The sequence below is a fragment of the Colossoma macropomum genome, unplaced genomic scaffold, assembly GCF_904425465.1.
Source record: "Colossoma macropomum unplaced genomic scaffold, Colossoma_macropomum, whole genome shotgun sequence".
Lineage (NCBI taxonomy): Eukaryota > Metazoa > Chordata > Actinopteri > Characiformes > Serrasalmidae > Colossoma > Colossoma macropomum.
In genome coordinates this window covers 33,025,014-33,097,102 of record NW_023494788.1, presented here as the reverse complement: position 1 = coordinate 33,097,102, position 72,089 = coordinate 33,025,014, and the positions used below count along the sequence as shown (strand labels likewise).

General features: G+C 40.0%; 1 protein-coding gene across 1 annotated transcript; it reads left to right on the top strand.

Moving 5' to 3' along the window:
• Positions 1-15,626: 15,626 nt before the first annotated feature.
• fgfrl1b (fibroblast growth factor receptor like 1b) lies at positions 15,627-66,119 on the top strand. The gene is made up of 6 exons (XM_036569236.1): positions 15,627-15,775; positions 42,200-42,478; positions 60,772-60,861; positions 63,514-63,792; positions 64,694-65,047; positions 65,487-66,119. Exons 1-6 carry the CDS (start codon positions 15,703-15,705, stop codon positions 65,870-65,872), a joined length of 1,461 nt encoding a protein of 486 aa, XP_036425129.1. The 5' UTR covers positions 15,627-15,702; the 3' UTR covers positions 65,873-66,119.
• The last annotated feature ends 5,970 nt before the right edge of the window (positions 66,120-72,089 follow it).

Sequence of the window (72,089 nt, the reverse complement as noted above, 5' to 3'; positions counted from 1 at the left end):
CTGCTTACACAACATGATGAAGAAGAAGGACAAGATAATGAGAGGATGGAGCTATAAAAAAAAACAGTTGACTTTGATCAGGGGGATCTTGTGACAACATTAATTAACACATGAATTCCTAATTAATTCAGGCACTGAATAAAGCCTTTATTACCTTCATCTTCATTCATTAGTACATGCGTTAGTAATTTAGTCTTGTGGTTGTTAATATATGACTTATTCATTTGTTCCTGATTAATGACTCCTTACTTTCTGATTAGTTATTCATTAGTAAATGCCTTAATTACTGCCAGTTCATGTACCCTTATTATAAAGTGTTACCAAAATCGCTAGTAGTATTCTAATGTCTCAGTAGCTAGCTAGCTAAATTTCCTGTTCCACCTTAAATGAGGCACCAGAATGTAACTCCTGCACCATTTAAGGTGAAACAGAAAAAATATTTGAAGGCATATGATTTTATAAATGTAACTAAAACCCAGCAGTGAGGTTGCTGAACTTTATCCTCCACTGCTATCACTGCAGACTGGCAGGGTCGCCTACAGAGCAGCGCTAGAAGTCTGTTAATAAAGTAATGTTCTTTTTATTTGAGGGTTGTCCCATTTCATAGAAGAAGATTTCAACCACTAATCCTTGTAACTCAATCAAAAAAACAAGGGGTAGGGATAAAAATAAAAAAATGGGATTGGGACCAAATGTTCAGAGTCTCATAACTTGGCCAGTAGAGTTCAGATGGATTTAAAAAAGTTTTCACAGCGGTAGAGCAGTAGAGACAGTTCTATCCAGTGAACCTCATGGTGATCATAGCCCCCAGGGGACATGAGACACAAAGCTTCAACCTCTGAAAGGTGTGGCAAAGACGTTTGGAATTCCTTATGCAGGCAAGGCGAGCTTGAATCAACACCACAACTTAAGGGTTTTGTAGAGAAGACACTGGACTGTAAAATGCAATCAGCCCTGACCCTCTACACATCAGGAAACTGGACATACAGGTGTGGAACTCATTACCTTGAGCTGCAAAACCACTACAGCAGCATTAGTTACTGTACACTGCTAAGTGATAGCCAGAGCATTAGACACTTTACTGATAGAAATTCATCAGTCATCTTACGTATCAAAGCACAGAACAAGTATAAATAAGCAAAATACATTGACTAATTTAATCTGTACCCCACACTTAATGTGTTTAAGTTGGTGTCAACTTTTTGGATACATCTGCAGACATGGCTCAGTTCTGATGCTCCTTTTACTGTTAAGGTCTTCCCAAACTTTTGATGGACAGTGTACACGTCATAATAGATATCCAAAGTGAGAGAATCAGAGAGTATGTCATTGTGTGAGGCCTCTGCAGTGGAGTGAGTGAGAAAAAGAGACAGAGAGAGAGAGAGAGAGAGAGAGATGGGAGACAGTGTCATTGCTGATAATTTACTCCCTGGGGTTTCACACACACACTGGTGCACGGTAACAGCAGTACCTTTGTACCTTCACACACACACACACACACACACACACACACACGCACACACACACACACACATACACACACATACACACACACACACACACACACACACACACACACACTTCACTCATTCCTTTCCTGTTGGCTGTTTCATACACCGCACATAATCACACACACACACAATCTCTTTCACACACACACACACGCACCCACACACACATGCTGGTAAACAAAACACAGCTTTACACAGCCAGAGGAGTGTTTAACAGAACACAACACAGATAGAGAGAGAGAAAGATAGAGAGAGAGAGAGAGAGAGAGAGAGAGAGAGAGAGAGAGAGAGAGAGAGCTGTATGAGTGCTATAGAATCTGAGCTGAATCCTGCTGTGAGGTTGACTCCAGGAGAGTAAAGGATTCTAACCCAATTACGGTTCTTTCTTCACGTTTAATTCTCCCCTTTTCTGCATCAGGGCTGTCAGCTGCTCACCTTTTTGTGTCCCTTCTAATCAACTTTAACATGGTACATCTGTACATGTGCAGAGCTCAGAGACCCAATAAATATTCAGCCAATTACGAACACTGACACGTTCACTGTTTACACAGTCAGCCTTTTGTTCCTTTTGTTTCTTATTTCTCTCTCTCTCATGACATATAGACAGACAGACAGGCAGACAGACAGACCAACAGACAGATAGATAGATAGATAGATAGATAGATAGATAGATAGATAGATAGATAGATAGATAGACAGCTGTTAATGTTGTTACCAAGGCTTTGGCAATACAAGTGCTAATATTTCTCATACCAGTAAAGCAACCATGAATTGATTGAGACAGACAGAGGGAGAATAAGAAAGAGAGAGAGATTAGGAAAGAGAGAGAGAATAGAGAGAAGGAATAAGAAAGAACAAGAGATAGAATTGGAAAGAGAGAGAATAAGAAAGAGAGAAAAAATGAGAGAGAGAGAGAGAGGGAGAGAGAGAGTAAGAAAGAGAGAGAAAGAGAATAAGAAAGAGAGAGAAAAAGAATAAAAAAGACAGAGACGAATAAGAAAGAGAGAGAGAAACAGAAAAGTGTAGGAGTTGCTCTTCCACTCAGAGCTCGGTGAGGTGCGGCTGTACGTGCGGCTGTGTTGAAGCTGATGTTTTACCTGAAAATCCAGAGGCTGCAGTGAAAGTCCACTGATGTGTGTGTGTGAAGGCATGAATACACATTTGCGTGCATGCCATTGTGTGTGTGTGTCTGTGTGTGTGTGTGTGTGTGTGTGTGTGTGTGTGTGTGTGTGTGTGTGAGAGAGAGAGAAGTGGCCTGTTTTCTACATTCTCCGCCTGAATAAAGAGCAACAGTGCCACCTACAGGCCACTTTAATTCTAACCTTATCAGCTGCTGCTCTTTGGTCGGTTCTGTTTGGTTTGGTTGCTACACAATTTGTTTGTTATAGGCAGAATCTCCAGCCAGTCTCTCTCTCTCTCTCTCTCTCTTTTTATCTCTCTCTCTCTCTCTCTCTCTCTCTCTCTCTCTCTTCACATTGTCCAGCACTGACTGATTGAATACACTAGATAACGCGTGGACATGCATACTCACAAAACACTCTCTCCCTCTCTTCTGTCTCTCTTCTTCACAGCCACAGATTATTATTTTTTATTTATGTCACAAATGGCTTTATTATGCCCAAAATCTAATGGTCCATGCAGACCAATTAAATGCTTGGTGCTTCTTTTCACATAATCAGTCTGTCATAATATCCACATCTAGCATAAAAGTTGTGCGTTAATTGGCCTGTTGTTGCATCTGATGCTACTAAGTTAAGCACAACTCATCTTGGGCATAACGTCTGCGCTGTAAGCTGAAATAAGTTCACACAGCTTAAAAAAAATTAGGTAACCGGTTACACTGAAAAAATATATTAAGCATTGGTGAAGTTCAATGTACTCAAGATACTAAACTCTGGATGTTAGAATAACCAAAATTTCTGTGTTAGATTAATGTAAACACATGTTTGTGCAACTGGTAAATTCTAATTTATTTAACCTTTTGAGTTTGTCAAACCTAAAAACCCAATTGGTTTAGACATTTTAATACATTTAATTATTTAAGAAATGTTTTCTGATTAAAAGATACTGACCACATTAACAAACACAGCATGGTTAAAGCTTAGTGTGAACATGCTCACCCACCAGCACAGACCCCCACCTTAGCAGCAGCAAGAACGATAACTCGCCCTTTTAGCCACAACACTCAGGCGGCTGTGAAAAGCACAAGGTTGTGCTCTGGTTGGCTTGCAGCGATCAGCTTCACTGGAGCACGGTGAGTGTGTATGCTGGTAGAGGTTCTGCTGTGTGGAAGTTTTAACTGATCACTGGTATCTCTCACTCATGGCCAAAGCCTGGAAATGAGGGCTGCTTTCCTGCCTCGTCAGCGATATCACACACATGCTTATGGGTCTAGCAGAGCTGGACGACATTAGAGCCTCATACAGATTCAGCAGGAGCTACTGACAACAAGCTGATAGTCTAATTAAAATGAATGCACAAATATCCAAATACCACCACACGGACATTGACTCCATCTGATAAAGTCATAAAAGGGCAGGTAGTAAACAAGATATGGTCTAAAGTTTGTGGACACCTGCTTTTCCAACCCTTTCTTCTGAAATGAAGGTGTTAATACTGAGTTTGTCCTACAGTAACAGCCTCTACTCTTCTAGGAAGGCTTTAGATGTTGAACATTGCTGTGAGGATTTGACTGAGTATTAGTGAGGTCAGGTACTGATGTTGGATGGTCAGTTCTAGATCACTCCAACTCATCCCAAAGGTGATGGAGCTGCAACACTCCAGGAACACAGTTCCACTGCTCCACAGCCCAATGCTGGGGGGGCTTTACACCCCTCTAGCCCATGCTTGGCATTGGACATGGAGACTTTAGGATCATGTCCAGCTGCTCCAGATCCTGTTTCCAATAAATAAATAAATACTTTCTTTTAAACTTTTCAAAACTGTATTGAACTTGTTACATGCTTAACTGACACCCAGACAAAAGGAGACCAAATAAAAAAGACCAAAAAAAAGAAAGAGAAATAATTAAAGTGAGAGATAAATCGAGATAGAAACAGAAACACAAAGAAAGTGAAGAAAGACAAAGGGAAAGGTTGAGAGACAAGTACAAATAAAGAAGAGAGATAGAGAAATAACAGAGAGAGATGGAGCAAAAGAAAGAAAAGAAAGAGAGTGAGAGAGAACTATAGAGAGAGGGATATAGGGATAGAATGACAGGAAAAAGAGAGAATAGCTACAGTGGAAAAGAAACATAAAGAGAGAGAGAAAGAAGGAGAAAGACAGAATAAAGATGGAGAAAGGGAGAGCGAGAAAAAGGAAAAGAGAAGGATAAAGGAAAAAAAAACAGAGACCAAGACAGAAGACAGACAGGAAGAGAGAGGGGAGAGAGACAGAAAGAAAGGAAAGAGACAGAGAGAGAGAGAGAGAGAGAGAGAGAGAGAGAGAGAGACAGAAACAGACAAGGAGAGGACGAAGAGAAAGCGGGGTTAAGGACAGTGTTTGAACGCCACTGTCTGATCTCACATTTGACAGAAAATCTAAGGGAACTAAATTGCTCAGAAGTTGAAAGGCTGAAGTGCGGCTCTTGGCAGGTAGCAGCTTTCAGCATCAGCAGAAGAAACAGCAGCCAGCTGGGACAGAGGCGGAGCAGCTGGAGGGGTCCGGCCCAAAATACACACACCAGAGTACTTGGAGAGGAACCCCACATAGCTCTCTAAAGGTGCGCTATCACTTTTTCACACCAAGCTTTTTCTTTCTGAGCGAGACACAGAGCGTCACCTGTGAACCCGAACTGAGCTCAGAACATCTGAAAGAGCGAGTGAAGTGTGTTACAGTCACACACACATCCACACACGCTGCTGGACTGTCGGTGTCCTCTCACTCGCTCCGGCGCCGGCTTTGTTGTGTGCGGATGGCTGTAGATTATAAGCGTGTAATTCCTTTTCTTCTCCTCTGCGTCCTACCGTGTTTTGATGTCGGCGGAAAATGTCAACAACGCCCGCTCTCCTGAGGAACACCCTCCACACAGGCCAGACGAGGAAACCACCAGGCCGCTGACTTGCTGAGGGCTGTCATCTGTTGTTGACACGTTTTTCCTCTGCTTCAACAGAATTCAGCGAGCAGAACTATGTCACTTAAAGCAATGACACGGGCTCTGCCTGCTGTTTATTCAACACAGCACATCCACAGTACCGGTAAAAAGTTTCTAAAATCAGGTCTTTTGAGGCAACTGTCTGCTCTGTTCTCTGCAAGCAATCAGATCGGATTTGTGTGTCCAGACATCACCAGTCTATCTGCATGGGTTGCCATGGTAACGACATAGGCATCAGTAACCACGTAGCTACGCTGGTGTATGGTGTATGGATTTCAAACACGGATGCAGGAGAGATGGTGCACTCCACTCTCCAGAATTCTCTTCATAATCATGAATCTTTGGAGCTCTTCTTGAATCCCAGCACTTCATCACTCTGGATTTGACATCATCGTTGTTTGTCACTTTGAGAGTGACGCAAAATGCACTTTGAAATTCGATTTGAGCATCCAGTGTCCAGACAGAGACGCATCTGTAAAAATCTGATTGGAGTTACATTTCAAATCACCTCCAAATGTGGTTTGATGTGTTTGTTTGTTTTTTGCTGTCTACACTATGAAAACTCAATCTGGATAAAATTTGGATATGAAAAAATCAGACTTGGGCTGGCAGTCTGAACATGGCCGCATAGAAGGATGTTCAGTAACTCTTCACTTGAATCCTGCTACATTAGATTGATATAATCATGCCATAAACCACATCCAAATAAATGTCACAGCAGTTTTTGCCCAGATTTATTCAGTAATATAACCCAGTTAAATTAAGTCCATTGTACGTACATCTGAGGATAATCCATATATTCCTCAACTGTTTAAGTTAAGGGAACTTTTTTGTTGATTTCGTACATTCAAATGGCATTTTTAGAGTGGAATTAACTTAATTAACTTCACTTGGCAACTTGGAAACACTCAACAAAATGAACCCACACCACTGTTTTAATCATTTCTCTCTCACATTCATACTAAGGATTAACTCATCAGAGTTTGGCAATTGACCAATATAAGATCACCAGAAATAGTTTCACAATTAGCTGTAAAAATATATAATCAAAATAGTAAGAATTTATAAGTTGAAGACTTAAGTAACTTGTTTTTTAATTATTCTAACAAGCAGTGTTTAGTACCTTAAGTACACTGAACTTAAACTTTGTTCAGTAAATCAAAACTCATTTTTTAGGGCAATAAGTCACCTCAATTAAAAAAATAAATAAATAAATGTGAACTTGATTTGAGCTTACAGCGTAGTTAGCTGTTACATCACCAAACATTATGACCTCTATCCTGACCCTGATGGTAATGTTTACATGCCACTGTTATATTACAAAATATAATCTTTCATGACATCATATCACATCTGCAATGACATATTTATGGCATAGTTAGGTCAACATTATGTAGCAGTAAAACTTTCCTTACTTTCATGATTTTGCATTTTACAATAATTGTGTACAAGAAAAAAAAAACATTGGAAACATAATTATGAACAATAAAGGACCACATACTCTTAAATTCTGCTGGAGTTGTGTTGACTCCTTGCACTCTATCTCAACTCCAGGCTTTTTGTTTTACTTTTCTGTTTTAATCAGTGAGTAAAAATATGTCCTATATTTCTGGGAAAATAAATGAAGAAAATGGTTTAAGGACAGTTTTGTACCTTTGAGGGTATATTTACATTGTTTGTACCTGCTGTACTGTATATTACCCTTTTTCCCCAACTGTGTGGGCATCAAAACTGTGAAATGACACCCCTGAAATTGTGCAGAGAGCAAAAACCTGACAAACCACTGAAAACGATCTTCTATTTTATATTCTTCAAAGAAGCCTCCCTTTGGCAAAAGACATGTTTAGTCAATGTTCTAAGGGATAATAAGCTCATACATCTTCTACATTAAGACTTGTGTGTACAGCTATTTTTATTTACCTTTAATGTCATGACTCTTATTTAGTCATAAATATTAAGATCAAGATATCTTTAAGTGAAAATGGGTCCAAGCTTTTGACCTCTGCTGTACATGAACTTCAGGCCTGGATCATCATGTTATCAGTCCAAGGGCTCAAATACTTGAATCTTACCTTTGATGACTTTATGCGCAGAAGCAGATTGACCCATCACCGACAGGAATGAGGTAAGTTTTTCTTTAATTCAGTTACTTGATATTTTATATTTGGTTTTGGAAATGGTCATCCTTTACTCTGTCAGAGTATCACATCTCTTTTTTATAAATCCCCCAAACACATGTTTTAAATATCTGAAGCTTCAGACTCAAAGTAAATCTAAAGGTACGCTAACTTACTGCTGGAAAACTGAAAGCTTGACTGAAGTAATGGTGGGTAGTGGAACAGGTGCTAGGCACTGATGAGAGGAGAAAATGATGTGGACATTTTAGGAAAAATGTGGAAAGCATCAGATTAGGATTAGGACTGCACAGCTAGTAAAGTTCCCACCATGAGTCAAAACAGCTGTTTAGATTTTCTCATAATTGCTCATGGAAGCTTCCTAGTGGCTCAGGTCCCTTGGCACAAGCCCATGAAAGCCATGGGATGACCCAAGCCTGGTGACATTGAAGACTGATCTTCCAAAGTGATAGTTCCTTGTTGAAGGGAAGCCTTTGTGGCCTTATCTCCTCTCACCCTGTCCTTGCTAATTTGTTCCAGTGATGTAGTTGGAGGAGGAGATGGGTCAGGCCTGCTCCTAAACACTCACAACACAACAGAATGTCTGAAAACATACCCCATGTAAATATGTATGTAGCATTATAGTGCTCCCTGCTGCAGTACTTGGGATTCAGCTCACAGTTGTGTTACAAGTTTTCAGGAGGCACGTTTTAGTACATAACGACATGTGAAAACAATTGTATAGCTCGGCGCTTTTGCACCCTTGCGAGGTGTATGTTTCTGGCCCAAGTGCTTGGCCTCTGTGATGTGGCCGTGTTCAACTGGTCCCAACTCCTCTTCTTTAGCATTTATCACAGGCTAAAGATTTGACGCTTTGCCATTTTTAGCACCTCTTCTCAATTAGCACTCATTTTGGCACGTCATCACCGGCAGCTTCACACTCACAGCTCTGCAAGCCAGCCTTCTGCTCATGCTCACTCACATGAACCATGGCCAGAGAGCCCAGAACTTTCCCAAAGACCACTCGTTTATTCTGATCTTTCTACCTCTTTGCACAGAATCTAATCAGTGAGGACAGAGTGAGAGGAGATAAGGCCATGGTGAGCTCAGTCTCAATGGCTTTGCTTCAGTGAAGAACCGTAACTGTGAAAGATCAGTTTCGAAAGGTCACATAAATGGATGTACACCTGAAAATGAAGTGTCACATGATGCACATGCAGTGCTTTGAATGCAGAACGTTGTTGCTAGATTGGACAAATCTCTGTTGGACAAGCTTTTCACCCTGTCCACTGTGGGTTGCCCGGAAGAATTTATAGTGATCAAATTGCTGTGATTGGAGTTTTAAATTATGTTATTTCAACAATCTGCACCATTCTTTTAAAAAAAATCACACAAATCACAAACACGAGGCAACCTCAGGACAGCACTGCGACTGTAAATAACTATTGTGCACTAAAATTGTCTTACCAATTTATACAAACACCAGCTTTGTTTAGATTTCCTACACTGACTGAATAGTGTAAGATTCTAAAAAGGAAACCACACTGATCTGTGGCCACAGCACAACCGACACAAAACATTGTTTGGCTTAGGTTTTTAGGCATGCTGAATCACAGCCATTGACACATAAGGTTGGCATTTGAACTATAAACGAGTCCAGGCTGACGGCAAATTCTGCCAGCATTGAGTTAGTGGCCAATTTAGACATAAGATAACACTTGTCTTACTTATTGCACCACTTAGACTTCATTAAAACATTTTAGGTCCATTTTGGTTAAAACATTAGACTGCTTTGTAGTTCTACATGAACAGCTATCAGAAACCAAACTCTTCTTGCCTTTCAGAAGAGCTGAAGTCTGATTGGAAAGCATCCCTCCATTCACCTTGCTTAGTGTGAAACCTACAACAAGGAAAATGCAGGCTAATTTAGTTATGCAAAACAAGGTTTTGGGCCATTTTGGGGGACTAGAGATGCTCTGGAGCAGAAGGGCAGATAGTCAGCTAATGCTAAGCTCACTTGCAAATGGATTCAAACTCATAAACTCTATTTAGTCTCTGCCTACCTCCAAGCTTTAGCTGTCAGGTTTCTGCCTGTTTTGTTGTGATCGAGTTTAAAATTCAGCATTTGTGTTGACAAAATTATTTGAAGTTCGAACAGGTTTATGTGCATTTTAAGTCATATTACTTCATGCTTCCGCTTTGTCAGTTGTCCTCGGTGCTTCTGGTTTAAAACAAGTTTCACTTATTTGTGGAATTGATGTTTTATGTTTCACCAGTATGCAAGCCAATGTTTAAACAAGTTAGCCCAATGCTAACAGCCACAAGAGCTGCCATCTCAGTATTGCAATGAGTATGTTAATACTGCCTCAGTTATAATTAATATAGGATAACGTAACTATTTTACTACATCATCTAAGTATAACATCTCTGCCATCATATGTACCATGATTCACAGTATTCACAGAGTGAATATAGTTATTCATGACAATGTAAGCCAACATCACTGTTCATGCTTGGCTTTTCATGTTTAAAGTTATTTTTAACAATTTACAGTTTTCAGTTCCAGTGAATTAAAAAGCAAATGTATGACAAGTCACCACTTCATTTAAACTGGGGCTAACAACAGCCAACAAAAAGAAAAAAGAAGCATGTATCAACGAATCTGGTCACCAGTAAAACTAGCATATCGCTGCTGCCAGAACAAAACCTCTTATCTCCATTTTTGGTGTTTTTCAGTGTTTGGCATGGTTTGAAAATACGTCTTGCCCTTTACATTGTGCCAAATTTTTCTGATGAATGGACCAAATTAAATGGCCAAAATGATTTGAAAAGAAGTCTGGTTACATTGACTCACATAAAAAGTATAGTGTGTTTTTTCCTTCGCCTGTAAAGTTACTATTTTGGAGATATGAGGTTTCTGCGATATCTTGTGTTTTGCATGCTGGTATGCTGGTCAACCAGTATGACCATTCTGGGTGACCAGGTAAGCCAGCACCAGACCATCATGAACCAGCATTAACCAGCTTAGACCAGCATGGAACCCCAAAAAGTTACTTTATGAGACCAGACAAAACGGTTCTTTAATTTTAATGTAAGTTGCTGTAAAAACCCTTTCCTAATGGTGTGAACACTGACACACACGCCAAATAAACACCACACTCTACATTTGGGAATATTAACAAATACTTTGTATTTATTAGTTCTCCAGCTTAGCGATAGTGAATATGAAAGAACTCATTTGTGGTTGCAGCATGGACAGGTCACTTCTTTTGAGGTAGGGGTCTAAAAAAATGGCTACAATGGGGAAGTCACTGGCCTAGCAGTCTCCTGACAGGCCACTGTCTCTGAAAAACCCTTCCTGCTCCATCATGCTGGTGGTCTTTCTACCATCTCTTTTTCCCTCTCTCCCTGCTCTTCTATTTCTCTCTCCATGTCAGCGAAAACTGGCCCTATCCAGGCCCTCCACTAGAGCCCTGCTGCTCTGTGTTTATCTCCTCTGAACACAGTGCTGCTTTAGAAAAGATACAGCTAGGTGATCATGCCGCCAACCTGGTTTAGATCCGCTGAGGCTGTGACAGTTTGGAAAGGTCTGTAATCCCACGCTGAGGTCTTATGGTTCCTTCTGACTAGCGGATGTGATTTTGTTATGGCCGACGTAAAGAACCTCTCTGACCCCTGTGTTTTTTTCAGCTCCTCGCAGCAGGCTGTACCGCAGTAGAGTTTCAGTCATAGATGTTGTCAGCCAAAAAAGATTATTCTTTTGAAGGAGAGTATCTTTGCAACCTTGTGTACTGCATGGGATCGATCTACTTATCTATTGCTGTCAGCTTAATCCTACAACATTTGAGAAACTATCGGTAGGAGAATATTCCTGCTTGTGTGTGTGTGTGTGTGTGTTTGTGTGTGTGTGTCAAGGATGCTCTGTTGGCCGTGTAATGCTCGTAGGGTTACCAGTGTGGCTTCTAGCAATAGTGAACATCCTTTTTTGTAGGTTTACCAGTGTGGTTTCTAGCAATAGTGAACGTTCTTTGTCATAGGGTTACCAGTGTGGCCTCTAGCAATAGTTAACGTCTTTCTTCGTAGGGTTACCAGTGTATTGTTGCTGTGAAAAGAAAAACCCCTATCTTCAAAATAGTCACTTAGCTTAACAGGAGACAAAAACATTCTTAACTTTTAAGATGAGTTAACATAAAGAGATTTTTCCTTCATTTTAGAGCATTTCTATTGGTCCATTCATCAATAAATTTTAACACAATGTAAAGTTTAGTGTTCAAATGATCTAGAAATTGAGATGCATGTTTTTTTTTTGTTTTTTTTTAAAGGACAGCAAAGATACGCTGGTTTTGGTGACCTTCTATGCTGGTCTATGCTGTTTTTTTTCTAGCAGGGATGTAATGCTGTCTATATAGTGTTACCAATGTGGGCTCTAGCTAGTGAACTTTCTTGGTTTGTGTAGTTAGCCAGCTTTTTTTTCACAGCATACAAGTAGGTGCTGTAGCAATGTAATGCTTGCCATGTAGCATTACCAGTGTGAGAGCTAGCTGGTGAACCTTCTTTGTTTGTGTTGGATTCTATTGAGTAACTTTGGTAACATGATTTTGGACTGGACAGTCTGGTTTAGAGCTCCATTGTCCAGTGACAAGATGTTAAAATGTGTCACTCTAGATGCATCCCATCAAATGAAGTTAATAAAGTGTCATTCTCATCTTGTCATTACACATCTCTCTCTCTCTCTCTCTCTCTCTCTATCTCTCTCTCTCTCTCTCTCTCTCTCACTCACTCTCTTTCTTGCTCCGTCTCTCACTGTATCTTACGGAGCCCTGCTGGTGACATCCCATATAAATAAAAATAATGCGTGCCTTAGTAAGGCGCGGGAATGAGATAATTAAGTCATGGCCTCGACTTAGTTAGACATGGGAACGAGATCATGCCTTACTTAATTATCTTGTTCCCACACCTTACTAAGTCGTGTCCACGCATTATTTTTATTTATACAGGATGTCACCAGCAGGGCTCAATAGTATCTCTCTCTCTCTCTCTCTCTCTCTCTCTCTCTCTCTCTCTTTCTGTCTGTCTCTCTTAGTCTTGCTAAATAGCACATCAAATTTGGCACCATCAATGCTACCAAAACAAATGAAACAAATGCAATAAACCAGATAATCATCTGTTTTGAAACAGGCAAAAAAAAGACAAAAATAATGTGTTAAAACACATCCCTGGTCAACAAGGCTGGCTTTGACACAGCTGAAATCTGGCAAGCCATTAACCAGTCTGGTTTCTAGCTAGTGAACTTTCTTGGTTTGTGTGCCATAGTTAAGTAACCCTAGCCATGTAGTATTACTGCTGCGAGCAACAGGTAACGTTAGCCATGTAATCCTGGCCATGTAGAGTTACAAGTGTGGGTGCTAGCATGTGAACCTTCTTTGTTTGTGTGCCATTCTAATGTAACGTTAGCCATATGTTCAAGTGCGAGCACTGCCCCGCACTTAACTTCAAGACAACACTCGCAGTTCTTACTTTCACAACTTTTAAACTCGAGGGCAGCATTTTGGGTAATGGCTACAGCAAAAAGCGAGAGAGGAGATCAGAAGGAACGAGGGAGCTGCTCATTCGCCTGTGAGATGCTCCTAAATCACCTCCCACCATCAGGCGGCCGAGTAGGCGTGCTCCGAGGACATCTCCATCCTTCTGTATGTGAAGCGGGCCAAAGCGGCGGGCCCTGAGGGGGGCCATGTGGGCGGAGGCGGGGGCAAACAGGGTTCTCATCCCTCGCCAAATGGCTTTGGGAGCCCACAGGATGGAGCGATGGAGTGGGAGGGAGAGAGATGAGACCCTGGCCCCCGCGGGAGCCTCGCCATGAAGAGAAATTTCATTCTGCCTCCCTGGAGGAGTCACAGTCACTTAGCATTGCAGCGGCTCCAAGAAAAGGGATGCGGAGACGATCATAACTCAGGCAGATTAGCGAGGAGTTTGGATGGGGGCAATTGAGAGTGTGGCTAAATTCAGAGATGATGGAAGGGTGGAGAGATAGAGCTGTAAAAATATAGCAGCTGCAACAGCAACAACAACAGCACAGAGAAAGAGCTACATTCACAGACCTCATTATTAGCGGGCGCGGCTACACCAGAGTTCTCTGCCACATGCGGTGACAGTCCGGATGAGAGATGACAGAAATATCCAGAGTATAAATAATGCAAACTGAGCCAGTTGGGAAGAGTTCACGTCTGGTTTAATTAATGAGAGTGGGTGTTAGTCTCCTCTAATTCTGTTCTCTTTGTGTGATTTTGGTGGACATTTGTTAATGTGCAGAGCCCAAAAAAAAGGTGGTAATGTTTTATATATATATAATTTGCAAATCCTTGTGAATGCTGTGCTCAGTAATGCAGCATGACAAGTAGCTCTAAATGATGTGTTTTGTACTTTCAGCTCCATAAGCTTCACAGAACTGCCTCCATTCACAGACTTACAGCTCCATCTAGAGGCAGAGCGGAGCATGACCGTCTCTTTAAGACGTTACAGTTGATGCTTTCAAAGCTGCTTTCAGATCTTTTAGACGGCGCTCTCATAAGTTCACTGCCAGACAAAACACATCAGTCATTTTATATGAGATTATTACTCACTTGACTCGACTTCCAAATGTGACTGTAATGGCAAATAGAGTTTCCTAACAAATAAATGATCCAGTGATTCAATTCAGTACCGAATGTTTAGGTGAGTTTCAGGTGCATCCATTTCAACTGAAAATGATTCACCTGATTCATTTGGTCTGAGTGTTTTTTTTTCTTCAAACAGACTTTATTCCTTTATTGATATTGATTCCTTTATATGTTCATTTTAAAATACCTCCCAAGTTGTGTTATGTTTATTTTGCTTATCTCCCGATTTGCAGCCATGTTTTCTGCATGCTGTATGGTCATTTAGCCCAGTAGGGGGCAGTGATTTATTGCCAGACCAGATTCATTAAACTTGGAGTACTGTGGCACAACTTTTAAAAGTCCCCTTCTTAAAGATAAAACGTTTAAAATATTGATTTAATCTCTCCTTTTTTCCACAAAGATTAAAGAATAATTACTTTTTTTACAGTACTTTATTGTTGTTGGTTGAATGCGACTCATTAGGTTGGCACCAATTTGTAACCACATATAATTGATCTCTAAATATCTTTAAAAGCTTGATGATGAAGTTAATGATGATGATGGTGATGATGATGATGAGGAGGAGGAGGAGGAGAAGGATAATGATGATAATGATTGTGCAACATAGGTCTGATAATGATGACAATGATGATGACGGTGAGGTTGATGAAGATGATGCCAACAATAATTAATGATGAAAACAGAAATGATGATATTAATTTTTGAATTTTTGATTTTGAAGATGAAGATGATTATGATAATCTTTGTCTCCGAAAATATCTACAACTTGACAATGATGGTGATGATCATGATGAAAATGATGGTACAATTTAATTCTAAAAATATATAATAGAACTAATGATAATGAAGATAATGATGATGGTGGTGAGGAAGATAAACATAATGATGGCACTGATGACAATGGTGATGATAATGAAGATAATTGTGATGATTTGAATAACTTTAATAGTAGTAATAACAACAATAAAGGTTCGACAGCTTATGTGATTAACTATCTATGGTTATTTAATTAGTTGTTTAATAAGGCTATTTCTTAAATTAGTAAGATGTGAGCACATGTAAGAGTCTCAGTCACTGTCAAATGAAAGTAACAACGTCTCAGTTCTGTAAAGAGCTGCAGCTCCAGGTTCCACCAACAGGTGGTGCTCTCTCGTAGTTTCTGGTCTCTTCTGATTGGCTCGCTTGTTGAGCCGCTCGGTCCGGCCAGTGTCTCGCTCTACAGTGAAGTTGCTGTAACTCCGCTCGTGTCAAACTCCTGCAGATGTGCAGCAGCTGGTCAGCTCTCTCCTCTGTGCTGTGTTTCTGTCCCTCCACACAGCTGCATCAGAATGATTCCTGACAGAGAAAAGCTATTTATTCTCGCCGGGATACTGATGATGGCGTTATCTTGTGAAGCTAGAGGTAAGTTTTCATCTGATTACTTTGCTGTTATTCATTATTTGTTAAAGTAATAATAGATGTGAGTCGAAAGTTTTCGCTACATAAACAATAACAGATTTTATTGATGATTCTCATTGACTAAAATCATGATACTCTTGATAATTTGTAATGGAAATGAAGATTTCAGTCATGGACCAAGCCAGGGTCATTAATGCTACTGAGTGCTTGCTTTCATTTACACTGACCCGCCATTTCATTAAGTCCACCTCCTTGTATCTTTACTCATGGTCCATTTTATTAGCGCCAATGACCTTACAGGAGCACTTTGTAGTTCTGCTGTTACAGACTGTTGCGTCCGCTCACTGTCCACTCTATTAGACACTCCTGCCTTGTTGGTCCACCTTGTAGATGTAAAGTCAGAGACGACAGCTCATTTGCTGCTGCAAATGCGTTGGTCATCCCCTAGTTCTTCATCAGTGATCACAAGACGCTGTTGGCTGGATGTTTTTGGTTCTCAGTCCAACAGCGACACTGACGTGTTTAAAAACTCCAGCAGCACTGCTGTGTCTGATCCACCTGCATCAGACCAACACACACTAACACACCACCACCTTGTCAGTGTCACTGCAATGCTGAGAATGACCCACCACCCAAATAATGCCTGCTCTGTGGGGGTCCAGGCCATGGTAGAACATGATAACAAAGTATGCAGAGAAACAGATGGACTACAGTCTGTAACTGTAGAACTACAAAATGCTCCTATATGGTTAGTGGAGCTGATAAAATTGACAATGAGTGTAGATACAAGGTGGTGGACTTAATGACTTGGCTGGTCAGTGTAGGTTTAGAGTAATAAAAGCTTGCAGTTTGAATGTGGTGGCTGAGGTCAGAGACTAGTGTCTTCATTCCAGTGTAGAAGATTGTTTTTAATGGACGTTCATAACACAAATGGACACTCAGTGGAGAAGAAATGTAAAATAAATACATGGTTGATTTTGGAAAGCTGTCGTAACGCGGGAATGTTTACACACATGTGGGAGCTATGATGCACGTGTTCAAAAAATGTACCATCCTCTAATAGGAAAGTTTATTTCAGGGTATTGAAATTTTGGTTTGGCATTTAGTGTCACTGTTTTTTACTTACTAAAGTAATTCTAGTGCTGTTTTTGACCCATCACCTAGAAACTCCCTCCTCAATCAGAAGTTTATTTGGAGGAATGTCTTCTAGCGATTCCACAGACTGCTCTTGGCCGCCGAGCCAGTCGTTACATTTGCGCTGAGGTCAGGCTCCACAAAAGCCCCTTTAAGGTCTCAATTTGTTTGTTGACTGAGCCTCAGAGCGTCAGGAAGTGCCTAAGAGAGTTTAGAGACGGACCAAGGCCAGACACTGAACTGACCCTACTGAAGCAAGTGTATCTGCGCTGGGCGGTCTTTCAGCCAGCCAATGGGTCAGTTCCTCCCTGTTCCTGGAACTGTGGCTGGACTTTTGGAGGTACATAAGTTTGTGGCTTCTGCTAAGCCCATAGATAAATCAGAGTGGGGATGATGACACCTGCTGGTGGGAGCCTGCATATATGAGGGCAGAGCCTGGACTTTATGTGCATGTGAACAGCTCTGCTTCCTCTTTCTTCACATCACCCTGCAGAGAACCTGTCGGTCACTTTAAAGGCTCCTACAGGAAATAAAACAATGACTTTAACAGATAAAAGTGCAGTCGGTGGAAGTCAAGGTCAATTCACCCTTTCAAATGTTGTCAGTCTGCTTCAATTTATAGTGTTTTTCAGAGAACATATTCATCAAGAATAACATCCTCAACTAGTTCTGCTCATGGTTTCTATTTGAGAAAAAAATACAAGAACACAAAGAGGCATAAAGGGTTTTTTTTAGAGCAATGCCACAGAGCAGTGGTCCGCAACCCTGGTCCTGGAGATCTATGCTCCTGTACAATCCATATTCTGACACACCTGTTCCAGCTAATTAACTTCTTCAGAAGTCCTGGACTGGCTGGTTCAGATGCAGCACTAGGTAAAGTGCATATTCGATTCAGATTCTCAAAGTGTACCTACATTTAAACACACATAGAAACCATAGTCAGATTTTGTTAGGGATGCTATTCATCATGAATATGTTCTCTGAAGAACAATTTTGATCAGACTTGTTCCTGCAAATCTACCTTCCTGTAGAGTATAGTTCTCATCACATTCTAAGTTCTTTCGAAGCACCTTATTGGCTAGATCAGATGCCTTAGTGGTAAGGTAAAGTGGAGAAGCTTGGAACTAAACTCTGCAAGAAAGTAGATCTCCAGGAGGAGGGTTGGTGACCACTGGTGTAGAGGAACTACTTTGGTTCCCTACAGTAGCTTTCAATTGATGATTCTTTGGTGTCAACGTGAATCAGGAATCATAAAGCATTTTCCTTCAGCACTGTAAAGTGTTTTTGAGTGAAAAGTGGTATTAGAGAGGATCTCTGACCCAGCTGAGCATGCTTACTCAATTATAGGCAGGGTAGTGGGAACGATATCGTTGTTTTTGATTACATTTTGATTTTGAAGATCTTTTAAATAATATAATATGAATGTGTTTAAATGAGGATCCTCTTTTTCTACATCCATTTGTCCAAGAAACAAACCATTTAGGAACCTTTTTTTATTTTTTAAGAGTTTCCAACATTTTTAAGAGTGTAGAACTAATATGCAAGAGGTTCCAGAGGCTGACCTGATGCACTCTTGCAAGAGCACTGGATTGAACGTTTGTTTGCTTCATTGAGATCCCTCAGCATCATTAGGTCCTACACAATGAACCTGGGATGGTTAACTTAAATAGCGTTTGCACAGGTAGGTGTCATGATGGTCACTGAGCTGATAAGAATGCCGTCTGAAATTTACCTCGGCTGAAGTAAACATTGTATTGTCCTCTGTATTTATCCCTCCAACTGCTGACTGAGCCTCTCCCACATGTGTCTAAAAGCGTCTATGGGACGCGCTTGGTGGGAGGAGGGAAGCGTACACAATCTTTGTTGCCCTTGGATTGTTCTTTTCCGTTTTCCTGCTTGTATTCCTGACTGGAATGCTGGGAGCCCAGCGTTTTGGTGGTGTTTAGCTGGAGAGTTTAATGAGGGGCCATTTGGTCTGGATAAGCATGTTTGTTGGTAAATAGTAAGTTGGGATGAACTAGGACCGAAGGTCAATGAAGTGAGCATGAATGAGGGTTAGTGGTGAATACAGGACACATTGTTTAACAGTGGGCTATATGTTTATATACAGTGTTTTCTGTTGACCTGAAAGAGTAGATGCTTTGTCTGGAAAGAACGAGCTGTGTGGGGTTAACACAAGTGGCCTCAGTTAGTTCAGGACTGGATTTATTATGAGGTTAAATGGCTCACTAGTTATACAGGACTGTGGAAAAGTCAAAGTCAAAGACCACCTTTTATTTATTTCAATTCCAGTAAAAATGGCCATTAAGTAACACAGAGTAGATAATTTTTCAGGAGATATGGGAATCCCACTGTGTGAAACCTGGTAGACCCCCAAAACTGCCCCAGCAAATAAACAGTATTTTCCTCTTTAAGAGAGAGAGGAGAAAATCAAGCTGCTTTAAATCTGAAAAAAATCCACAGGTGGATACTTTCACTGTGAGAAGACAACTCAGCGCTATGGGTCTGAAAGGATATTGTCACTGTCCAAAGTTGTTTCTCATTTTTTGACATAATTTCAGAAAATCAGGTGCCCTTTACATTGTGTTAAAATTTCATGAATGAACCAAAAGAAATGCTCCAAAATTTCTTGAAGTAACATCTCTTCACTTACATTGAAAGTAAAGTACATTTTAGCCCTCTACTATAAGGTAGCCATTTTTGGAGATTTTGGACATTTATGGAGCTGTGAAGAAGCTGTTAATGTACAAAATAAAAAGAAAATGTAAAATGTGGAGTAATGTGTTATAGATTAATGAGTCTGTACTTGGATCATGACAATCAGACAATGCAAACAACTTTTAAGACTGAACTTTGGAGGTGAAGTTCTTGCATTTCTTTGAGCTGTTCTTGCATTTCTTCTAAGCTGGTGGGCACACAATACTGAAAAATAGTGTGTTTAGTCATTGAGGTGTACATGTTTTCTGCTTTTCATCTTGATGCTGAAAACTGAATAACTTATACTGGAAATAAAATTAATGAAGCTCGAGGCAGGACAGTCATTGGAAACTACAAGTGCCCCCAGTGATGTTTTAGCACATTGCTTGAAGAGCATGTTAGTGTGACATAATGCTTGTTCGTCACTTTTCTGCAATTCTATAAAAGAGCTCTATTAGCTCTAAAATGCCAGGAATCACAGTACAGTTCTCAGTAATCCTCATTCATCCTGACACAGTTCGACTGCCAACAATGAGTTGGATGAATCTCGGCTCCAGACACACTCTATCTATCTCCTTCATACACAAACACGTGCTCACACATGCCACCCAGCTCAGATAAAGTCCCTGTACAGGCAGTTCTGAGGAATGTTTTCACCCCTCGCCTGCCCGCATGCGGTCAGCTATTTCCTGTTTCACGCTGGTTCCTGCTTCTACCTATGAAGCCTTTATTTTTTTTTTATTTGCCCAGGAACACGTGACAGCTCCTCATGGCCCTGAGCCTGGCCTCCAGGTCCAGCGTAGTCTGCCATTCACGCAACGTGCTCAGATCCTGCCGAACGTCGGCCGTGCCCGAGCTAATGAATGCCACTCTCCGATTTACATACTCCACCAGCTACAGAGCTCTAACAAAAACAATGTGTTTCCTTACACAGTCACACTCGTTTCCAAATGTTTGGAGAGGCGCATGCATCAAAGACGTGTCACAGTCTTTAAAGGATTTTGAGGTAAATTAGAGATGGCAAAATATTATGGACAGATTTATCAGTGAAGGCCACAGCAGCAGCAGCAGCAGGTCTGGCGTTTTTCGCTCTGCCGACCTAAATCAGGTCCAGACTCTGAAGGCTTGTAAACAAGGCTAAATCAGCCCCTGCAGATCCTTTCTTTTATATACCTTTTAAAGGTATAAACAGGTTTATTGGAGCTAAATAGCTTTTTGTTTGGGCCTTCGGATATAAATAGGCTTGCTCGACTGATAATTGACTAAGTTAATGTCAGTCCATTTGCATGTGATTTAAGCTTAGCTTTGAAAAAACTCCTCCTGATTTGATCCTTAATGTGGGGAATCAGAAGGATGTGGGCCGGGCGCTTGTGGGCCTGGGGTCCTGGAGCGCTCCACTCTGTTGGCCCGTCTCTGTTCTCTGCAGGTGCCAGCCTCCTCCGGTTCATTAGGCAGATAATGGGGCTCTGCAGGCAGCTGTGCTTATCAAAGGCATGATAATGGAGCTGCTCCACTGGAGCCGTGCAGGCTTTGTGATCTTCCTCTGCAGTAGAGGAATAACACCAGGGTCCAGCTCCAGCTCCAGGCTGTACTAGATAACCTTAATGTATGTGAGCTGAGACTGGAAGGGTGTATTAAAGGGCCAATATTGTCAATCTTTCTTTCTTTTTCTCCCTGAAGTCCTCTCATGTTGTTTGTGTGGTTTTATGTACCAGTAATGCATGTCTACATTTTTGGCTTTCATGACATTCAGAAGAAGCTGTTTTTACTGCTTAGTCTTGTTATTCCTTAGAATTAAACTGTATTTTTTTTTGTTACTATGCTGTTTTAGATTAATACATAAAAATTAGCTTGTTCTGATTGACTGCCTCATTCAAAGAGCAGTCCAGGCTGAAAGACTCCTTATAACTTCAGCATGAAGTGGCGGAGCTTAACGGCGGCAGGTTGAATAGGTGGATATATATTTAAAGTGCTGGGTTTGATTTTCTTTCTCCAAATATCACTAGATCTCGATTTGTTGAATACAAAATATTGCTACATGCGAGCAAACAATGCTGCTCATATTATTGACATGCAACCTCACCACAATACTCCACACAAACCAGCAAGCTTTGTCAAATGTGGTAGTTAGGTTTCTTTGGCAGTTCTGTGCTGCACTTTGTGTTGTTGGTGTTGTTATATAACAGCACTGAAGTTTACTAGTAGACTTACTTTTATGTACTGTTATTTTAATATACAGGAATGCTGGCTCGCTCGATGCCTGTGTTCAGCATTGTTTATATTTTGACTGTTGAACGACCTTGTATTTCAGAGGATACCGTGACACTTTGGGCAGAATAATGCATGCGGGCTGTAGACTTTTGGCGCATCAAAGTGTTTATCTTTAGATCTTTAGATCATTTTCCCATACATTCATGTATTAACTAATCTAAACAAACAAATTCCCATGCATTCTTTACTGCTGACCACACACTGTGCACAGTGGTTAGATTGAACAGTGGGAAGGGAACACCATAGAACCACTGTTGACCAGATATGTGGATGGTGGACCATTCTCAGCACAGTAGGGACACTGATACAGACCCTGCTGGGTTTGTTGCTGGAGTTTTTACACACATCAGTGTCACTGTTAGGTTTAGAGTGCTATCCAGTCAAGAACAGCTCTGTGGTCAGACATTGACCACTAATGAAGGGCTACTGAATGGCTAACACAAATTTTATCAACAGATGGGCTACAGTCTTTAGCTGTACACCTGCAAGGTGAAGCCAGATACCATGACCATCAGTGTCCCTCCTGTGCACCACCCAAATAACATCTGATCAACGGTGATCCTGTGGTCAGAAACTTTACACAGGGTGAGCCTCATAGATACAAGAAAGAAGTATCTAATAAACTCAGTGTATGTAATGTTTTTTGAATGCCATTGTATTAATGCATATATTACTGTTATTCTTACATTATACTTTGAATACTCTTCAAACACACTGCATTAACAAACATATTTAAACCTAAATCTAACACCCAATATACATTTAAGATATTAATTTTACTATTATTATTACATATATGCACATTACTTATCCCTTTATTTACAGTAATATGCAAACGTTTGAACAGCCGCGGTCAAAAGTGAGTGTAGCCAATTCGAAAAGAAGCGGTGGTTGGCTTCACAGGTCTCGGAGGAAGCCTTTAAAGGTATATTTCCTGTATATTTGTTGTTCTTTGTGGGACAGAATGTACATGTACAGCACCTTTTTTCTGATAGTGTATTAGAATCAGGGTTCTGCCCTTTACGTAACTTGTGCTGAGCAGTGTTGTTTACCTGGTCCAGAAGTCCCAGGGCCTAAAGGCACAAACAGGAAGTGTAACTTGAGCCTCTCCTGTCCGTGGTACTCTCTGTCACTCTGTCTGTATGCGTGTGAGAGTGTTAGTGTCCCTCAGGTATTTTCCACTGTTTGTAAGTATAGTTAGAAGCTAAGCATTGTAAGTGGGGCTCCCAAATGATGTCCTGTTTCATTAGGAACATCATGTCGTGCTTGTCAACTTGTCAGCTTAAGTCTTAGATGTGTGTGCATCTGCTTGTGTGTATGTGCGCTGCATGCTCGAGCAGTAATTAAAATGTCACTTGAGGCAAGATCACTATTACAGAAAACCTCCCAAAAGTCTGGCGTCTAAAAGTGAACAGCAACAAAAAGAAAAAAGTTTACCTACAGAGTTCACATTTTTAGCAAAGGGAAGGATTGTTTGGCAGGATCCAATTGACTGTGTGTGTGTTCCTTGGCACTGTAAATGCTGAGCTAGTTATCCAACACATTTCAATGGGAAATGTGCTGTTATTAAATTTGAACATGATGTTCACGATGGCAAGCTTGTATTCGCACACATACGTCCTCATGCACATGTGTGCATGAAGTATGTTAATACCAAGTCCTTAAAAGTCTACAAGAGTTCAATCTGGCAAGCCTAACACTCTATTTCACCCCATATTTTTTAATCGCAGATGAAAACCAGCACCCACTTCCTTGCTGTTCCTGTTTTGATGGGCCCGGCCTTGCCTTTGTAGTTCTGATCTGCTTGAAACATGCTCACTCCGCCAGCGCTGTACCTACAGTATCTCGGGTGAAAAAGCGGGTTTATGTAAACAAGGTGCTTAATGAGCTCTTGTGCGCCATCCCTCCGACACAGCTATTCGAGAAGTGTTGGTATTTATGGCGGAGGCATTAAAACACAAAGGAGAGCGCCAAGTCTTTGAACTTCTCTTGGTTTTTATCAGTGCTCAGCAAAACGGTTTAGGGGTTGTGTGGCTCCAGGAGTTTGTTGCGTGTGATCCTCTGTGTGTGCATTACCTGTGTGACTGGCCGGGTGGAGTGTTTGCACAGGTGAGAGTAGGGTAGTGTTTTCTGAAAGAAAACTATCCATTTTTCTGCTCATTCTGATGGTGCGAGCCTGTTGGAGCGGTGTGTGCTCGTGCATGAGCAAGCCTCCTGAAACGCTCAGCTGGGTGTGGGAGTCCTGAAGCGCTGCTGCTGGGAGGCACTGTTGCCCTCCCTTTGTTTCCCCTTCACAGGTGGGATTACTCAGAGATTCACAGGGAGGATTACAGCTGTCCAACCCAACCAGCATTGACCGCTTAGCTCTGAAAGACACGCATTTTTTCGCCACAATGCCTCCCGTGCATTTGTCTAACGGATGTGTTTTCTCAAAGCTCTGAAATTCCAGGGATCCCACAGTTTAACCGAATAAGAGGGCCTCCCTAATGGCTTTCAGTCTCATGTTCTCGTCTCTCTAAGTGCTGGCTTGGGTCTACATTTCCTTGGGTCATTGCAACAGGTGCCCTGGGTCACCGCAAAAAAGGTTACCTGGGTCATCACTACAGGTCTCCGAGGTCACTGGTTCCTCACCTCACACTTGAGTTCCCTTCAGTCCATTAAGTGGTGACCTGGCAATATAGTCCCTAACCCTGCTCCTGGTGTACCTCTGCCCATATTTCAGTGTTTTTCTTGCCCTCGGTTCAAGAAAGAGTTAACAATATGATGCAGGCACTCTGGGAAGACATGCAGCAAACAGATAGCTGGTAATCACTGCCCTTGGTCATTACGTTGGGTGAGTGCAAACCTCACTACCATGGCCATACCAAACATAGCTGACACAGTAACGTGGCTATAATGTAAATTTGAGACTATATGAGAAAACATTATATATGAATGTTTATGAGGGAAAATAACATACAAAATTCTAACCCAATGCTACTCGTGATGGTGCTAGTTACAGCATTCTATGCAGCACCTGCTCAGTTTAGATTGCAGGGTCAATGCTAGTTCAAATTAAAGTTGTTGTATTGTGTTACTTACTCATAAAAGGCTACAACGAGCATGAGAAAAGTCACTCTTACTGACGGTGTAGTCTCATGAAATTCCAAAATCAATAGATAGATATCATATGTTGTAAGTTTCAATATATATCTTTAGTTAAAAATGTAAATGAATGCTTAAATAACTGAACAAGAGTCAGATCAAGAGAATGGAGGGAAATGAAGGGATGAAAGATGTACGTAATGAAACTTATGGATGGGTAAACACAGGAGTAATGAAGGAGATTAGAAATGAGTAAATAGTGTTATACACATTTTCACCAATGTGATATATATTTACTATGTGAAGAAGGTCATATTTCTGCAGAATGGAAGTTTTAATCCTGGTTACAGCCCTGTGTGTGACTTAAAAGATGAATAGATGAAAATGCTGTGTGAGTGTAAGAGAGAAAAGATGTCTTTCGGACTTACTCCCCACCAGCAATTTCAAAGTTAGCCACAAGTTTACTACATAGTGTAGGTAGTGTACATATACCCTTGTTACCCAATAATCACAATCCAGATGATAAACAGAGCTGGAACAGGGATTGCAATTGCTTTATAAAGATCCATATAAAGTAGCCTATACCACAGATGTATCTATCGGTTTGTAGCACCAGTTGAATAAAGTCATTTCTGTGAAGATTTGTGAGCACTTTCAATTTTTATAGCTTTTAATATGTGCATTACCAGATAAAAGTGAAGTGGGCAGAGTAAGTTAGCTATGTTAGCAGATGATAACGTTATCTTTTAGCATAGACAGTAGAACTTGATTTAGTTACTGTAATGGCAAACTAGCTCCTCTGACCAGCTCTGGTTAGCTACCTGACACCCTTGACAAGAATTACTGCTGTTATTGCTACATGAATGAAATCATGTTGACAAGAACATGAAACCTAAGACAGCAGGCCAAAACCCAAAACTGCAGAGACAGAGAGAGCAAGTCAGTGAAGGACAGGAGAGAGAAAAACAAAGTGAGCCAAAGCAGGATTAGAAAGCTTGCGTGTGATAGCTGTCAGCCTAGCTTTTGACACAAAGAGCGCTCATTATAAGCAGGTGCTCGTTACCCTGCAGGAGCCCAAGTTAGCCAGCATTAGCATGAAACCATGCCAAGTTGTGGGTGCGTTTATGAGGCCAGGTTTGGCGCACTGCTAGGCCTTTCCCTGTGGTCCAACCGCTGGTGGTCCACTGGAGGAGGAAATATAGGGGTGCTGTCCTACACTGGGTGACTCTGAGATTGTGGACTCATACTTCCACAGCAGCAGGCCAAAATTCTGAACAATAACAAAGCAGAGGCTATCTGAGCCACTGTGATTCAGTCCAGTGTGTTCTCTGCCTCACTTCCCCTCTCTGTGAGTCACAAACAAAAGCAGCCAACATTGAACAAATCTCTGAAGAGATTCGAGTTTCAGAGACCCATCATAATTCTGCAGTTGGAGAGTTCATTGTACAGATGGTCTCTCAGTTTTAGCAGTGAAATCATTCTTACCTGCCCTGACATAGAAATGTCCAAAGACATAACTTTCAAATATGTACCAGTTCAAGGCATGTTCCTTTAGCCTTTGGATTTCTCCAAATGGAAACTGGAATTTTACAGAGACTGAACTGCCTATTACTCCATTACACAAAGGTCACTGAGGACAAGAGCTGTAGTCAAGTAGGAACATCTGATCAATAAAGAGTCTCTTCAGTCCTTCTATTTGTGTCAGGTGCTGAAAAGCTCGAAAATGTCTCCAAGTAGCTGCGTGAGGGGCTTTTAGCTCGGTTGAGAAAAGAGCTTATATGGCAGCGTTAAGCAGGCTAGCAGTGCAGTGTGATGACAGACACAAGCACTTTGTCAGGTTCTCATGGCCTAATCAGCTGTGTCAGTCTTCTTTGCAGGTTTCAAAATGCACTAGATAGGACAGGGAGGCAGGGGGAAGAGCAGGGGTTAATGAAGCTGGAGACGCTGGGAATGAACGGCTGGCAGGCTACTCACGGATCACTGTTTCACCTGAAAGGGGCCGTCTTGGCCTCCACCTCACCAAAGAGAGAAAGGGCCATGGCACCAGGGCTGTCATGCTGATTAATGGGGTAGTGGATGAGAGACAGCTGCTGCACTATAGCTAGACACATGGACACTTGGGCAGATGAGGAACAGCGTTTTTAGAGGAGGGCCTTCAAACCCCAGTCCTGAAAGATATTTACCTCAGAAAGCAAACTTTGATTGAAACAGTGTTAATTTGATGTTCAGCAACATTGATCAAATGTTGATTCAACAGCATTCACTGATGGTTGAGTTGTTGTTGATTTAATGCCAGTACAGATGCTCATTTAATGTTGAAACAATGTTTACTCTGTTTTTACAGTATTTTTACAGCACAGTAAATTGATTTTATATTTATTAAAATATTAAACGCTTTACATTTTTAGGTATTTAACAGACACTCTAATCCAGAGCAATTTACTCTGGTAGGCAAGTGCTGCCTGGATAGGGATCAAACCTACAATGCAGCACAATTTTGTTACCCGCTGTTACCCACATTGGAAGAATTTGTGATTGACACCGTAAGGTTTTATAATCTGAAAGAGGTGTGAAGGATGGCCTAGTGCAGCATGAATTCCATGAACTTGAGGTATCTAATATGAATCTGATGCATAAAGATCTCCATAATTAGTCATTAGAAATGGATTGTGGGTTTTCAGTGGCTACCCGACTAGTAGCAGTTTACATTAGGGATACTCAGCTCTGTTCCTGGGGGTCTGAAGTCTGGTGATGTTTGGTGGTGACCCTGCTCTAAACAATGCTGGACTGCAGCACTCAAGAACCAAACTTGGGTACCCCTGGTTTAGGTGATCTGTGATGCTTTTGCAAAATGGCTTATTTTGAGTGGTTTCCTAATAAGGTGGATCTCGAGTCGAGTGGAATTCTTGCACAGTTTCAAGTATTCCCTGCCCCAACCCACCTGATTAAACCCAGCAGCTAATGTTCAAGCCCCTTCATGAGCTGGATCAAGTATGGAATCTTTGTTTAGCACACCTAATACACATTTTGTGGGGTTTGATAAATAACAGGCCCTGGCCCATCGTCACCTAAATGTAAGGAGTCGGGTTCAAGGATGTGCATTCCAACTCATTTTGATATCCGAGTATTCATAAAAGTTCATGAATGGCTGTCCAGGAAACTGCAGGGAAAAATAGGCCCATGGCTATAGGCTTACTACGAGGATAAAATTTAAAACAGGTTTTATTACTCAAAAATCAGCAAAAGAAATCAGAATGAATAATGGAAGCTGCCTCTTGAGTGAAGCTAATGCTAACTGGTACAACACTGGCTGCTAACCTCACCTTCTACACAAGCTTGTTTCTTGTCAGTGGATGATATGCCAACGTATTACTTTGTCAGAGAAATATATTTTCAGTGTTTCTGGACCTTCCCATGGTTAGCAAAAAAGCCAGAGGCACGCTATTTTTGATTTCTCTGTCATGTCTATACAGTTGTGTGTCATAGTAGCAAAGTATAATATAGTATACTGTATAGTATACTGGCAAAACTGTCACATTTTGCAGTCCAGTCTTCCTGTGAGAAAACTTCAGGACTGAAGTCTGACCCCCTCCTGTGGAGACAAGAAGAAGCTTGAGTTGGTACCATGGGTGACAAACACATAGCGCACATCGCCTTAGCAGAGGCTAATTGAGTTAGCTTGTCTCCAACAGCAGATCTGATTAAGTTCATTCAAAAGTAACAAGCAGAGGTCAGAGAACCAGAGTATGACGTGTGCCAGGGTTTCTTTTTCTTTTCTTTTGAGGGAAAAGGAGGGGTATCTGTTTACCAATCCTCAACCCCCCACTATGTGTCATACCGAAGCATCAGTGCAAACAACTGCAGACATCAGTCTTTGGTCATTATCACCACCTAGATAAAGAAGTCACATTCCACAACCATGACCACTGTTTGGTCTAACTGACATATCACTGAAAGCAAACGTGATCCTACTGTACACAAGGGGTGGAGGTGAGGGAGGAGGGGGGGTGAAGCTCCTATCTAAATCACATGATGGCATGAGATCAAACTCTAGATGACCTGGTGAACCCAGTCCTCTGATTGGCTGATGGTGTTATCATGTTAACATGGTATGCTGATGTGTTGGTTGCTATTTTAGAAGTAATATATTGTGGAGAGTTCAATGTAAGCTGACATTGTGAAAAATAGAAACTTTGTTTGATTCTACGTGCACACATTTGTGTGAGTGCATGAGCACTCCAAATTAGATGCTTTAGGGTGAAATAAAATGACCAAAAGCGGATTATTATAATAGTTCCAGCTGTCTCTTGAGCAGTTGGGAAATGACCTAGAACTAGAACCAGCTCAGTTGTTTTATAGTTGGGCCAGTTCTTGTTTTTGAATGTGCAGTGAGAAAATGGCCTTATAAAGCAAGTGCTTCCTTTATTAAACCTGCAGTGAAAAGTGTGGCTGGTGCATATTCATGTTCAATGGCAAAAAATTAACCACAAAAAGTTGTTAAGTTATTGACCTGGGAAAATGAAAAGTTAAAAAAATCCACCTGGAAGTTCTTTGCTGTCAGGTAACAATGATTTGTCTTACACCAAAACAGTGGATAGATTGGTTAACCATTATAAGATAATATTTGACCTGCAGCCTATTTGGTCAGAAGAATGAAGAAGAGTGTGACTGCAGGTCTTCGTCAAATCCCAAACCTGTTGTTGATCCTAAGCCAGTAGGTCAATCACAGCCATGCTGTTATTTGTGATAACATACAACCTTATGTTTTCTACTGCTGAATTAAAGAATATGGACCAAAAATGTTTTTTTAATAAAAAGAGGTTTAGAAGAGGCTCCCAGTTTGTGTAGCTGTCACACCATCGCCTGGAAATGACAAGTTAGAATCCTGATGCCATGAGAGCGAAAATGGCTTTGCATTATTAGATGTGGTCATGAGCAGTACATGAAATGCAGTATTAAAAAAAAAATCATTGCATTTATATTTTTTGTAGCCATTTTTAATAACCCACTGTTTTGCTGGACCTGACCTATAATGCATAATATGTGTCATGAAGAAGTAATGAAATATAGCAATCTTATGTTTTTGCCATATTGTCCACCCCTAGTACAGAGTTGCCACACTTCCAATATTATTGATATTCATTTACCATTCTGATTGCATGGGATTATGGGTGTTATCATATACAGTGCAGGAAAAAATGCAACACCATGGATACATTGATGAGTTTGTGCAAGCTCTGCAAATTATAGAAACGATATACACATATTTATACACATTTAGTTATTTTATTGAAATCATTTATAGGTTCTTCATCCTTTGTTCTTTCTTCTGTGTTTCTTAGGTATTTGACAAAAAAAAATCATTAAAAGCTTTTGGTTCTGTGTAGCAATGGTAAACACATTTGTTTAAAAGAGCGACTGGTCCATGTAGTGACATCTTAAATACTTATCTGCAAATGTTCAAAGGCAAGACATCAGCAGACAGTGTACCCAGAAGCTTATCATTGATGTCATGATGTATTATTTTGCATTAACGTGACTTTTTTGGGGTGTTTTTCATGCATTTTGGTGGGTTTTGAACATTTCCTGTCTGGAAACTATAGAAGCAATCTGGCAACTCTGCCCTTGTTTCAAAAGATGTTTGGCTGGCCTTGAAATTACTTTATTACTTTGAGTGAGAAACTTATCTCTAAGCTTGTTCCAGTTTTATGGCCAGGGTCAGGGTCACCGCTTTGTTGATGGAATACCAAAGAGTCGACACTTAAAATTCACGTTTAGCGCAGATTTTCTGTGGGTTCTTCATAGATTTACTGCTGGGTTTCTCCATTATCCAGCAGCCAGAAACATGTGCATCTGGATGCTTTGGACTTCTGATAGCACTTATGCAGCAGGTTGACTTTTCTGCACTGCTTGCTAGAGCCATCCACATCAGTTCCTCATGTGTTCTCTCCTCCTCGTTCTCTCTTTCTTCCTCTCCTTTCTTTCCTTCACCCCTCTCTCTCTCTCTTTTTCTCTGGTATACTCCCTCTTCCTCTTTCTCGGCCCGCGTTTGATGGCCATGCCACTTCCTCCATCATTTCCATTTATCCAAGCTGCGTGCTGTCAGCCTGTTTGAAGCTCGCCCTGTGACACCAGTGTGGAGCTTCTGAAGCTGCTGAAGCTGCCTGGGCTTCAAAGCTCTTTCAGCGCTGCAGTTTGGGAGGCCTCCTGTCCATAAATCCTGCCCCAGAAATCACAGACCCATATCAAGATGTCTAAAACAAAGCAGGCCAAAGGGGGACAGGCGTGCTTTTAAGTGTTCTCTGGTAGTCCATATGCCCGTGCCCATATGGAAGTCTGTCTTTCTCTACACATACACACAAAAAAGAAGAAGTAAGCATGTGCCCAGTCTACACTTAAAGCCGCAGTCACACTAGACTTTTGCAGTTTGTGTCGCAAAATGGCTGTGACATGGCTAGTCCGGAGGATTAGAGCAGATAATAAGCCAGCAAAGTCAATAACCATAAACAATAACAACAAAAAAGTGATCATAATTTTGCACACTATATGCTCAAAAATATGTAAATGCCCAAGTACAGATTTTTTGAGGCCAGAGTTTCAGCCGCACCCATGGCTAACAGGTGTATAAAATCAAGCACATAGCCATGAAATCTCCATAGGAAAGCACTGGCAGTAGAATGGGTCATACTGAAAAGATCAGTGAGTTTAAATGTTGTCTGAAATTTCTGGCCCTGCTAGATCTGCCCTGGACAACTTTAAGTGTTATTATTGTTACATCCTCTGTTACATCAACTACAGAGTTCAAAACTGCTTCTGGAAGCAACGTCACCACAAGAACTGTGCATCAGGAGACGGGCATGGGTTTCCATGTCAAGTAGCGGCACACGAGCCTAAGATCTCACGCCTAAGGGGGATAATGGTTTTTCAGGGTTTGGGCCCCTTAGTTCCAGTGAAGGGTGATGTTAATGCTACAGCACCCAAAGACATTTCACACAATTATATGCTCCCAGCTCTGTGTCAGCAGTTTGGGGATGAGCCTTTCCTGTTCCAGCATGACTGAGCCCCTGTGCACAAAGCAAGCTCCATAAAGACATGGTTTGACCAGGTTGGTGTGGAGGAACTTCAGTAGCCCTCACAGAACCCTGACCTCAACCTTAATGAACACCTTTGGGATGAACTGGACTGGATGAACTTGTGAGCCAGGCCCTCTTGTCCAACATCAGGGTCTGACCTCACAAATGCTTTTTAGACTGAATGGGCATAAATTCCCACAGACACACTCCAAAATCTTGTAGAGGCAAATGGGGGTTGACTCTGTATTAATGCCCATGGTTTTGGAACAGGATATCCAACAAGCTCATAAATGTCATGGTCAGATGGGCAGAAAGGTTTTACCATATAGTGTATATCAGAAAATTATAAACTCATGGTAGTGAAGTCCTGCACACTCAGCAGCCCCCAAAAATGTAGATAACTGTCAGCAGTGGGGTGAATTGTGTGGTGCTCAACACTGGATTTTCATTAGAGTGAACTGAATCGGTTCCCTCACCAATCATCGGTCATTTTGTAGGCATTTTGCTAAGATACAATCAAATTTAGCGCTCGGGGAAAAAATGAATGGACAGTTGTGTGCAGATAAAATACAGGACACAAACAGGTCTAATATTATTTTTAGTCCTTAAAAAGTTAAATCAGGCTGATTATCTTGCTAACAGTTTCCTACATAACATTGGAACATCCATGCCATTAACATGCCACTCTCATGTCATATGCTGTCTTGAGTTGTCATGACAGATTATAACTCTGTCATCTTACCGTTACAATTAATTGCTGACAGATGTCGTAATGTTTGATGCCTTGGCAGCTAAAAAGAGTGCACACAAACAATTACTGTTAATAGTAACACTCATATCACTGAACAAAATCTATTAACAGCTTATAACAGTATGTGACTTTTGCTATGACACTTTTATGTCCTGGTTATGTCAATGTTGTAAAGCAGGTTCAATGTTACCATAATCCTTCTTTAAAATGCATTTTAAAGACCTGTTTCTTTTGTTTGTTCTTTCAACCATTGTTATTATTTCTGGTTCGATGTGCATTCAAGTACTGAATCTTCTCAACACTGATTTCAGTATGGAGCTTGACTCTGTGGTTGCCACATTTTGAGAGATTAATGTTAATCTGACTGGCCGTTGGTGAAATTTGCCTGTCATTTGCATAAAGTTCAGACATTATCCTTATTCTTTTACTCTCTTCACCTGCTTGACTCCGTTGCCACTCTCATAACTCTCCATGCAGGATTTCTGCCCATCTCCATAAAAAATTCATAGGAGACTTTTCTGTAATGTGAATGAAGTGCCAAATGAACCATCTTCTCCAACAAATTGCCAACAACATTGTCCTACCATGTTTCCTATCATTGCAGAAAAGAAGCTCCATGCTGCCTTTTTTGGTGGTTGTACTGCGATGGTTACTGAACGAGCATGTGCTCACATTCAGAAGCCGCCAACTCCGATCACTACGGAAATGCTAATTATTGATTTGTTTAATCAAAATAAGTCTAAAAGATAAGGCTGAACTGTCAAGTGCTTTACCATTCAGGTGTTTGCTCGCTTTTTTTTAGTCCTGTTCTTTCCATACTAAAATAAATGTGATGAAGGCAGTGAGAAATCACATTATTACAGAAGGAGAGCAGATTAAAAGGCAAGAATAATGGCTTTTTCGCCTCAGAATTAAATGGTTAAAATGATGAATGGTAATTCATTCTGGTGCACGTCTCCTTTTTATCTGCTCTACAGCTCTGCCACTTGAAGAGTGTGTCAGAAGCAATGGGAGTGTAATTCCATTGATGTTGTGTCCCCAGTGGGCTGTTGTGGGCTGTGACACTGGGAGGTCTTGCAGAGGCCTTCCACCATGCTCATAGAGTCCCTCTCCCTCCCTCTCTGTCTGTCTTGGTACAGTACTGTGGCAGCACACAGAGATAAAAGCCCCCTTTTAAGACACTTTTGAGAAATACAAACCATGTGAAAATGACAGAGAAGCTGATTCTGCTCAACTTTAATGACAGCTTGATATCATTTTCAGCTCAATGAGTCAGTAACAAACCAAGATGCTATCTTGCATGATGATCAGTGGTTAGTTGTGGGATGAGTTTGAAGGAGTAGGATGGAAGGGTAATTTGAGGTCAGGAGAAGAGGGCAGAATTGTTTGCAACAATCATTTTTTCAGCATGAAATATGGAGAACATTGCATGATTAAAAGGGACATTGTGTCCAACGACATTGTGTTTAATATATTGTTTGTTGTGTTATGTAATGTTCAGTAGCACAGCAACATATCCTTCAGCCTTATTGGTTTGACAGAATTCATCATTTTTGATGTTTTTGTTTATCTTTACTATACCCAGTGTGCTTTACATATATACATCATACAACCCTATTGGGAATCCCAGTGGTGTCATCCAATTCTGACAGCATAGCATCTTATCTATAGGCTATTAAATACAGCCAAGCAAGCATTAGTGTAACTCTTACCTAGGTCATCAAACAAAATTGTGATCAGCACAATCTAGACGGCAGATAGAATTTTTTAACCCTTTTAGGCACAAAAAAAGGATCTAAACTGAGGTTTGCTAACTATAAAAATTACATTGCTAACTCTAGTTTTTAGCTTGTTGACCTCATCTGACAAGTCATTTCCATCATTTGAGTTAACTAATCTCCCCATTTCAATGATGGCGATGAATAATGATACTACAGTTATTTGACTGCATTAAACATTCAGCTTTTTAGCAGTAATGTTAGCTATCTGGCTTCCATCTCTGTTCACCAGCTAACAAAAAAAACATTTAAAAGCAGCTTGCTCCCAAAATATCCTCCCTGAAAATTCTTTTGAAAAAGTACCTCCCACCTACAAATTATATCATCAGAAGGTGTTTTCCTAGTCTTTAAACCAGAAAAAAAACACTCTGGAGATTTCTGCAGCAAATTTATTATTTTTATTGAATTATTATTTTCAATGTTAAAAGGAATCATTTTATGGTGAATTTTTTACAGTAAAAAGAATAATTTTACATAAGGATCAATTCTCAAAATGAAACATCAGGACACATTGGTCGGTCAACCCATGGCTAACTGAGAGAGACTCATTAAAGAGGAAGAGATTCACTCTTTCATTCAGGAGATTTGGTTGCCAGTGTGGTCAGAAACTTCCCTTTGCCACATCCCCCTATGTTGTATCTCCTGCCTCCGTCCCCGGTCTCTAATCTAGATACACACGTCTCTTACTGAGTGCTCTCAGCACCCAGTAAAGTCCTTCTATGCTCAGATGGAGTTGCTCTTCTGATGTCTCATCTGACCATCATGTGCTGGCAGTCCTGGTTTGTTTGTATGTGTCAGTAAGTGATTACTTGTTGAGGGGGATCACTGTGTGCTTGTGGTCCACTGGGCATGTGTTGAGCCCCCGCCCTTCCCCCACCCCACCGTGGGTGTGATTTGTCTTTCAGCACGGCGGGTGAGTGACGCCTCTTCCCGTTGGCTGCTTCAAAGCTGCACTGTCATCTAACAGGCCTTGGCGTGACAAATACAAAACATGCATGATGGAGGGAGATGCCGCCTTTCTTTGATTTCTTTGAATACTGCATTCATCAGTCAGGACTCTAATGCATTTTCAGTAAAGCCAGTATATGTGGTGTATGAAGCATTATGATGCTGTAATCTTCCTCCAAATACTCAAATGCGTATTTTTTTCAACCATTGTACTCATCTCCGGCCCATTGTGCATTTAAGTACTGAATCTTCTCAACACTGATTTCAGGATGGAGCTTGACTGCGTGGTTGCCACATTTTGACATATTAATATTTTAATCTGATTGGCCGTTGATGAAATTTGCCTGTCATTTGCATAAAGCTCAGTAATACTCCACTTTATTTTGCTCTCTTCACCTGCCTGGCTCCATTGCCACTGTTACAAATCTCCGTGCAGGACTTCTGCCCATCTTCATAAAAAGTGAATGGGAGACTTCACTGTAATGTAAATACAATGTCGAATTAAATTTCTTTTCCAACATATTGCTAACAACATTATGCTGCCACATTTCTTATCACTGTATAAAAGAAGCTCCATGCTATTGGTGTATGTACTGCGATAGTTTCTGAGCGAGGAAGTGCTCACATTGAAAAGCCAAGTCTGATCATTATGAAAACGCTAAATATTGATTTGTTTCTTCAAAATACGAATAAAATATAGACTGAAGTGTCAAGTACATTACTATTTAAGTGTTTTCTTGCTTGCACACAAACAATCTAAGTGTATTTTTTATGGGCAGCCTGCAGTAAAATAGAAAGATACTGATCTGTTAAGTGTTGCACTACATGTACACGCACTACTGAGTGACGCTTGTATGTGCACCAGTACATGTCAGCAGAATGGGATTATTTTATGCTAAGATTACCAGTAGTAAAAATGCTTTTTACAAAATTGATCAGCATTTCAAGGGGAGCAAGCAAATTAAGCATTTAAAGATAAATCATGCCAATGAGCGCAGTGACTTTCTATAGCTCTGTACCCATTAAAATGCTAAGTTAAAAGCCATTTACTCAAGCTTAGTGTGTTTTATTTATTTTTACTCAAATAAAATATTTAAAATGGTATAAATGTAAGGATTTATGAAGGTTCAGGTATCGGTATACCTGATGGAGAAAAGTGGCATCCAGATGGAAAGAGTGGCATCAGTTTCCCTAAATACATGCACTAAAATGTCAGTTTATTAGGTACACCTACCTTGAACCTGCACTTATTGGCCATTTTATCAGAGACACCAACCATTTACACAGATCAGCCATAACAATAAAACAAGCTCCTTGTATCTTCACCCATTTTATCAGCACCACTGACCTTATAGGAGCACTTTGTAGTTCTACAATTCCAGACTGTAGTCCATCAGTTTCTCTGCATACTTTGTTACCCTGTTTGTCATTGGTCAGGACCCCCACAGGACCCCCACAGAGCAGGTATTATTTGGGTGGTAGGTCATTCTCAGTACTGCAGTGACACTGACATGTGTCTACTCACTGTCCATTCTACTATACACTTCTACCTCTTTGGTCCACTTTGTAGATGTAAAGTTAGAAATGTGTATCTGCTGCTGCACAGTTTGTGTTATTTATCCACTGGTTCATTATCAGCAGTCAGTTTCAGGATGCTGCTGGCTGGAGGTTTTTGGTTGGTGGGCTTTTCTCAGTCCAGCAGTGACAGTGAGGTGTTTAAAAACTTTCTGCAGTGCTGCAAATGATCCACCGTCCAAATTACACCTGCTCTGCGGTGGTCTTGTGGGGGTCCTATCTATTGATAAACAAAGTATAACATGAAGAGACACAGACGGACTTGGACAACTACCAAAGGGCTCCTATGTGGTGAGTGAAGCTGATAAAATGGACAATGAGAGCGGATACAACATAGGGGTACCTAATAAAGTGGCCACTGAAAGTATATGTAAAATTAATCAAATAAAATAATTAATAAATGAACACTCTAGTACAGACCTCTGAGTCACAACCTGAGCCACTGTCAGTCCACCTGACGCTTAAGAAATTCTTAAAAATCATGCACTCCTTCATCATGAATGAAATGAATTGTTGTCATAAAGGAAAGCAGCAATTAGATTATAATCCTAATTTTGGAGCAAAATGTGTTGTTTTCTCTTCAGCAGTCAGCATTTGTGAAAGTGCAATTTGACCTAAAGTCTCACAGTATGAGAGACTATAGATGCTCTGTCTTTCTATGTGCACCTCTACAGCTTTACAGCAGTATTAATTTTTTAATACTGCTGTAAAGTATTAACATTATGCTGCCACATTTCTTATCACTGTATAAAAGAAGCTCCATGCTATTGGTGTATGTACTGCGATAGTTTCTGAGCGAGGAAGTGCTCACATTGAAAAGCCAAGTCTGATCATTATGAAAACGCTAAATATTGATTTGTTTCTTCAAAATACGAATAAAATATAGACTGAAGTGTCAAGTACATTACTATTTAAGTGTTTTCTTGCTTGCACACAAACAATCTAAGTGTATTTTTTATGGGCAGCCTGCAGTAAAATAGAAAGATACTGATCTGTTAAGTGTTGCACTACATGTACACGCACTACTGAGTGACGCTTGTATGTGCACCAGTACATGTCAGCAGAATGGGATTATTTTATGCTAAGATTACCAGTAGTAAAAATGCTTTTTACAAAATTGATCAGCATTTCAAGGGGAGCAAGCAAATTAAGCATTTAAAGATAAATCATGCCAATGAGCGCAGTGACTTTCTATAGCTCTGTACCCATTAAAATGCTAAGTTAAAAGCCATTTACTCAAGCTTAGTGTGTTTTATTTATTTTTACTCAAATAAAATATTTAAAATGGTATAAATGTAAGGATTTATGAAGGTTCAGGTATCGGTATACCTGATGGAGAAAAGTGGCATCCAGATGGAAAGAGTGGCATCAGTTTCCCTAAATACATGCACTAAAATGTCAGTTTATTAGGTACACCTACCTTGAACCTGCACTTATTGGCCATTTTATCAGAGACACCAACCATTTACACAGATCAGCCATAACAATAAAACAAGCTCCTTGTATCTTCACCCATTTTATCAGCACCACTGACCTTATAGGAGCACTTTGTAGTTCTACAATTCCAGACTGTAGTCCATCAGTTTCTCTGCATACTTTGTTACCCTGTTTGTCATTGGTCAGGACCCCCACAGGACCCCCACAGAGCAGGTATTATTTGGGTGGTAGGTCATTCTCAGTACTGCAGTGACACTGACATGTGTCTACTCACTGTCCATTCTACTATACACTTCTACCTCTTTGGTCCACTTTGTAGATGTAAAGTTAGAAATGTGTATCTGCTGCTGCACAGTTTGTGTTATTTATCCACTGGTTCATTATCAGCAGTCAGTTTCAGGATGCTGCTGGCTGGAGGTTTTTGGTTGGTGGGCTTTTCTCAGTCCAGCAGTGACAGTGAGGTGTTTAAAAACTTTCTGCAGTGCTGCAAATGATCCACCGTCCAAATTACACCTGCTCTGCGGTGGTCTTGTGGGGGTCCTATCTATTGATAAACAAAGTATAACATGAAGAGACACAGACGGACTTGGACAACTACCAAAGGGCTCCTATGTGGTGAGTGAAGCTGATAAAATGGACAATGAGAGCGGATACAACATAGGGGTACCTAATAAAGTGGCCACTGAAAGTATATGTAAAATTAATCAAATAAAATAATTAATAAATGAACACTCTAGTACAGACCTCTGAGTCACAACCTGAGCCACTGTCAGTCCACCTGACGCTTAAGAAATTCTTAAAAATCATGCACTCCTTCATCATGAATGAAATGAATTGTTGTCATAAAGGAAAGCAGCAATTAGATTATAATCCTAATTTTGGAGCAAAATGTGTTGTTTTCTCTTCAGCAGTCAGCATTTGTGAAAGTGCAATTTGACCTAAAGTCTCACAGTATGAGAGACTATAGATGCTCTGTCTTTCTATGTGCACCTCTACAGCTTTACAGCAGTATTAATTTTTTATTGCTATCTTTCTCTGCTCTATTTGGAGGGTGAAATTTTGATGCCATTATAGGAGCACAGAGCAATATTTTCAGCGAGGACTTCTTAGTGGAACCTTGAGGAATGCACTGTAATTTAATTCCAGCACCAAAACAACCCTTACTTTTTCCCTCTCTCAGCTCCCGTGGCATTTTCCTGGATGGCGACCAGTGGCTCCAGGTGAAAACACTTCGCTCCAAGAGGGAGATTGTGAGGGGGAGTTGAAGAAAAAAAAAAAACATAATAATAATAATTTGGGTGCAGTTTCATTTTTCAATTTCCATAATCTTTGGTGGTTCTTGGAGCAGCTGCTGGAGCAGGCAACAGGATGTGACAGTACCGGGCATGAATGAGAGATGCCGTCCAACACACACTCACACTCACACTTATGCAGGCTCTGCTGCTGAGGTGGTCAGAGTGGGCCAAAGGAAATGGAAAGCTAGTCCTCATGGGAATCTCCCTGAGCAGTATGAGGTGGATGAAAAGGACCTTGTTCACACAAGCACCATGAAAAAGCTGAGAGAAACATTCCCCGAAAAGTTTCGAGCTGAGACTCTCTCATTTTTCCGTTCCTGCTCTCAGAGGGAGGGGCCTGGTGTGAAAATTATGAAATCAACTCTAAATTTGGCCTTTTTCATTTCAAGTTATGTTTAAGCTTTAGAACGCAGGAGTTTACTTTTGGTTTGCTATGATATTCAAATGTACTCACTTATTACAACTCATGCTGCTCTGATAGATATTTTATTATGGGGAAAAAATGAATTTTGATTTATGATTTGATTTTTTTGTAATAATAAAATATCTATTAATACATGCAGTAACAAATCTGTAAAAAAAACACATAGTTTTGGGTACTATTTTGCCTCACAATGCACGTCTGGTTCCTATCACCACCACTGTGAATAATTCTGACTCAGTAAGTGTCTCTAGAATGGATCATGTCACATTAAACCACATTGAATATCTTTGTTTACCTCTTAAATATTTAATTATGCAGACATTTTGAGGAAAAAAAAATCAAATAACCTGATGCGTTTGTTATCACTGGTGATAGCTGTTAGTTCTGAGGGTTTTGTCCAGCTTTCTCTGTTGCTGTAGTCACTTCAGGACAGTCCACAAAGGAAACTGATGAGTCTGTGAGTAGCACAGTGGTTTTCACTCATTACGACCTCAAACTGTTTCATTTTCCACATTTTTCTCTCTCCAAAGACTTTGACCTCACTGTCCTCCACATTTTTGCCACACACTGAATAAATGGCCTTAAATAAATAAAGAAAAATCTTGTCTGCTGACACCATGATATGAAACATGCTGTAAATCCAGCCTTTGGCTAATGGGCGCACAATGGGATTATTCAGTAGGCAGACGCAGGTCTTTTGACTGTGGACGTGTTTCTGAGCTCACACAGACATTCCTTGTGGAGGCAGACACAAATCATGCAAGGAATAAAAAGTGCTCTTAACCTATTAAGTCAGGGTGCATTTAGGCTGATGTTCATTTGTGGATAAAAGACTCGTTCAGCCAGAAACACAAACAGGACATAAAGGCCGGCAGTTAGCTAGCGTCCACTCCTTCTTTGCTACTTTAGCAGTTTTGGTCAAAATAAACTACCATTCAAATGTTTCTATTCTTTTGTTATTTTTATTGAATATTTAACTGGAGGTTATTTTTACAGAATATTTAATTCAGGGGTGACACTTTGTATTACAGTGCCAAACAAATAACTCCTTAGTCCTTATCTAATACTGTGTAAATGGTTATTAGTAATGATACAATTCCTACAAATGCCACCATTAACTAAGTGATAACTTAGGTGACTTAGTTACGAATAACTACTTAGTACTTATCTGCGTTTTATTTAATGAGTTTTTTTTTATTGTCTTGCTACTTTACTGTATAAAAGTTTGCACTTAATGCAGAATTAACTATCATTAAATTAATATTTATTAATTGGATCCAGCATAAAATTGTGACAGTGGATTAATAAATATTTTGAAATATGCATTTATAGTACTTTCAAACATTGAAAACATTGGAAGTTATAACAAACCATTACAATGTAGTTATTGATAATAATTTTGAATTGTTTGAATCAATGTAAACACAAAATGTAAACACGTAAAATGTATATATCAATTATATTTTTGCATAGTCAGTGGTTAACAATTAAAATGGTTGCATTTATAAAAATATAAATACAGATATTTACCAATAATCATTAACAAACTATTTGATAATGATTAAACTGCTTTATTTAAGTGTTAACTTTTTGGGAACAACAAGAAATCATAAATAATATCCTTCTATCTATGTCGATTTTCTTGTTGTGTGCCTAAAGATTTGATCACCACTTTTCAAATACACGCCACTACGTATGTTATCATTATTATTATTATTATTATTATTATTATTATTATTACGTTATAAGTGTTATGCGGCTTCTTCTGAAATAATTTATATAAACTTAAATTCTGTGCAGTTGCATATTATAAGCATCATATTAGTGTCATTTGATGCATGTATCTGCAATAAATTTAGCTTTGTGTCATTGACAACATCGATTTCAAACTTTCCAAACTCAGCAGTGATGGCAGTGTTGTCTTGGTTGAATATGACAGCAGCGTACGTTTTGCCCGTAGGTCCTCCGTGGGTGACCCGTGGGGTGGAGGAGAGGCAGACGGCACAGCTGGGACGTACCGTGCGTCTTCCATGCCCTGTCGAAGGTGACCCTCCACCGCTGTGGCACTGGATGAAGGACGGACGTACTGTGAGCCCAGGCTGGAGCCGCTTCCGCGTCCTCAGAGGAACACACAGTCTGAAGATAAAGGAGATAGAAGCAGAGGATGCTGGAGTCTATGTGTGCCGCGCCATCAACGGTTTTGGTAGTGTCACCCTGAACTTCACTCTCAGTGTCATCGGTAAGTGCAACCACAGCGTGTGCACTACAGTTTAAAAGTTTTGTGTATAAACCCCATTATACAGTTGTGTGCAAAAGTTTGAATATCCGCAGTCAAATTAACATGTTTTGTTGATGTTCTAAACGAAATATTTAAGCGCTGATGATGGCAGTACTGTCCACTACTGCTCCATTGTAAACAAGTCGTCTGCCTTTCGTCATAATGTAAACGTAGCATTAACACATTTTGCTACCATAATGTCATCCCAGGCCTCGTCCACCTAGACAGCAACATCAAGAAAGAAGTTATGACACAAATTAATATCCAGAATGCTTCACATGATCAAATCAGAGGCAGATATTACTATAACCTGATTATTACAGTTCTTTATTTCTCAAAAACTGGCTCATGTTCTCCCCAAAAAGCTTGAAATATTGAATAAAGCCTAATAACTACAAAAGTTCTCAATATCATGAGTAATTCTAAACATTTGAACATCAGTGTGAGTGAGAGTGTGTGTGAGCCCTTGATTCATAGTCCTTCACTATCTTGTTTTCCACAAGCGCTCATCGCCTGCAGCAGTCATTCAGGCTTAATCAAAACCTTCCTCGTTCTACAGTCTGTCAAATAAGAGGTGGTCTTCAGCACTGTGTCAGTCGCAGCTTGACAGATGCCTATGCAGCATCCACAGCAGCCAGATGTAGTTGGAGCCTTCAGTTCCAGAGCAGCAAAGCCATTTTCAGTCGCTCTAACAAAAGGTTGATTGTGGGACAGGAAGCAAGCTGGCCTCATGTTTAATGAGGAGAGAATTATATTTGACATGACTGGCAGGAGGTGCGCTATTAAATGTGTATGGCATCATTTATGCAACATTCAATGATAAAGGGCAAGAGCACACTGTGTTTATGAGCCGTTACCTGCTGAAGACGTGTAGTTCCGATGCCACCATTCATTATCACCACCGGAGAACAAAGAAGGGCTTCTTTACCTCATGCCTTCCATCTCACGATATCTGTCGTTGTTTATGAAGTCTGTAACCCAATATGCTGTTCCTCCGTTTACCCCAGTAAAAGAGGGATTGTTTTTCACCAACTCTGACAGACTGAGAAATTACTGCACTTCTCCCTGAATAGAAAAAAAAAGTGAACCGTAGAAGTGCCAGGTAGCAGCTTGTTGGGGGTGTGTTTGGTGAGGGGTTATTGGCACTGTTAGACTTGTTTAAAAAAAAACTTAATCTGTTACAAATTACTTATTACTTTTCTCAAACTAATGCTTTAATTACTTAATACTTATATGTTAATCTCCAAAACCCACAATTTTATGCTGATTAAAATTATGCTGATTAAAATTATGAACAGCTGTATGAAAACCTAGAAACTAGTCAGTAGAAATGGTCCAAAAACAGCTGTCCTGAAAAAGAAGATTCTTGAAAGGACCAGCATAATTTTGTCACAGATTTTTCTCTGTAGTATCTCATTGATACAGCCAAGCAAACTCTCCTGTTGGTTAAGTCTCAGGAGCTGAACTCATGGCCTGATTATCCACTAATGTGACTAGGAAGTGACAGTGGAATAAACTAATCATGTTTTGATTTCCAATGGGTTTCATAACTTACATTACTGTACAAAACTGTATATTGGAATAGTATGTGTATATTGTGTATATGTGCATATATTTCAAGGCTAATGGGTATATAAATATATATATATATATATATATATATATATATATATATATATATATATATATATGAAATGTCTTTTACAAGCTTCAAGCGTCTGTGATTAAGCTAGAATGGCCAAAAATGTTCATGTCAACTGCCTTTTTTTTAGTGCTAACATACTCAATGTCTTAGTGGCGCTAAGAGAAATTGTCATTATTGTAGATGTGATTTTTCCTCATTTGATTTTCGAAATGTAGTCGTCTGAACTGAAGAGTAAGCTCTAGTAGTCATGCCTTAACACTCATTAAAAAAAGGGTTTGGAGGAGGTTTCTGTGGAATGTGAGTTTAGTGGAGGGCGTTTTGTAAGAGGTTGTTGGGACCATGATTGGTGGGAATTTATTTGGAGTGTATGTTTGTTGGAACTTTTTAGACAGTGTGTTTGGTGGGATGTTTGAAGCTTGTTTGATGGGAACTTGTTGGGACCATTTTTGGTGGGAAGTTGTTTATCAGTATGTTTACTGTATGTTTCCCTATTAATAATTTAATTCTGTTGCTAAGTCTCATCAGTATATTCCAAAATATAAATAAAATATAAACTGTTGTATAGGGATGATGTTAAGCCTGTGTGTTTGGTGGGACCCCTGCAAGAATGAAGCTTGATTGTTACAAGCTGTAAGTATATTCCAAAATATAAATATACAGCACTGTGTGAAAGTCAGAGAGGCCAGACTTCATATTAATTTATTTTATTTCATTTAATTTCCATTCTGAACAGCCATTAAGTATGTTATTTATTTCAAAGGAACTGGAGAAAAAAAGAAAATTTGCAAATCAAACAAAGAAGATTATTTTCAGAACAGTGGACTGGCTACTCCAGTCCTCAACATCACTGAACCTATTTGGAATAATGTAGATAATAAGAAGCAGGAAATGCAAGACAAAGTTATGACTTAACTTTGAAAATGTGGAAAAAATATCCCTGCAGATTAAAGAAAAAAAAACAAAAACAGGTCTCCTGAGAAGAATGGAAGCTATAATAAAAGTGGACACACTAAATACTTGATGAGGATTATGTGTAAAGTTTTAATTGAAATATGTTTTCTTTTTTTCCTTATGCTGAAAAATTAATAACTTGTACACAATAGCCATATGACTGGAAGTTTAACAAATGAAGTATGATCTCTGACTTTTGCACAGTGGTATATATTCTTATATAACAGTGACTTTTGCAGATTTAAGAATATGTTCTGATCAGATTACTGTCTGGAGAGAGCAGGAATTTCATTCAGGGCCACACAAATAAGGTGCCATCTTCTTGTAGCTAATCTGCTCCTGTTCACTAAACACATTTACGTCTGTGGGGTTACAAGAGCCACAGTGCCCCCCCCCACCCCCACAGCCTGTTCCTATATGGCTCGCTTTGCTGTAGAGGCAATCAGGCGGCCTGTGAGGTGATTACTTCGCTGAGTACTGGAGTTGTTTAATTGGCTGGGACTGGTGGGTCTACACCCCCCCATACTGTTTGCTGTGGGCCTCCTGTATGGGGAGTTATGGCAGCCCACTGCTTTCCTGTTCCCTCCCCAAGAGGACTGTGGAACTCAGAGTTATGGTGCATGGCTCCCTTTGGATTACACTCTCCAGGTTTACTGAAGTCATTAACTGCAGTGGTTGACAGACTCTGAACAAAAGGCCCAATAGAGGATAAGGTCGCAGTGTGCGAGCGGTCAAAGCTATAGGGACGAGCAGTTTCATTACAGATGGTTGCAGACCAGAGGTTAGGATGCTGAATTGTGGGCTATTGTAATGACCCATAGTCCCATCCTGCGCAGTTTTTCCTGTGTCTGATTGAAACCAGGACTGTGTGGTGTTATCTTGTTAAAGCAATGGTACTATCTAAAAATTTGTTGCTCAAACATGACTGGTGTTCAAAGTTTGCTTATCCAGTTCTGCACTGGAGCTACAAATTAACTAATGTAATTAACATATAATGGAAGTTTATACAATGGACAAAAGAACAGTTCTGTGCAAAAAGTCAGAGACCACTCCTAATTTATTTGATTTCCAGTGATAATGACTATTAAGTACAAGTTATTTATTTTTTAAGGAGATCTTTTTTTATTGATATTAGATAAAAGTTAATCCACATGATACATACAGGAGCTTCAAAAACAGGAAATCAAAAAAAATATTAAAAGCTACAGAGAAAGTGGGACTTCACTGGCAAGATCTGGTAGACACTAAAACTGGCCCATCAGATAAACAGCACTCACAAGCTTTCCTCTTTGAGAGAGAGGGGTAAATCAAGCTGCTTCAGATCTGAAAACATCCACAGATGTTTCTGTCCATCCTTCGACTATGAGAAGACAACTCAGTGCTATGGGTCTGAAAGGATGTGTAGCTGTCTAGAAGCCTCACTGAGAAAAGGAGACAGACACAAGAAGCTGAACAATGGACTGACCACCCCAGAGTCCAGACCTCAACATCACTGAATATGTTTGATTACTTCAGAAAATGATCAACCAACTTCTAAGACTGAACTTTGGAGGTGTGTCTGCAGATTTCTTTGAGAAACTGAAAGTGAGTCTCCTGAAAAGAATGGAAACTGGAATAAAGGTAAAGAGTGACACACTGAACACTGAAAAAGTGATATTATATTCAGTTATGGAGGCTTCTATGTAATTTTCTGAAGGGTTGTCTAAATTTACACTGTACTGTATGTCTTATAGCTTAAAACAGTCTTAGCAGCCATTTTGAATCTTGAATTTTGTCCAAGCCTTTGTCCATTTTCTTCTCCATCGCTTTAAATGCTGACTATCTCATGTGATGTGAATCACAGCTTGCTTTGAACAGGTGGTCTTTCTGTGGTCCTCCTCTGAAACTGACACTTTATGTAGATTTATGTCGCACCTGAAACACAGCAGGGGAAACTCCAAGCAGACCTGATTAAATCAGTACAGAGGAATTTGGTGACATTCAATATCACTTCTTGTCATCGGCGCAAGCTCTAATCTGCTGCGAGAGCTCCGCCTCTCTGCAAGCACAGACAGAGCTCCTATTTGCTTACCTCCTCTTTAATGATTGCTGCAGCGGGAAATATGTGTATCTGTCATAAAAGTGTAACTCTACCTTCTAGAAGATATTTCACCCCTATCAAGCTTGGCTTGGTGTAATCTCTTGGCACTGAACTGGGGTGAGGTAACGGCCGTAACTTAATCCTTTACCTTTTTGCGCTGGCTGCAGGATTAGAAAAAAACCCACTTCTGTGTGATTTGCTGGCTATGCACAGTTGTAAACAGAAACATGTTTTTTTCCCCCAAACCATACCCACCATGATTATACATGAGAGAAAAAAAAACCCATACGGTATTTAATATAAACCTAAGTAGGCATTAGCTTTGCAGCTGCATGCTCAATTTTATAACGACGCAATTACCTTGCCCCATAATGTCGCATATGTAAGTACCATTGTTGTTTCACTTCCAGATGTTGATACTATGTGAACATGCCATTTCTACCCTCAGTGCAGTGAAAGAAAAAAAAGTGGTACTTAGCAAAGGATAGTTAGGGTAGCTGGTAGCAGCTCAATAGGGAATGCTTGACCTCTAGGACCATGCCGACCTTCTCTCTATCCATTCTGAACTTCCTATGGAGCACAGGGATGAATCAGTCACCACATCGTTAATGTCTAACAACACCCAGGCCTCATACTCTTTCCTGTACCGTCCTCTACTAATGCTGGACCCTTAGTGCCCCCAGAGCTCCAGTCCCCTGCTATTTTAAAGGTCTGCCACATGCTGTTAACAATGTTATTGCTCGGAACTAGCTAATACCAGTTGGGAAAATTTAAATATTGAAGGTACTTTCTGCTGACTGCTGCTGTTGATGCTGGTGGTCTTTCTGTCATTGCTTCACTGAAAACAATGAAATATGCAGTTTCCCTTCATCTACTGCCAAAATATAATCTCACAATTAGTCCTGCATTTTAATGCATTTAAGGTCAGCCCAGGCCTTGCACACCTGGTCAGCAACAATGCAGTCTGGATCTGGCAAGACTTTTATTCTGGCATAACTATTGATGGATTTTATGTTAAATTTCACCATTTATACTTTTTATTTATGTTTACATTGATTTGCCAGTTTATTAAACTTATAGGTGCATTTTAGAGCTCTGCCATTGCAGATTGTAGCCCATCTTTTGCAGCACAGTTTATCAGCCTGAGTAGATATTATCTTGATGGTGGATCATTTCTTAGTACATAAGTGATACCAACAGGACTTCTGGAACAGTAGGACATCCTGTTTTTTGAGGACACAACCACAGGTTTGACAAATCTGAAAGAAATATAGTTCCTATTTGTTTACCACAAAACAAAATGTATCTCCTCTTTGTTTACCTCAACTCCTGTGTAGCTGAATTTCCCTTTAAGAGAACTTCAGTTAAAATAAAGGAGCACTTCTCTTATTGGCAAATGAACTTTTATTAATTTTTTAAATAAGTTTGAAGAGAGAGTCTGAGATGATCTCCATGTGCATAGTTCTTCTGTATACAGTCAACTTCAGTTCAGCTTTCTTCTTTAACTTCTTTCAGCATCCAAACTGCACAATTAAAAAAAAAAAGATCTTTAATTGGTTTAGGATGTTAAACAGTTTTGGGTTTTTAAAGAGAAGTTCAGAAAAGATGAACAGAGTTCATTAAGAGTTTTACTGACCCTTTCAGACTGATGGCTAGTTCTGCCATTTAATCTGCTGTTATCCATAAATCATGTGATTTCTCAGTGCTGGTGTTGCACTTATTTCAAAGCCAATTATTATTAAATTATTAGTTTGTCACAAACTACCTTTTTAAACAAGAAAATGTAAGTTGCCATCTCTCATTACAAAACAATAACAATCTGAATTGTGTTCCCGAAATGAGATACCCTCACAGTGCATCCAATAATAAAGGAAGACTAGTGAATCTTATAGACAGTGATAGAAAACAAGCTCCAACATTCCAACAATAAAATCCAAGAAAATTGAACTGCTGATGGAACTGACTGCTGTGGTATGTCACCCTCGCCACTGGCAGTGGCAGAATATCCAGTTTACTGTCAACCACATACCTACAAAATATAAATGCAGTATGAGAATGAATTGCCAGCAAGATGTTTGGTATCATAGGGTTAAGAACCTTTTTTTTAGGATTTCTTTATCAGTTCTTTGTGACACTGACCAAAATGTCTATGTAGAACCATCCATTAAAAAGTTTTTCAAAGAAACAAAAGTGGTTGGTCTCTGGCCTTGCTCTGAGAAAGGCTTTTTGGTTCCACTTGTTAAGCCTATAAGGGATTTTATGCATCTATTTGTGCATCTAACACTTTTCCATGGTCTCCACTACATGTTGAGAAAGGATTTTATCTAAATGTATGGACTGTTGTCCTGTTCCCTTGCTTAGCCATTGCCTGTGCTGCTCATCTATTGCATGGAAGTCTGTTCTCTGTGTGAACGCAGTGGGAGACACTGTGGCTTCTGGTCAGACCACTGCTCGGGCTGCAGCTTTTATACAGGCAATGGTGGAAAGCTCTCAACGGCCACCTTTTGTTCTTTGTTCGCAGGCCGTGGGCTACATATGTTGCAGTTTAACCCATGTCCTCCTCACCTAAATGGATAATTGTGTCAGAATTACATTCGCCAGGCAATCCGTGGCTGCTGTGGGAGGGAAATAGGGCACCGGCCGAAGCTTGGGACCACAGGGAAGGTTTTTAGAGCAGCTTATGAGCTTTACCACCTACAAAGGAATGGAGCAAGACTGCTGGGTTGAGTGACAGGAGTCACAATGCTGGTATTAATAAAAGATTGCATGCTCCCAACCTTTGCCACCTATGTCTCTTAGCTCCTCTAATCCAAAAGACATGCGATGACTCAACAGCTATGGCTGGCTGACATCAGTCTGTAGGTGGCAAGGCCAGTGTTTATGTTTAGTCTGATCTGTGCACTTCAATTTGTTTTCTCTCAGAGTGCCCATTTGAACCGTCCGATGGCCAGGAATTTAGAACCAATAGCGCACAGAGGTGGAGAAAGGCAGTTAACAACAGGCTGTATATTTGTTTGACGTCTGACTCATCATTGTAACTGCTATGAAGACAGAAACTCACGCTTAGAGAGAGAGGACCCCTTTGATCACATGGCCAGCATTGTGACATTAATGTAGTTCTTAATTCTGATAACTGGTAGTGAGACACAGAGAGCTTTGCAGCGAAAGGCCTTCGAGAACATGTTTGTTTTTTTCTCTCATTGCGGAGAAAGAAGCCGAGGAGAGTTCAAAGCACGCGCACATATGGACACAAATGAATTCATGCTTGTGAGGAGCAGAAGAAAGAGTGCCGTTGGAAAAAAAGAGGCAAAGATGAAAGGCTGTGTGATGGAATTGAAACCATTCAGGCCTCACATGAAATTAAGCTGAACTGAGAGCTACAAAGATGGAGTTTTTGCAATCGCAAAGAAGCGTGAGTACACGAGGAAGTGAGATGCAGAGCACTGAAAAAACAAGAGACTACCAAAAGAGCATGATTAAACACAGTGCCATTTATTATGCGACTATAACATTCAATTGCAGTGATTTTAAACAGTAATTATTTGTTTAATAGAAAACATGTTTATTTTTTATGGAAATCATTCAACTACAAAACATTATATATATATATATATATATATATATATATATATATATATATATATATATATATATATATGAACTTAACTTAAACTTAAGTTGTGTAATCACAACTAAGTGCAGAGTAATGTATGTATGTAATGGAAGTATGTATGTATATAATGCCAGTATATATACACAGTCTGTAGCCATATTCAGTAAAAAAAGAGATTTGTCAACATCAACAATGAGCGAGTATGCTCAACAAATGTGTTAGTAAACAACATTTCAACTCAAAAATGTACATAAGTAATTTTTACCCTCCACTACTTCCCTGGTATTGCTACCTAATCTGCTGATGGTACTGTACAGATGTTACAGTATCATATTTGGTCTAGGCTGTATCTTCAGAAGCTGAAAAGCAAAGGTTTTAATTATGCTGAGGAGGGGTGGGGGGATGCAAATTACCCACCTTCATCAGAGCGCCACATTAAAGGAGCTTTGATCCTGGTCATTAGAGGCGGAGCAGAAGCTGCCCAGGCCCTCCACAGGTCTCACCGGCCCAGCTTGTCCCGCTGCAGATACAAGAAAAGAACCCAATTTCCTCCCAAGCCACTGTATGCCCGCTGCTGCTAACCGCTAACGGCTCTATAAAAGACACGGGCAGGCTTCTAATTACCCTTTCTCCTGTGTCTGTCTAAGACTGAACATTCATGAAAAACTCTCTAATTTGCCTCTTTTTCCTTGATCCACTTGGGGACTGAAGAGGCACTAACAAAAGAGATTGACTCTAGCCAGCATATGTCTCCTAGAGAGAAATTAATTATGTTATGGGTTCATTCCTTATCTGACAATTTAACATTCAATTTTAGGATAATTTTTTTTTAAGATATATCGTATATATCAAACTGTTGTTTCTTTCCCCGTTTTTGCCTTCAACCCTTTCCAGGCGTTTGGCAGTGCTGTCGAATCAATGTAAGTCTGTGACCTATGAAACATTGTTGTCAAGAACATTAAAAATATAATATAATTTATTCACTGCTGCTGCAGTCAAACTTGTACCAGCTATTCCTTTTTCATCACTTCACCATTAGAGCGCACAGCGGTCCTGACAGCTTTTTCTTTTGATTTACTCAAATATACTGTACATGGTTTGAGTTAGCGGTAGCTTGTTGCCTTGAAAAAATATGGCATTGCTATCAGCCAACAGAATTATGTTACACCATAATTTTTTTTGCACTTTGAAGAGAAAAATCAGGACTGATATTTTATTTTGTTCAGGTGTGCCCTTGGTGTTGAACATCGCAAGTGGAATTGCAGCAAGTTTTTCATGTTGCGTTTGCTTTCGTCTGACTGGGGCCTGCTCCAGCCTCAAGGGTCTGGGTGATGGAGTCCCGGCCGTATGTGTTTGTGCACCGGCATGAATTGAGAAAGAGGCTTTTTGAGTGTGGCGCTTTCAAGTTCCTCCCAGTAGGAAAAAATAATACAAGGGCCTTCTAAACACGAGGGGCATTTGGGGCTCCCTCTGCTCCAGACCCTCCGTCTCCAGTGGCCCCTCCTCTCCAACACACACCCCTCTCAGCGTCAGCGGGTCCAGAGTTGAGGAAAAGGGGGCCCCTGTCCCTTGTCCCTGAGCGCTGCAGCCACCACCTTTTGCAGCCAGCTGCAAGCAAAGCCAAGGCCTCAGCCAGGCTGTGGAGAGGAGTGTTGGAGGGGAGGAACTGCTGTCAATCTCTCACAGCGATGAAAAGAGTAGAGGCTGTCATGCTGAAATATGGTCCAACACACAGTTTTTGTATAGAAAAAGAGCGTCTCAAGCCAAATGGGACTCCCTCCTTAAAGTCAGACACAGTTTTTTTTTTTCTTAATCTCCTTGTCCATTGGACATGTCATTCATCCCCAGTTGCCAATTTATTAGGTAACCCTTTGGCCTTTAGGACAGCATGAACTCACCTGGGCATTGATCCTACAACATGCTGGATCCCGTGTGGTGGTGACCTAGTGGTTGGAGAGGTGGATCAGCAACCGGAAGGCTGCAGCTTCAATTCCAAGGACTGACTGGGTATACATGGTTGCATCTAGTTAGTGCTGGGATTTGAATCCATGACTTTTATCCTGTTTTTGTAGACAGAAATAACCATGAAGGGATGAGCTTGATCTTCAGATAAGTAATGCTGTTCAGATGTTCAGAGTCATGTTGCTTGCACCAAATCCTGATATCTCAGTCATTGAAAAACAGCCATGTGAGTGATGCTAAGCCCAACATGCCAAGTGCTAACTATTATGCCATGTTTGAAATCACTAAGGCAACTTGTTTTTTCCATTCCAACACTTGGTTGAGCTGACTAAGAAACATTAATCTGCCTGATTTATTCTACATAATGCAATGCGTGGTAAATTTGTGTGGAAGCATGTAATAAGCTGACAACAACAACCCCATTTCCAAAAAAGTTGGGACACTGTGCAAAATGTAAATAAAAACAAAATGCAATTATGTGCGAATCATTTAAATCCTATATTTCATTGAAAATAGTACAAAGACAACATATCAAATGTTGAAACTAAAAAATGTTATTGTTTTTTGAAAAGTATATGCCCATTTTGAATTTGATGCCACCAACATATTCTAAAAAAGTTGGGACGGGGGCAACAAAAGGCTGGTAAAGTTGTGTAATGCAAAAAAAAAATCTAGTTAGTATTTAATATATAATTAGTATTTGACTGGATTTAGTGCAGAATTTTAAAATTCAGAACGATGAGCCAACTGTGTTTGCACACAGAGGGATTTGACCTCCACATTTACATACATGCACACTAGTGAACACACACTCTGGGGGCAGTGAGCACACTTGCCCGGAGCGGTGGGCAGCCCTGTCCACGACGCCCGGGGAGCAGTTGGGGGTTAGGTGCCTTGCTTAAGGGCACTTCAGAACCCCAAACATTTATTAAATATGGTTGTATTTATCAGTTTTGATAGTATTTTAGTAGCACTACTGGTTCTTTTTTTCTCAGTTCTTCCTGATCAGATCTGAAAAATAAATTGTCACATTGTGTATTGTAAAAATTTATTGAAGATATATTTTTCGCCCACCTCTACAACACTTTATTTGGAAAGACTACTGTAAATGTTACATAGATGCTTATCTTGATTTTAACTTCAATGTACCTTAATTCACTTTAACCATAATCCTTGATGTAATCCTAACTATATTCTCAACTCATAATCAAAACCTAACCCTGACCCTGGTTCTAAGCCTAACCCTAACACTGTTGATAACTCTAGATGATCTATTGGGGGTTATGCAAATAAAGTGAGACTAAATTTTTCCCACCTACAATCTACAGTGATGTAATCAAAACTTAGAATACATTTTTCAAGCAAGTCATAGTCAAGACAATTTTTTTAAATGATATGATGAATTGTGCTTAACATGACCATGAACTAACAAGGTAAAAAGGTGAATCTGAATTTCGGATTGGTTAGAGCTGATTCCCAGCAATGCTGAGTTAGTGAAAGCACCATTGATTCCACTCCACTTCTATTTAAGAGCCTGTTCCAGAGTACCAGCAGCTAACTCTGAATCCTTCTCCTTGGGCCCACCATAAAGAAATGGCCTGGGGCTGGTGGAAGTTCTGCTTTTGGCTGAGGGTGCATGTGTAGGTGTGTGTTGAGAGGCAGGGTGTGCCGCTGAGTCCGAGAACAACACAAGAGGATTAGCTTATTCCCAGAAAGCTACACACACACAGTCTCAGAACAACACGCACTGCAGATCAGCAGGTATTCGACACTTCCCAACTCTTCTAGTTAAACCCACAGACTGTGATGTAGACAATAATGAGCTGCTACCACATAATATTGTCAAAATTATGCTCCATTTGCAGCTACATTTCATGGTAGTGGCTATGTGATGAATGCAGCTTTTGCTTGGCCATTTTATTCCCTGACCGTAGGCCTGCATGGCTAGACCAAACACACACTGGAACAGATAAATAGAGACGTGGAAAGAATCTGGGAAAGATTTAGTATGGTGGCTCCCTCACCTGTGCATGTGAGAATCATTTATGTGTCGTGTTACTGCAGTGTTGACTCAGGGCTTGTTGACTCGAGGTGGTCCAGAAAAAAGCCATTGGTATGTGCAAAGTTCTTACAGTGTGTTTATTTAGGGTATGTGTAGCTTATATTTCTGTGTGTGGGTATGTATGTATATGTATATGTGGATGGGTGTTTGTATGTGTAGGGGTGCAGCTCTGAGTGGGTTGTTGTATGAGTGTATATGTGTGTCTTTGTATGTTTGGTGAGTGGGCATTAGCATATATGTGTGGGAAGGTGTGTGTATGTGTGTGTGGTAGGGCTACACAATTAATCATAGATTTATAGTTATTGCAATTTGAATGTGCTTGGTGAACACAGTTTAGCCAGGGCTCTAATTACTCTCTTGTATGTAAATTATCCACTTTGCTTTACAGACAATCACAAATCAAGTACTACTGAATTACTACACTATGGACACATTCAAAATGCTGTTCTGAATCCCAGAGTTGTGTATAAAATGTGTGAAACAGCAATGGCTACTGTCACAACAAACCTGCATCACTATATGGCACTTTTTGAGGAATTGTTTGCTGTTGTTTAACCACTTTTTGTTGGTCACTGACTAGCCATTCTAAGAAATCAAAGGGAAAAGCTTACACTAAATATAATTATCTGTTTATTCTTAGCAATTTATTGATTAATGATTTGTTGATAAGAGCATGAAAAGCTTAACATTTTGCCATTTTTTCATGTGTTTATTTTACATGTGTAATAGGATGAACTGCCGTCTTCACAAGTACACTGTTAGAAATAAAGGTTCTGTGCAGGCACATTTTTCGTTTATCAAGGTAGAATCAATGTAAATGTTCCCTCAGCAGTCGTGAGGTCCAATTGTGTACCTTAGGCAAGTTTCCCCAGGCTAAAAATTGCACATATTTGTGCCTTTTCATAACCTAATGTTTTAAAACAGAACAATAAAATAAAAAATAAAACCAAAAGCCTGGAGACGAGACAGAGTTTGTGAAGTCAGTGCACTTATAATAATTATATATTTGTATATAATTATAAAAATATATTTTCAGTGGATCATGGTACAATTACTAACCCTGACTAAAGGTACTGAGATGTACCATTGAGGGTCCCACCCCAATGACAAGAGACAGTTTACTACCTTTATTTTTGAGAGTGCACATTACTATAGCAAGATAAAAGTTAGGAAACGTGCAGGAAATTATAATATAATATTATTATATTATTATTTCATAATATAATATAACATAATATAATATAATAATTATCATAATAACAGTCCAACATCATATTTTATGGCCATATCATGAAGTCTGTAAGTGTGGGTATATATCTGTCTTTGTGTGTAACTATGCCATAGACATGTTATGGTAGAGGTCATAGTGCTTAATGTCATGATGGCAAATGAGTACACTTAGCAAACATTAGCATGTGACATAAGTTGTCATATGTGGATCTCTGCACATTGGTGCGTGTGTATATTTGTGTGTTTGTGACTATGTTCCAGCACCACTGAGCTCTACATCAGAACCTGAAGGGGTGGCGTGTGTACATTCCAGCAAGCTATGCCAGAACAGGCCGTCCCACACAAAGCAGCTTTCTCAGACCTGTCCGCACAGTTTGGGTTAAACTCAGTTAATTGGCTTCCTGCTCAGAGTTATATCAACACGGCCCTTGTGCCTTCGACACTGTGGAAACTGGAGAGGAGAAACAATATGGCAGTGTTTGCTCACCCCTGGCTCACCAGTCCCTTTAGAATAATACAGCAGCTTAGCCTGGTTAGCGTTCCCATAGAGCTGCTGGGGCTTACAGGCCCTGAAACAAAACAGTGCAACCCCGGCACACACCTCCCAGATGACCCTTCTCTTGAGCAGCATCACTCATTTTCACACACTGAAGGCTTCTGCTGGCTCTCAGAGCTCTATAAATAAATCTCGGTGAGCGTTTGGCCTTTGCGTCGACCCGCTCCTCCTGCATGATTTACATGACACCATCCACGGTGGTTAAAAAAAAGTGGCTGCAAGGATGAAAGAATTCATGTTGCTAGAACAATATCTGACCGCTGATTTATAGAGCAATATCAAAACAATACTTTGCGGAATGGCAGATAACATTGGATTTTTTCTTTTCAATTGACATGTAGCTTATGAGGGCATAAAACATGAATGATTTTTTTGCGGTTCATGCTGTAAAGATTAAATATGTCATCTAGCATTGAATCCACAATGTTTCAATGCTTGTAAAGTGTGTGCAAACAGTTTGAATGCCTGGTACTCATTTGTCCATAAATGATTCAGAGTAGCCAGTTCTTCTCTGGGCCATTGCTAATAATGTTGACTGTCTACAGAATCTTGCATTGAGTAGAAAATTGGGGTGATCTGATTTTTTGTTAGAATGGATTCTTGACAATAATTTCTTATTTTCTGAAAAACATAGTTGATGCTAAAGCCATGCATTTTTCCAATAGAACACAGTTCTTCCCAAGTTCTCCCATTAAAGTCCAACAGTAGTAGTGCATTGTCAAGTTCGGACAGAATTCAGATGCTTGCAGACCAAACTGAAGTAAAATAGGTTTATTAGAAAAAGAAGCATCCAAAATCAAGGTCAAGCAGTCCAAAGTCAATAGCCAAATCAAGAACACAGTAACCGTAAGGGAAGTCCAAAAAACAGAGTCCAAAATCCAGAAAGGAAAGTCAAACCAGAAATACCAACAATACTAAGAGGGCTAGACAAAAGACAAGGTCAAAAACAAACAAAGCAATGGTTCTACACAGAGACCCAAACTAACAGTAAGGCTCTGTGAATAAAGGCAATACTTCACAAAGTGCAAATAAACTGAGGGGGTTTATATAGTGAGCTTAACAGGTTGGAGCTGAATCAGTAATCAGGTGAAGTGGAACAGTAGAGAGTCAGGTAGATCTGGGGTTATGTGATCAGGTGGAGTTTTCTGGGAAATGGAGTCCAGAGGCTGGGAAGTAGTAACAGTGGGACCGGAGAGAAGCTTGACGTGGATGATATTTCACATTATTTTTTTTTTTTAAGTTAACTAAAGCAGCTATAGCTAACAGGCACTTCTAATAAAACATACACAGCAGCTTTTACATTTATGTAATAAATTACTCCAAAAACAACACAGTACAATTTTGCTAGGGTTAGTTAGCCAGTCAGCTTGTATGTTCCATCAGGGTGAATAATTTAACAAGTTTAGAGAGACATATTTGGCAGCTGATAGCACCATTTTTAGTTTGTTTGAAAACAATTGAAGATGACAGTTTGGATAAGGTATGTTCCTCATATGTCATGATAACACTATTCTCTTTTTGTCTCTTTTTCTCTTACTACTAATGAGTACATGTATGTTTAAGTCATGCTTTATATATACTAGGTATACTAGTCTGTGCTGCCAACTTGAGCTCTCTAATCTATTTACACTGTAATTAAAGTATGTTTGTAATATGTAAAATGCTCTTCAATCACACACTATATTAAGGTATATAGTCCCAGTATATAATTAGTGTATTTAAAAATACAGTCAAGAATATTTGCTGAATCCTTATTGTGCTCTTGCAATACTGGTTCAGTTTACTTAAGTATTTATATTAAGTATTTACTAAGATGTACTAAAATACTAAAATACATTCTTACCATCCCATGCCATATACCTGTAATATACAAGTATTTTACCTCTAATACATATTAACAATATATGCAGTACTATATATGTAATCTCTCAATGCTACTTAAGTGTACTGGAAAATACAGTGCCGTTAAAAACTATTTGCTCCCTCACCAGATTTATTTTTTGCTGCTTCACATTTAAATGTTTCAGATCATCCAACTAATTTTAATACAAAATAAAGACAACTTAAGTAAACACAAAATGCAGCTTTTAAAAGATCATTCCGTTTATTGAAGATAAAGATTTATTCAAAATTTATTTCATGTGAAGAAGTAATTGCCCCCCCAAGCCTAATAACTGGTTATGCCACCCTCGCCCTTATGATTACTTGCAATGAGTCTTTCACATTGGTGTGAAGGAATTTTGGCCCACTCTTTTTTGTAGAATTGTTTTAATTCAGCTACATTGGAGGGTTTGCATAAACTGCCCATTTCATGGCAAGTTATCCAGGTTCTGCAAAAGCAAAGCAGCCCCAGACCATCACACTACCACCACCATGTTTGACTGTTGTTATGATGTTCTTATGGTGGAATGCACCATAAGAATGTTTGATTTACACAAGATGTAACGGGACGCATGTCTTCCAAAAAGTTCCACCTTTGACTCATCAGTCCACAGAATATTATCCCAAATGTCTTGGGGGTCATCTAGGTGTTTTTTGTCAAATGCGAGATGAGCCTTTGTGTTCTGTTTGGTCAGCAGTGGTTTGTGCCTTGCAGCTCTACCATGGATGCCATTTTTGCCCAGTGTCTTTCTTATTGTGGAATCACATACACTGACCTTAACTGAAGCAAGTGAGTCCTGCAGTTCTTTAGACGTTCGTCTGGGTTTTTTTGTGACCTCCTGGATGAGTCATTGTTGCGCTTGTGGTGAAATTTTGGTAGGCCGGCCACTCCTGTGAAATTTCACCACTCTTCCAAGTTTCCTCCATTTGTGGATAATGGCTCTCACTGTGGTTCTCTGGAGTCCCAGAGCCTCAGCAATGGCTTTGTAACGCTTTCCAGACTGGCAGATTTCAATGACTTTGCTTCACGTCTGTATTTGAATCTCTTTAAAACGTGGCATCATGTGCTGCTGCTTGAGACCTTCTAGCTTGCTTCACATTGTCAGATAGGTTCTATTTAAGTGATGTTTAGATTTGGCAGGTCTGGTAGTGATCATGTCGGGGTGTGGCCAGTGAAACTGAACCCAGTAGTCAATTAAATTTGGTTAACTGGTTGAATTAGTAGCTAATGGGGCAATTACTTTTCACATACTGCTAGGTAGGGCTGAACACTGTGTCTCCTTCAAAAAATGAAATCATCATTTCAAAACAGCATTTTGAGTTTACTTGGGTTTTTACTGTCTAATATTAAAAGTAGAAACAACATTGTTAAAAACACAGTCAGCAGTTTCTTGACTAGGAAAGCTCAGCAAAGGAGTGTGAAGCCCTGACAAATGTTAAAGTGTGCTCAGTGTATTTAAATGTCTTTGGCACGGTTGATCCTAGTGCTGTCCTGGACACTCATGTCCATGTTTCATCAGTCCCCTACAAAGGACAGCACTGCACAAAGACTCCTAGGCCAGTAGAAAGAGAGACGAAAAAGAGAAAAAGACACAGGAACCAAACGTTCAAGGAGCTTATCAAACTGCTAAATACCGCAAAAATGGAGATATGAGGTTTTCTTCCGACAGCAGCAATATTTATGTTTAAGTAGACTAATATCATATTAAAGTATACAGCTTTTTCACAAGCAAATACACTCATGCTTACATCTATGACTGGCAGTTACTGCTGGAATGTAGTAAATATTATTCATTCATGCTGTCAGTACCAGCTAATCATTAGCATGTTGCTAAGACCAGGCCCCCAAGACCGCATTGTCATTTGATGTAGGTGACCAAGGAAGGCGAGCGAAAACAGAAGGACAGCAAGTAGTCCATTTCTTTCATATTACTCTCCTACGTCCGTGGCAGTGAAACAGACAAATCTCAGACTGGAACTATCTACACAGTGGGAAGTTATCAAGGGACTACTGCATTCTCATTCTAACCTGAAACATGACTAAAACCTCCATAATTCAGCTAATAACCTTAGATAATGTTAGCATGTTTTGCACTGCTTGTAGCTTGCACTGCCAGCCTTAATTTTGGCATACCGGTTGTTATGGCAAACAGGTTATAACAAAACTTACACATTAGGAAGGTTTTCAACTGAAGCGACAAACAGCTATCCCACACACAGTAACAGAAAACAGGAGATTTATCAAAGTACATATTTCTGGTCTGTGTGCTCTAGATGATGCTACAGTGCCTGAAAACAAGCCTCCTTCACTCGAGGAACCTACTGTTCAACCCACCCTACAGGATCCGACAGGGCAGCCATGGGGTAACACACCATACACACACTCCTCTACTGTCACTCTAGATTTAGATTTTTACCACGAGATAGACACCCTCTTCCAGTGTTCTTCTACTTTTCGTATGCATTGTCTTTCTTTTAGCTGTGGTTCAGTAGGAAGGACGTTCTCAAGTCCCTATTTAAACATCATAATTTCACCAATGACAGAAAGAAGCTGGTTTCGGAAGCAGGAATTCAGTGCCTAGTCCCCATACTAGGGGACTTTTTTTTTTTTGGTCGACTGATAAGAATAGAGAACATAATAACAACCCCATTCTCACGTTAGGCTGCCTTTTTATGGTGAAACTTTCATGCTGCTTTACTTCAGTAGAACTTGCGTGAAACTAAATTTCATTTATTTGGTAGGTGGGCAAAATCTTGGGCGCCATCGAGGTTCCACTTTTTTCTAATCAAATGAAAGAAATTCAATTCAAATGAAATTCAATTTTGAGAAAGGAACATTGACATTAAGCAGCAAAAGTTTGGGTGCCCCCGCCCATGTTACGTTTTGTTGATTTGTTTATGAGCTGGAATCGTAGGGGAATATATTACAATCACTGAAAAACTATTATTAATTAATTATTAATAATTAATTAATAATTATTAATTGTTATTAATTAATTAATTATTATTAACTTATTACATAAATAAGGAGTATAGTGAATTGTATGTGGGCTTCAGAGCTTCAGGTGTATCAGTTCAGGTTTAGCGTTGGCAGGTAGCTTTCGCTGTTCTGCACCTTTATTAATAAAATGCTGCCATAAAAATCAAGCAAAATCAAACATAACATAAAATAATCGGTTTGCATTGCTGTCATCTCTGCTGGTCATGTAGCAGAAAGAAGGGGAAATTGATTAAAAAATAGATTAAAATAGCCCTGTTTCCTATACTGAGTTATTTCAAATGATAAGTTAATTTAAATAATAGTGTCATTATCAAGTCTTTATAAAATTCAAATTTAAAACATTATAAAAACACAAAATTTATCTTCATGCCATTGTTTTTGCCTGCCATAGAAATTTAACATAAGCTCACCTGACAAAAGTTTAGTCACCTGTGTCTAAAACGTACCTAATCGCGTTTAATACCTCCACGAATAACAGCTGCGATTCAAATTTGCATAGATTGGACAAATTTCTGGATGTAGGCAACATCAATGTTCAGCCACTCTTGCATTAAAGAATTGCGCATTTCCGTCAAATTTTTAGGATGCCTTCCATGTGGTACTTGTTGTTCCAGGTACACAAATTATTCTGAATGTTCATTATATCAGTCAGTCACATTTGAATGCCAGCCAGTCACTGTGAATGTGAGAACTGTCATCTTGGAATACAGGGATAGGAATGTTACATTTCTCTGTAAGATGATGAGCAAAAGGAAGAACCTGGTTGTCCAGCAGCTCAATGTAGGCACTGTGGTTTAAACCCTTTTCCCATAATCAAAACACCCCAAGAACATCACAGAGCCTCGTCCAACTTGGACCACACCTTGCACGCAGTCCTCATTGAAGGCTTCCTGAGGTCTACGATAAGCATGATGCCTAGCATCATTCACATACAGGCAGAAACGAGATTCATCTGACCAGATAACACATTGCCAGTCATGAACAGTCCAGGTTTTGTGTCTCTTTGCCCACTGTAACTGGACCACTTTGTAAGCAGGAGTGAGCAAAGGCCTCTTGCGTGCCACTCTGCTCCATATGTTCATGGTATGCAGTTCCCTGCAGAGTGTTCTTTCAGAAATTGGTTGTGGAGGACCTGCGTTGACTTCTAGAAGCAATTCTTGCCTGAAAGCGAAGCGATTTTTATTCACAAGCCCTGAAACACACCAGCGGTCCCTGTACTGTCATTTTCGTCTTTTGGCCACAACTCTGATGAGAATTTTCTGCAGACTTGGATTTTTGCCCCTGCTGGTAGACTCAAATTCACCTACTTCCTTTACACTGTGGCCTTTGGCATGCCCAAATGCAATCACTCCTTTTTGCCAATCACCTGCTTTGCGACCCATTTTCCACACACCGCATTCACTGCACTGTACTGCCTATTTTCAATCTATGAATCCCGTCACACAGCCCTTGGGTATTTATAGCCCAATCATCCTCGTGCAACGTCATTTGCAGGAGCCTGAAGCTACTACCATCTTAAACATGCAAGGTGGTCTAGGGAGCTTATTTGTCTATGAATATAAGGGGTACCATTGTGTCAAACACATGTATGCGTGTTGTCTGGAAGCCATACCACCCCGCCCCTATTGTTTTCTACCTGTTAAATGCAGTTCCACTACTGTGTTCATACTGTTCTATGCTTGTTCAATACCAATTTCTTCTGTTGAGCTTTGCATTTTATATATCCAGTATAATGTATTGCAGATTACCCTGATTAATTTTAAATCAATTCCTGTAGCAATCAATTTACACAGAAAGTTTTTCAATACTTTTCAAGTTTCACCATGTGGAGGCAGCCTAATATTAATGACTAACTTATGTTGCTAACCTAGCGTTATGTTTCACCAATATACTAAAAAGCAAGAAAAAGACAAATTCCTTTCATTGTACTATATTATATTTTTGATGGCAAAACTGAATTGAAAGGAGCATGCATAAACTGAATTGTTCTAAGCTGAACTGAACTGCATCCACAGCGAAGCCTCGTTTCAGTAAGCCAGAGAAGATGCGTAGGCGGTTTCGGGAGCAGCCGGTGGGCAGCTCTGTACGGCTGAAATGTTTGGCCAGTGGGACCCCTGACCCAGTCATCACATGGTGGAAGGACCAGATGCAGCTGCCCACACCTGCGCGGGGAAAACGGCATCAGTGGACCCTCACTCTGAAAAACCTGCAGCCGCAGGACAGTGGACGCTACACCTGCCGTGTGTCCAATGCTGCTGGATACATCAACTACACCTACAAGGTGGATGTTATTGGTGAGTCTGTCTATATTGGTGAGACTGTTAGTAACCGTTTACCGGAAGTAACCCTTAATTGTGTGACCCATGACCTCATATCTTGACGCTATCTTTTTCATTTTTGATGCTACCTTTTTCATTTTTTTCAGGTATGTGCCAAAATATATATATATATATATTGTTTTTTGTTTTTTTTTGGATTGGCAAACCCCCTATGCCTTTAAGGGTAAAATGGTCTGACCCTATATATATATATATATATATATATATATATACAGAAGTTATAAGGAACGTTTCATCCCAAGCTGCTTTTTGAATCAAGTGCGATACAGGACAGCCAATGAGAACAGAGCTCATTTACATATATCAGTCTTAAAAATCAGTAACAAAACATGAAGTAAGGGATAAAGACATAAATAGAAGACAATCAGAATAAAACAGAATAAAATAGCCTGTTTTTGTATATAAAAAAATGACAATGCAATTAGGGGATCTCAGGGGAAAAGAACATTGTAGGATACAGATCCTGTAAAGTATTTTATTTTATGTTATAAATTGCTCAGTCCAGCAGTTATTTGAGTTAGTGAAAAGGACTGCAGTGATTCCTGGACAGGGTTTATATTCATATAATTCCAGATGACCCTCCAAGAGGTCATCTAAGGAACTTCAGCTAATTCAGTATTGTAATGCCCCTTAAAATAGCACTGGATGTTCTCCTGTAGGGGAAATGTAGCAAGTCACTAAGAGAATGTTAAAAAGAGTGTGTCAAGAATATAATGATACTTATATCTCTGATATTGTCTTTTTTAAAACCTTACTGAGCTTAAAACTGATCATAGATCAACGCCTTCTCTCTGACGCATTTGATTCATGTTTTCAGATTCAGCTTTGTGCCTGATGTCCATTTTGTTTTTCTCAGAGCGCACAAACTCCAAGCCCATCCTGACAGGCACACACCCGGTCAACACCACAGTGGAGTTTGGAGGCACGGCCTCGTTCCAGTGTAAGGTCCACAGTGATGTGAAGCCTGTGATCCAGTGGCTGAAGCGGGTTGAACCAGGCACAGAGAGTCGCTATAATTCCACACTTGAGGTTGGGGGTCAGCACTTCATGGTGCTGCCCACAGGGGATGTGTGGTCTAGGCCTGATGGCTCCTACCTCAACAAGTTGGCCATCGTGAAGGCTCGTGACGAGGATGCAGGCATGTACATATGCCTGGGAGCGAACACCATGGGCTACAGTTTCCGCAGCGCCTACCTCACTGTACTTCCAGGTGGGTGGCTGCACCTACAACATACCAACATCACCGTCTGTAGTAAAATTAGTTTGATATAGTATGTAGGTTTTCACTCCTGGTCCATACAGTCCATATATGCACACTTCTTAATGTTTTAAACTGCTTGTTTTTGTAATGTCACAAAATCATATTTATGTATCCTTAGCTATTCAGCCTACAGCAGGTTAGGCCTGCCTATGCACAATGAAGTTGTAAGGAGTGTTTCAGCACAGATTTTGATGAGGCACAATACAGAGCAGTCAAACAGAACAGAGCTCACATACGCCTCGTAACTCCCGGTTTTTGATAACGTATATGTCTTGTCTAATGCCTAATGACCCCCTTGGTTAAGAAGCCCTGGCTTAGCATAAATGTCATGCATTACAAGACTTTGAGTGTCACTGATAAACTATTCTGAGTGTATATGTTTGTGCAGATCCTCAGGTGGAGAAGCCAGTGTCTCCCGCCCATCTGAGCTCAGGTCTCCCCTGGCCTTTGATCATCGGTATTCCAGCAGCTGCTCTCCTCATGATGGGCACCATAGTGTTGTGGTTGTGCCACAGCCGGTTGAGGCAAGGCTCCCTCCCGCCCCGTCCCGTACCCCACCGAGACCACCATGCCCCAGACAAGGACCCCAGCTCACCAAGCAATGGAAGCTCTGACTTCCCCGTACAGAGATTCATAGGGATTGGCGCTCCGGCCCTCAGTGGCCCTCCAAAGATTTATTCCAAAGTGTATACAGACATGCACACACACACCCACACTCACTCGCATGCACATGTGGATGGAAAAGTGCACCAGCATTTTCACTACCAGTGCTGACCTGTTAACCTTCCTTGCTAAGCCAATGCTGCTGCCCTGCCTCATGTAGGCAATGGGCCCTCCGTTTAGGACCACAAACATACTGTAGGTCAGGAAGCTGAGTGTGAACCACATTACCCACAAGCAGATGATGCACCTGTTCTGGTGAAACACATTCACTTTAAAAAACTCTCAGGGTGGGAAGAGTCTTGCATGTATTTGTAATGGACCAAAAGCTGAATGTGTTTTGTGTTAAAATGTACAAAACCCTATAATCTATCACAAACCAAAAAAGGAAAAATATATATATAGACATATGCAGAAATTTGGGTGGTGCTGGTCAAAGTGCATGTTTTGTTGATTTTTTAAGTGAAAATAAGTGAACACATCCTCGACAGATCCTCTGTTAATACATACTTATTGTATATTTGCCAAATTTAACATATTGGAAAAACAAAATAATTAAATAAAACAAAAAAAATTGTAATATTTAAGAATTTCAATGTATTTCCTGTAGAGGAACTTATTTACATGCAGAAAATCAACAAAACATGTAATATGACCAGGTGCACCCAAGCTTCAGGATACAACTGTGTGCAAAAGTGAAAAACCATCCTTAATTTCTGGCCTTTAAGTACAAGTTATTAATTTTTCAGGTAATATTTGTGAGGATATCAGATATAAAGTCATCCACTTAATAATAAAAAAGAAATTATAAAAATAAATTTAAAGCTACAGAGCAAATGGGACTCTTAACAACAGTGCAACATCTGGTAGACACCAAAACTGTTCCCATCAGATGAACAGCACTCACAAGCTTTCCTCTTTGAGAGAGAGGAGAAAAAGAAGCTGCTTCAGTTCTGAAAACATCCACAGATGTTTCTGTCGATCCTTCCACTGTGAGAAGACAACTCAGCGCTATGGGTCTGAAAGGACGTGTAGCTGTCAAGAAGCCTCACTGAGAAAAGGAGACAGACACATCAAACAAAGAAGCTGAACAATGGACTGACCACCTCAGAGTCCAGACCTCACCATCACTGAATGTGTTTGGATTACTTCAGAAAATGATCAACCAGCTTCTAAGACTGACCTTTGGAGGTGTGTCTGCAGATTTCTTTGAGAAACTGAAAGTGAGTCTCCTGAAAAGAATGGAAGCTGGAATAAAGGTTGAGAGTGACTCACTGAACACTGAAAAAAATATAGAACATTTAGTTGTTGAGGCTTCTGTGTAATGTGTATGTGTTTCTGTCTGTCTGCTTTTACACCGAAGCTGAAAAATTAATAATAACTAAATGAAGGGTAGTCTTTGACTTTTGCATATATTTTCATACAAAACAACTATAACAGAGGTGCTGTACAGATGTTTTTTTGTTATTTGAATATTATAATATGTGATTCTAATGCAAATGGAATGAACTCTGTTTACAACATGTTCCTATTTTTTTATATGAGTGTATCATAAACACATACTGTGGTGATTTTTTTTACTTTACTTTCTTTGTTTCTTAATGTGATTTGTGAAGAATTTACCCAGAATGGATCAGTCATGTCAGGGAAAAAACTGGCTGGGTGAAGAAATAGAAGGGGAAATAAAAGGGCTATATTTCTATTGGAATTTATATAACTATTACAGTGTGTATTTGACTCATCTCCCTGGTAATTGCAGTATTACTACAGTCTATCCTGTCTGGAATATGCAGAGAGTAACTTACAGCCATGCAGTTTGTTTACTTGCAATATTTGCAACGTGTGTTTTGTATTAGAGACATTTTGTAAGACTTTAAAAATCTAGTGTTGAGATGACTTTGTTTAAATATTGCAATATTAATATACATTATACTAGAGCAGCAGGGCAGGGAGACTGGTCCTGCCCTGCTGCTCTAGTATCATACCATATTCTAAAAATTGCACAAGACCCCTTTAAAGGCTATGAATGCAAGTACTGCTGCATGCTTGCTGCAATTTTATTTTTGGTGCTCATGTAAGTGTTGTTATGATAATATTTTTGTAATAAATATATGATTTTCTATTTCTCTCCTGGCTTTGGTATCTGAATGCAAAACAGTTGATGAGGTTTGTGTATTTGTATTGAGATATTAAAATTTGGCTGCCACTGAGGTCCATGTTGACTTTGTGCTCAGCGCTGTGTTAGTTTAACAGGCAGTGGAATGCTGTGAGAAAATCAGCTGGCTCTTTTCGACTGCGGGGGGAATGGGAGCAATAGTCGCAGCAGGATTAGCTGGTTATTGATATTGGGGTACAGTTACACTGACCCCGTGTAGCTGTTTCATTTTCCCCTGGAGATGGTGGAACCATCACCACTTTCACTATGCTGGATAGGTAAGCAAACCAACTCAAGGTATTTGTCCTACAGCAAAAAACATTTATTCATCTATTATACAATGAAACAGCTCCTTCCATCCCACCCTATCTCACCATACAATCTCCAATCAGAGCAAGGATAAAGTGCAAAAGAGAGTCTTGGGCACCATCTAGTGGTATGTACACTGAACAGTAGAGTGAGAATTGATGTTTTCAGTGTTACTGGAAGGATTCTAGACATCTTGTACTTGTTTTAAGGGGTTTCAGTAAGTTAAGTTCTCCCAGTGTTTTGTATTTTTTCATCATTTTTTACAGCATAATAATCATATGGAAGGTGTTTCTCCAGAATAGCATGCCTTTAAGCTTCTTAATGACATTGTTCATGACATCTCTGATTGTGTCCATCTATCTTGTTGCTGGTCATCCTCTTCCTCTTTTACCTTTTTAACTGCTCCAAACATACTCAAGTCATTTGGGTCTTCTCATAAAATGTCCAAAATAAGAACTTCAATTTGATTATCTGGGCTTTAAGTGAGAGGTGAGGATTGGTTTGGTCGAGAATCAGTTTGTTTTCTTTGCTGTCCAGGGTTAAAATTACCAGAAATATTAATATTTTCCTTGTCCTGCGAGGAACATCCTGCCATCTACCCAGAAACATTTGCTTTGGTTTAGGTTGACCCAGTATGGTGAGAGACTGTTGCTGAGAGAGCAGAGTGAGTTGAGAGTGAGAATGAGCTCATTTGTACAATGCTGGTTCCTACTACTTTGACAGACTGTTAGAAATGTAAGTAATTTTAAGTGAAAGAGTTTATGAAGCTTAAGTGTATTTCCACATTCTGCCAAAAGATGGCCGTAGTACTCAGCACATTGTGCCCTTAAATTGAATGGTTTGCCACAGAAAGTCTGTGGGCGACAAGGATTAAGCCTAGTCCTGGTGCTGCAATTACTTGTATTTGAATTTTGAAAAGATTTAAGAATTTGCCTAAAAAACAAAAAAGCAGACTTGCTTGTAAAAATGTTTAAAAATCTTAATTTTCATCTAGTGAAACATTTACATTTTACTTTTTTAGGTACTTTTATATTTTAAGTCAAGTATATTTTTGGCTTCATATTTCCTCTTAAATTTCGACAAGGTTGCACTATTCATCAGAACACCGGTACATTTCTATATGGTTACATTAGGTAGTTACATTAGCACAGTGTGTGATTCATATCAATGATAACTAAACTAAATAATGCTGGTTGTGTTCGGTAGGTCATAGCCTAATTACTGGGCAACTAAACTGTCTGTCTATTTAGCTTAGCAACAGTCTATTTAGCTTAGCAACAGTACCACCATGATATTGTCAGATAAGGAGAGGATAGACAGGCTCAACAAACAACCAAACCAGGTAAGCTAGGCGAAATTCAGAGGACACGTCAGCAAGCTATAAAGGTTACTGTGATTTGGATATTAGCTAAACATTTAGTGAATAGTAAACTTAGCAGGGTGTTTATCATAAAGACCTGATGACTAGCCAATACTGATAGTCAACTACTGTTAGTTACATTTTATATGATGTTACATTAATATGAAAACGAAAAACAAACAGATCCTACTCCGAAATTACATTGTATTATTAAGTCAACAAGAATTTACAAAAACTGTTACTTATGTACAACAGCTGAGTAACGTTACAATCTTGTGACCGGCTAAATTACCAAAGCAGTTTTGGCAGCACACACATCCAGTAATGTTTGTAAAGAGGAAACTTATCTTAGTTCTGTCAGTTCTGGCAAATGTCCAAGTCCTGAAGCAGCCAGGCATCCCCACTCTATCACACTACCACCACAATGTTAGACCACTGGTATGATCTTACCAAGAAATGCTGTAAGACCACCTTCCACTTTTGACTCATGAGTCAACAACATTTTTCCAAAAAGCTTGGGCATCGTAAAAGAGTTTTTAATTATGGTATACTGTTATCCGCTTTATATTATTATGGTTATATTGTTATCCGATTCATTCTCTTTTATTCTTATTTTTCTGCCGTTTCTTTGCCGCGTAACTCATCCCGCAGCTTTCGAGATATCAACACCGTTCCAACTCTAGATTGTCCGGCCTCATTGTGTGATGCGTGCTTGTATACAGCTTTTTGATCAGATGCGTGTAGCAAGGGAATTTTGCGGAATTTGTTCCCATAGAGAATGAATGGGGCGAACATTTGCATTCCAGTCTAAGGTACTTCTGTTTGCCCGATCAACACCGTTTTTAAAACACTATCTCAGGGCTAGCGTTAGGGTTAGGGTTAGGGTTAGTGATGTGACGTGATGTCACAATGGGCCCTTAACTCACACACCCATACAAACTCATGCACGGAGCCCAATGTCTCACATGCTCTCAGCCTAATGCTCAGCAGTGTCAGCACACATAATAATTTTTTTTAAGGTGGAACTGCTTTTAAGCTGGAATTACACTTAGGTAGCACAAAAACTAATCCATCGCCATACTCACCCACACTCCTCTTTGTGTCATTTTTTCATCCCTCGTTCCTCTCCTTGAGTCCCATTCATTTCCGCCACCACTCAAACTCTATTACTTCTTTCCCCCAACACGCACCAAAATGCATGTACTCACTCAGGGCACCGCTCCAAGCTCTAATCCACAGCCATACTGACCCACACTCCTCTTCTGTGTTTTTTTTTCATCCCTTGTTCCTCCCATAGAGTCCCATTCATTTTTACCACCACTCAAACTCTATTACTTCTTTGCCCAACACCCACCAAAATGCAAGTACTCACTCAGGGCACCACTCCAAGCTCTTATCCACAGCCATACTGACCCGCACTCCTCTGTTTCTGTATCCCTCCTTCCTCCCTTAGAATTCCATTTATTTTGGGCCAAACCATATCCCTGTTTTTTCCATTGTGCAACAGACACCGAAATGCATGGGCACATTCCCAAGCTCTAATCCACAGCCACACTGACCCGCACTCATCTATTTGTCGTTTTTTCATCCCTCGTTCCTCTCATAGAGTCCCATTTATTTTCTTTCGCAACAAAGCCCTAATCTGTCTTTTTCTCAACAGCCACCAACATACATGTACTTTTTCAGACCAGGTCTCCAAGCTCTAATCCACAGCCATACTGACCCACACTCCTCTATGAGTACTTTTTTCATCCCTCATTCCTCCTATAGAATCGCGGCGCAACCATTCCGCGTTTCCTTTAGGAAATGCACTTTTCTAGTTAAATTTTGTGACCAACCTGTGGAGTAAAATCCTTTGTTCTTTATGGAGAGCAAGACAAGTTGTGTAAGGGTCTCTAAATTTACATAAAGTGAACATTTTGGTGCATGATTTCAGTTGCATGTTGCACTGGTTGGTCTTTTTGGCAATTGATTAGCATTTAGAGGATTTTTTTCCTTTGTCGAGGAGCCAATTTTTAAAAATATAGCCTTAAAGAAAAAATAAATAAATAAATACCTTGCTGCAGGTCCTTAATTGTGATTCTATGGGAAGAAACATGAAAACTGTATGAACACTGAGGTTGAATAATGAACAAAGAATAATGACTCATTGAACAGCTGAACATGCTTGGAGGAGAACAGACAATTCTGTTATGTCAGCTAACAGATGCCTGCACTGGCTAGCGTCACGCTGAGTAGGGGGAGACGGGGGCCATCGAACACACCCAGAGAACATGGACAACCGTGCTCTCTTGGACTCTGATAACTGACAAAACAAGGATTTCTTAATAGGACAAGTATATTAATTGACATAATTAAGCCATCAAGACAAAATAGGTTGTTTTTAATCACATTTTCCTGATATTTCAAGATATAGGCAATAGTTACATTAGAGAAAGCATGTCAAAACCAACCACTAAAAGGGCCACAGTAAAAAGTCTTAACTAATCTATGGGCCGGAGAACTGG

Excerpts from the sequence above, each read along its gene's own strand:
- fgfrl1b (XM_036569236.1), top strand. The coding sequence starts at position 15,703 with ATGATTCCTGACAGAGAAAAGCTATTTATTCTCGCCGGGATACTGATG. Across the intron at positions 15,776-42,199 it reads GTTATCTTGTGAAGCTAGAG|GTCCTCCGTGGGTGACCCGT; the intron begins GTAAGTTTTCAT and ends TTTTGCCCGTAG. Across the intron at positions 60,862-63,513 it reads TCCGACAGGGCAGCCATGGG|CGAAGCCTCGTTTCAGTAAG; the intron begins GTAACACACCAT and ends CTGCATCCACAG.